Genomic DNA, 72089 nt, shown 5'->3' on the forward strand with positions numbered 1-72089 from the left:
CTTTCCATTTGTTGTTTGTTGTTTGTTCATGCAAAATCAATTTCTTGAATTATCTCTTCTATTTGAAATAGAAAGGAATAGATTTAGTTTGCTGTGTGTTTTCTAGTATCTATTTGTCCAAGATTTGGGGTTTATGTTGGCAAAAATTGGTTATTTGCCTCTTGCAAGATGCAAGGAATTCTTCCTGTGTAATGGAAGTGAAGAAATTTATCATAATCCTTCTCCTATCTCTTAAATTCCTCTATATTACCCAAAATATTTATTTAATTGGGGCTCTTGTATGTTATTAATTGATGGGGCTCATCTAGGTTACTGACACTTCACCTAGTTGGTGTTGCTCAATTTCACCAACTCTGCAGGCCTAGTTGCACTCTCGACATCCAAGTCCTTCTCAATCTCTTCTAGGGCTTGCTTCCTATAGACTTCAAGGTATTTTCTTCAAGTATTTTAGCTAGGAACCCTACCAATTCACAATGCTTCCCATGTGCTCATTATGGCTGTCTTGGCTTCAACTTGTCAAATTGACCTCCTACTATTGTGAGTTGATGAAAAGGTATGGAGGTGGCTTCTAACATGTTTTTAATAGCTTTTGGATCCATTTGAGGTTTGCAACCATTTCCCTTCTTACTGATTTCACCATTTGCCCAGAAAAGGGCTACAAGGAATTAGCACTATTGGGCCTCCAAAATCCAGTTTTCTAGGGCTTGAGAAACAACGGTCCAAAAGACCCCATAGAAAGTTTGGATTTTCTTCAAAGAATCACCTAACCTCAAGTGATTTTTGAGGTTTTGGTTCCTTATCCCATCGTATAATGCCCTAACCCCAAAATGAGGGTTTTGAAGGGTTTCTAGGCCTTCTAACCGGCAGTGACATGTCAAGTTGGTGTTTGGGAATCAAATGGCCTTGTCAAGGCTTCTACTTGCATAGGAAAATTTGTATGGACAACTTATACCCCTCCAAAAAGTTAATTTGTGAACTTGCATCCACCCCTGCACTCCAAATTCACCCTGTCTCCTCTAGTCGGGTTGCTCCTAGACTCGCCTAGAACAAGGTGACAGTCTTATTAAATGTCATCTCTAGCACTTGTCCCTACATATGTACACTATACAAGTTGTTTCCCTCCATTTCCCAATAGGATGTGATAGTAGCACGGATGGAGTTCATGGGGCAACCATTTTACATAAAACTGCTATGTACAAGCCAAAACTAGTTGTTTGCAAACCAAAACAAGAAAACACTAATACAAACTAATTACAAAGCTTGAAATGGAACTAACAACTCTGTAACACACTAAAGAAACTCAATCCATTACTGGATCAATGGATTCAATCCATTTGTATTCACAAAATGAGCAATAAAACCAAAATGATGTCAAACAGTCCAAAAATGAGTAGTTTAATAATGTTGATCTTACAAAAACAATACACCAACCTTGGTAACCATGCAAGAGAGAGTTATTATAGTATTCCCCATGTGTGGATTCCTTCTAGGGAATTGGGTCATCCCTAACTCCATCGCTAACCAATTTAGGACAAAAGCTGTCATGACAACTTTCAAAAGTTGTCATGATAACTTTTTGCAACTTTGCACTTTTGCACTTTTTGGCCTTCTCAACCTATGAGACCTATTCTAAGTCATCACTCATGACTTTTAAAATATGTCTAAGACTAATTAAACCCTCTCTAATTCCTATACCAAGTTTTGACACTTTTGACAATCAAGAAGGTCAACTACCCACTCAAACCACTACTTATGCACAAAATGCAAACCTAGGAAGAAACTAACTCTACTAGGCCTACATTGACTCACCACACTCACTCTTGGACCCTCTTGGAGTCCTTATTCACTACCTGACTTGGCTAGGGTCAGTACAAGCCAAAATTGAGAAAAGACTACTAGCCTAAGTCCTAGGTGCTCCTGCACCATTTTCCTTATGGAAAATAATCCTTTCTTATTATTTGGATTTTTGCACTGTGCTTTTGTTCCAGTGAAAATGGTGAATAGGGGATGAATTGATTTCTTGTTAATTTGTTTTAATATTGAAAGGAAGTAGAAATTTATTTTTATTTGATTGTTTAACCTTACCCATGTGGCGGGCTAGCCCCACCACGTGGAATGATAGTGTCTGGCTACCCTCAGGCAGCAAACTATCGGTTGGTAGGGCTGCTACGTGGTAGCAACACTACCGGTCAGCAGGGCTGCTATGCAGTAGCAGAACTACCAGTTAGTAGGACTGCTACCAGTTGGTAGTAGTACTATCAGTCGGTAGTGGTTGCTACCGACAATAGTGCTTGCTACCGGTGGTAGCAGTACTACCGACAGGTAGTGCCTGCGACTTTGGCAGCAGCACTACCGTGGGTAGGCTTTGGCCCCCGCATGCCTTTTGTACCCTTCGTGGTATAATTTATTACGTGTCGTTTATTTATTTTATAAATGCAATGAATTTTAAAGTTGGTTTTATAGTTAAATTTTAAATGGTAATTTATAAAGTGATTTTTTATCTTGACTTAATAATTTTATTTATTGAAATCAAGGCTTGAATATTAACTCCAAATTGTTAATTTCGGATGTATTTTGGAAATAGATTATATGTTTATATAATTCATATTGTTATTTGGTTGAAAAAAATTAATATGGATTTTATTCTATATTGGTGTATTGAATTTGGAAATTAAATAGATGTGAATATCATATAAGGGTGTTGTATTTAATTTTCAATCAATGAAGTTGCAAGTGCTTATGATGCTGATTTTCTGAGTGTGAACTTAGTGAAATTAGCTTTCATTGCAAAGAGTTATATTTGTGTTATTTCTTGTCTTTGGTTTAGTCATCCTCTAGTGGCATATTTGACTATTTTGAACAAGTGATATATGATGACCTCATTGTCTTAACCATGTAGTGTCTTTGCCTTATGGTTATCCAAGAGTCAGTATGTCCTCATTTTGACCACTTGTATTTGGATAGTGGTGTTATGGTTGTTTGTTTCGCCATAAGGTCCTCATAGAGTGACCATGTTTGTTAAGTGTCCTTTGCGATAGTGGCTTTTGAGTGGGGGCTGCGCCCAAAGTGGATGGCAGGGTAACCCCTCGAAAGTTGGCTAATAAGTGATAATCTAATAATTTGATTAGGAGATAGGTAGTTTATAATATTATATAAGATATTGTACCCCGCGCATGGTGGAGTGCTTGTATAGGTTCAAGGTGTAGTGGGAAGGCATGGAATGGCAAACCAACCACCTTATCTTCACGAAGAGTTGGTAGGGTTTGCATGAGACTTAGTTGGAGCCGGAGGTTCGGGAAAGATTACCAGGATAACCCAGGATGGGGGCCGGGACCTATGGAGGCCGACCATGGTAACCATCATAAGCTATGTGATGACACTCTCTCTTTAGGGTCACTTGTGTTTTGTGATGTCGAGTCACTTGAGTATTATGATGTTGAGTCACCTGGAATATTGTGGAGTCGTATTGTGCTGTCATGGAGTCGTATTGTTATGTTGACCATGTCATGGTTTTGCCTGCTTGAGGGTCCTCTGCTATCTCCTAGCACAGTGAGGTGATTCTATTTTGGGAATTACATGGTCAGGTGGTAGTGCCACTTCTCATCAGATGTTCTTGTTCGTACCTTCATGCGAGGATTGGCTTCGCAGGTGTTCCTGTGGTTTGTGGCTCATACTCCATTTCATGTTTGGAGATTATTATTCTTTGGAGACCTATTTGGTCAATTGTATTATGAACCCTTGTAACCATGTATTTGATTAAGATGTTATCTTTATATGTATATTGAAAGCCATATATTGGAAGATCAATGTAATCCTAAGTTTGGGATGTTGTTTATCAGCTTTCTTTATGATTTGTGTAAATGCTTATTGAAGATAAATTATGTTGTATCCTTTCAATCTCCCAATGGTGTAACTGTTATTGCATATGGCTTATTATGTTCTTTGAGTAATTGATGGTTAATTGGATTAATTATAATTATGGAATTTAAACTGTTAGTTTAATTCTTCATTGGTAACCCTTAAGGAATTCCGGTGTAAGTCTTCTGCTTGTGTTATTATTGTGCAAATGTTGTAACTAATGCACTTAATATGATTTATGCTTTAAAAAAAAAAGCGTTTCACCTTTGTTGTGGGTTTTCCTTTGGGGTTCCTGGCGGGGCATTACACAAGCACCTTGGAATACAAAAAGAGGTTTGCTATGTTCATTCACATTGATCATATTGATTAACCTTTTAGATGCATTATTCATGTTTGAAGGTGTAGTGTCATAAAATTATGACCCTAGCAATTTATGACTGCATTAGGGTCCTCATGCATGCAAACTCGAATCCTCTTGCCTAATCAGAGAGTTCTCAGCTTGCGAAAACACCTTCTTCCTTGGCCTTCGCATCACTTTGTCCACACTCTTGCCTGGAGACAGGGGTAGGACACAGGCGTGGCACCCCTGTCCCTGCCCTATTTTGGGGTAGGACCTTTCTAGAGCATGTCTTGTGGGTTGTGCAGTGCTCCCCGATGTCGGCCCATGACGAAATTCAAATCCACCAAACATGTATTTAAGGGGGCATTCATCCTCTCATTTATATAAGTGGAAGTTGGATAAGTTGGATAAGTGGGAAATTCACAAGAGATCAGGCATTCTTTTCCAGCATTGAGCCTTCTCAGGTTTCCTTTCAAGGCTAGGTGTTGCATTCAAGTCAAGGATTCAACCATTGAAGAGGAAATTGATTCCAACATACAATTCCATATGAATATTTCTATCAATATTGCTACTACAACCTCCCTTGAGCTGATTTACAATTCATTCTTTCATTTACATCTACTTGCAAGTGCTTTCTTTCATTACTTGGTTAATTCCAAAACTGGGGTTTGACCTAAAGGCAAACCCCCAATCCCAACACATTTCTCTCTCTTTTATTTGTGTAGGTTGCAGGCACACAACTATATTTTTGGATTCAGGCTTCATTTGCAGAGGCGGAAAAACCCTTTTCATTTCATGAATTTTCAGGAGGAACGTGTACATTCCCGCCACGGTCTGAATAAATTTTCATCAAATTTGCAGGGCGACTTCGTCTCGAGATTTTATTGCCAAATCCAGGTGCACAACTTCATCCCATATTCAGATCTCAAGTTATAATCTATTCTTTGTCACTTTTGCACTGTATAATTTAATCAATTCCTTTCCAAATCAAACAAAGGAATAAGGGGATCATCATAACATCCTTATTTCATTAAGAATTCAATCTATCATCTTTGTATTGAGATTGGATCTAGTGAATTACCCCTTATCTTCCTAATGTACTGGTGAAAGTGCTTGAAGGATAATCAATAGTGAAACTCTCATCTCTCTTTGAGGGAAAGGGTTAGTTTTCCTTTTGATCTATCACTCATCATTTTTCCCACCATTACGGAAGGTTTAGGTAAAGACATAAAGTCATCAAGGGCATCATCCAATAAAGCATGATCATAGTGATTGAAAGGCTTATCTTTGGACTCAAAAGGAGACATAACCTCATAAAGGGAATTATGAAGGTCAACCATGTCATTAGATTTAGTGGAGGAGTTGATAGGAATGTATCTAATTCATCCTTACTAAACTCATAATAAACAAAATTGCATACATCATAAAAAGCATGAACATCTTGTAAATAAAAATCTGACATGTTGAAATGAGAATGAAATTAAATCTAAACACATAATGCAAGCAAATAAAGGGAAATCACTTTTTTTTTCTTTTCTTGAATTTTTTTCACTTTTTTTTTGGAATTTTATGTTTATAAAGAAAAATGAAAAGATACCAAATCTAGATCTAACAATGCAATGTAATGAAAATTCAATTGGATTCACGTCGGGTTCACCAAAGATGTGTAAGGGAAAAGTGGGACTAAGAATGGAAACCCTAATCCTACTCTCATACACACTCATGAAATACGAAAGAGCCTAGCGAGGTGACACACTTCGGGCTACTTCTTGTGTGGAAGAGAGAGTTGAGGATCACCTCTCAGGTTTTCTATTCCTTTGTTTTAAATGAGAGAGAGGAATGATTCAAAAATGCAATATAACCTAGGATGGAAGTAAGCAAGCAAACCCTCATCTGGAAATACAGATCAAAGGACAACTGATATACTGCTGAAAAGTACAGATTGGGAGGCAAAATCAGAGGTGCACTTGTGTTTGAAATATAAGTAGAAATGTCCAGGACCAGGGTGCCACTCCACTATCCTGATTCTGCAAGTCTGGAGCTGCAACTGACAAGATAGGTTTTGAAGCCTGCAAGACACTGTTTTGTCAAATCTTGCTGACAGAGGGCAGAACCAAGGCACCATGCCCCTGTCCTAGGAAGGACTAGGGCGCCATGCCCCTGTCCTAGGAAGGACTAGGGCGCCATGCCCTTTTCTTAGGGCTTCTAGTGAAATATGCACCCAAAAACTATCTCTGTGTTCTCCTTCGATCCCGCAACTTCCAGTGACGCTCGGATCCAAACCTGTATTTGAAGCTGCAAAATAGGGTTTTGGGTGGCTATATAGGGTTTTTCCTTAGTCAAACCCATGTGTTGGTGATTTATACCTCCATAAATAGCTGATAATGTACTAAAAATGTGTGTGCAAGGCTCTTTATGCTCCAAAAATGTGCTCTTATATTCTTAGAAGAAGACCCATTCGAATGAAGAAAGAGAGCTCTTAAGTATGAAACTCTATATCTTAATTTCATGTTTAGCCCAACCTAGGATATGAATTTCTCGCTAATATTTTGGGGTTAAGTACTATTATATCATATAATTATGCTCTTGAAATTTTTGGAAAAAATTGAGGACCATGTGCATTCTCGCCACGGTCCAACCAACTTTTCATAATTTTTTTGGGGCCATTAGATATGATGATATTAGAGAAAATCCTAAAGTTACAACTGATTTCAAGATGTTTTGATATGCGAAATCGTGCCTTAAAGGTCAAAATAAGACATAATTAAGATTTATGATTAAATGATTTATTTGAGGAATAAAATGGAAAGGGGCACGCTTAGGGTAAAGGGCCCAACTTTATAACATGTAAAGTGATGAAACAAGACTTTATATTTAATTAAATTAATTAATTAAATGCTTAAAGGGGAATTAGAAATGCAAGATGCAAGACACACTAAGGTGGGTGCTAACCTAAGTGTGAAATTGTACCACCCTAGCAAGGGTGTACAATTTATGATACTACAAATCAAGGACAATGACTATGCTAAGTATGTATAGGATTGATAAGCATTAGTGAAATTGTGAATTTGCGGTGATGGCTCAGATGGGTGGATATGATATGTACAAATAGATGGAGGAGCCGCTCTATGACATGCCTGTTGCTAGGATCCACTTGTTTTTATGGCACATTTGATTTTTTTTTGAGAGATGAAACATGTCCTGCAATCAATTGATAAAGATAAGAGTAACTAGAGCAAAATCTAGCAGTCATACTGATCCATGTCATTGTTTTGATTTGTTCGATGATTGATAAGAATGTCTGGTTTCAAAGAGTGAGTACCCCGTATAAGACCGATATGTTTGGTTTCGAGTGTACCTATCCCTGTATAAGACATGTTGATGTTGATAGATGGATTGATTAACAAGACTCGATGATTGATAGGAATGCCTGGTTTCAAAGAGTGAGTACCCCGTATAAGACTGATTTGTCTAGGTTCGAGTGTACCTATCTCTGTATAAGACATGTTGATGTTGATATATTTAGAGTGATGAATTGATTAAAAAGACATGTGATCAGTTTGATTGTAGACTTCAAGAGTTTTCTTATTGTTGATTTGATGGATGGTCCATGCGTTCATGCTTTGATTTTCAATTTTTATTTTAATTTTTTTGATTTTTAATTTTTTTTGGATATTTCTGATTTTTGGAGCTTTTTGGATGAGAAGAAAGATGTATTTGGTTACCCCAATGTATAGAAAGATAAGGAATATTATGAATAGATGAATGAACCGTTGAGGTGGAAACGGATAGGAGAAAGATGAAGGTAGCTTATGAGGAGACATGTCAAGAGCTTTGTGAAATCATATTTTTTTCCTTAGTTTTGATCAAGATCAAAGATGGAAAAGGGGATATGGATGGAGATAGGATATGGATAGGAGAGAGAAGATCATAGATAGTGATAGATGATGGAAGAAATGAATAGTTAGGATAGATGGTATGGATTAGGGTGAAGCAAGATCATAGATAGCACTGGATGAATTTAGATAGGGTAATGGATATTGGAGGAAGGATAATGGGAGATATGGTATGAAGAATAGAGTGGATGAAACTTTGACCCCAAGTATAGAGGTCTCCATTTTCAAAGAGGTGATATGTAAGATTGTCACATTTTTTAGCGCCACTTGAATAAGTTTTCCTAAACTTTTCAAAGATAGAGACCCAACCAACACTTAGAACCTTTGAAAAAATTCAACTGAACATATCTAGCAACTAGGAAGTAGACTCAAAAGGGAAGAAGAATCCCAAACTGGATCAAGGTACTTAGTGTTTGATTACCCATGTGTGTGCAATTGGGTTCATTCCGGCTCATATGATCATTGTAATTTTCAGAATCCAACATGGTAATCTATATGAGTTACCCTAACTTCAAAAGAATCATAGATAAAGCCTCACTGCCAGCAAGTGTCCATAGCTCCGATGAGGTTATCGTTGTAATATCACAAATATTCCTCCATTGCCAGCCAGGCATCCATAGCCTCGATGGAGTTACTCACATGTTCCCATAGCCAAGCATTTTGATATTTTAATTTTTTTTCTTTGTTCTTTTCTTTTCTTGATCATGCTTTTGATCTTTTGATATTATCTTTTTCTTTTCTTATTTTGATTGCATTGACTTGTAAGTAATGAAACTTACATGGGTCTGATAATTACAGTGGTGCTGAAGCAAGATTTTAGATTTTTCACTAGCCACGTCTTTGACTAAGAGATCACAATGATTTAGAGAAATTGATTAAGTGTATGAGCTATAGTAATCAAAAGATGTTGGTATGAAGATACGATAAGTGGTTCTTTTCTGGATTGAGTGTGTATCCCAACCAAAAGAAAATGTTAAATAGGAACAACCTTGGATTCTGAAGCGTTTCATAAATAGATATCTAGGAAAAGGACTGAACATGAGATTCGAGCATGGGAAAGCATGTGACAAAATGACATAAATGCCTATTTCACAGATGATGAATTTATGCAAATGATTGAATGAAAGGGATGGAAGGATAGAAAAGAGGTGTTGGATAATAGATAGAATGTTTCATGATTTGTGCGAGGATAGATGTAAATGTATTCAAGATGAGTGTTGGTACACCACTCAAGAAGCGATGAAGATATAGAGGAAAATTGAATTTGGGACATAAGGACCCAAAATAGATAAAGGAAATGATGAAAGAATAGTTTTGGAAAGATGTTTAGATAGATGGTTGAAAGAAGTTCAAAGATGTGTGCCTTTGTTGATCTTTCTTGTGGATCATTTGAGGTGATGGATTGGTGGATGGAGGGAAGTAAGAACCCAAGATGGATGGAAGGGATGAAGAGTTTGACTTTGGAATGAAAGGACCTAAATTGGATTTGGAGGATGAAAGGATTCCTCGATCTTGATCTTGACTTGGAGTAGAATCATTTGAGTTTGTACCTTTCTCTTGACTTTGAATTAGATTAGTGAAGGAGATGGAAGGGATATCATGCTCTTGCTTAGGATGTGGATGTTGAATGGGACTTTGCTCTTAAGATAAAAGGGGATCATTATGGATGGAATACCAAAATCTTAGGGGATCATCATAATATTCTTAATAGGTGGGATATTGATAAAAAATGGGATTAGATTGGATAGCCATGATATCTTGATCTTGATTTAGGCTAGGACTCATTTCCTTTGAATAAGTTTTTTCTTTTTCAAGCAATAAGGGATGGTCACATGAGTGATCAAAGTTTCAGTTTGGATAGGTTGATGCTATTGACTTGATGGATACTTCATTTCAGATACTCAAGATTACTAAGTCGAATAGAGGGTTTGTTCAATAGGCCCCTATGACAAAGCACATCAAATGATATGGATAAAGTCTTCCAATATGGAAACTTGATTTGATCAAGTTGAATACCTAGCTAGGTATTGTTGTCGTTGAGATAGTTGGATGATACTCTCTTGATCACTTGGTTTGATACTCCCCTAATCTTGTTGGATGAAAGTCTTGCCTAAAGATAGTTGAAAAGTTCATAACCACCTTAAAGGGTGCTTTGTTGGATTTGAAAATTTCTCACCTATGACCTCTCCTTGTTTGAACTTGATTTTTGAGTTTGATTTTTGGATATTTTTGCAAGATATTTTAGCATTTATGATAAGAATACATAGTACACATGAAGACAATGGTCATCCTAATGCTAAAAATAGAGTTTATGTTCTTTACAGGATGTGTTCAAATCCTCGATGTTTTCACTGGTTTGGATACAAATAAGACACATCAAGTAGACACTTCATTCAAGGTTCATTGAAAATATCATAGCCCACACTCGATACTCCTTTAGCTCAAACAACCATGTCACCCCCTAAAGGGTGCCCATTTTTTTGCCTTTGTCCAGAAATTAACCCAAAGAGGATTGATCCTCAATTGAGTAGTTATCTTGGGAGATGTATGGTGAGTAATCTTGGGGGCACATTCTTCCCCACCATTGCACTATGATATTGCCAATGTATGACAACTGACTCAGCTCAAAGTTTCTACTTCTATGGTTTGTAATAAGGATTACGTTCAATGCGACAAATGATAAACTCAATTAAGAGACTTCCTGACCTTTAGAACAAAGGCTTTTCACATCACAAGGATACTAGGGGAAGGTTATCAAATACACACTGCTGTTGGAGGGGATTTTCATCAGCCTCCACATTTGACTATATTGGGTTGGTAAACTTGGCGATAAAGTTGTTGCCCACTTGGGTTGTACCCTTCTCACTATCCCTCTCAAGGCTTCGGGACGACAGACCCTCTAAAGGTTGTAAATGCTTGAAAGTAAATAAAACATGAAAATAATGGGTTTGGCTTTTTGGTCACCCAATTAAGAGGAGAGCATATACGTACCACTCAAGACAAACCATACAAAGTTATTTTTACCTTTGAAAGCAATTATTTTCTAAGTCCTAATTGGAGATGTTGCTCCAATCAAACATGGTGTTCATTTTAGTCCCACATAGAAATTGTTTTCTAACTAGGAAATTGAAATCCTTGTCAACAAAAAGAAAGCACATTTCTAGAAAGTAAATCAATTTGTAAAAAGGGACAAGTTGATTGTCCTTTTTATCTTGAAAATAAAGATGTTGATTGTTCTTTTTATTCTTGCAAGAAATGAAAGATTGCCTTGTTCTTTTTAGAGCCTAAATAAATTGTGAGATCCTAAAGCCCCAAAAGTGTGATGTTCCTTTTAACCACCAAAATAAGATGAAGTTCTTTTTATCTTGCAAAAATAAAAAGATGAGTTCTTTTTAGGATAACTTAAGAAAGTAAGTAAAAAGAACTAATTAACTCCTCCTTTAACCCTACAAACCACTTGTTAGAATCCTGCAAGAAACTTGTTAGTGAAAATGAAAAATCCAAGGTGGGCTAGAAAAGCCTAGAATTCTTAATTGTGTTACAAGTTTTTTGTAATTTTTAAATTTTTTTTGTCACATATGCACTAAAATAGAGTGCATATGTGCTAAAACAGTCTACATATGCGCTAAATTGTATTGCAAATGTGCTAAAAAGTGCAATTTTGTTTTGTCACATATGCGCTAAAACAAAGAATAAATGCACTAAATCGTACTGTGTTGACTTGAATTTCATCTTCAGAACACTACCTGCAACATATTAGTTTCACAAAATACAAAGGAAATACTACACAAAATCCAAACTCAACCAGTGAAACTACATGAAATGAATATTAAAATAAAAATCATTATTACCTTCATGGTTTAAGTCTCATTGTGTCCTAACTCCACTATTCCTGGTTGTAGATGATTTGCTCTCAGACAAGCACTGGTAGCTTCGAAGGTGGAATATGAAGAATGGACTGATAGTTAACTGATACTATGATATGCAAATGATATTAAGCTAAAATGCTATAAAAATGATTTAAGCTAAAAAAACTCAAATGCTATTTGCTTCAAATTCAAACTCACGGATGCAAAATGAAGACTCCTAGAATGACTATATGATTAGCTATTAGTCTATTTTTCTATTAGTTTTAAAATGGCTTAGGAGACCTCTTTTTATAGATTTTTGAGTGCATGAGCTTAGGTGGCAGAGATCAATAGTCACGATCAAATCTTGCAGATTGGATGGCTATGAGAAAGAAGCTGAATATTGAGAGAAAGGGGGAAGGAGAAGACAAGTGTCACTCATCTCACCTTGACTAAGTTGAAGACTTGAGAGGATATAGGATAAGTGGAGAAGATGTAGGGATGAGAGGACAAGTGGACTCAAGTTAGGAAATATGTTAAAAAGGGATGTTGGAGAGAATATAGAAGAAAGTTGGAGATAAGTGGCTAATAAATGTTTTATTTATTTTAATTTTGTTGAATTAATTTAGCTACATGATGGATGAGTTGGTAAAGGAAAGATGAAGTGGAGATGAAAGGTGAGTTAGAAAAGGGATTAAATAATTAATATTTGAGACTATAGGATAGAAGAATAACCATTAAATATTAGATATTTAATTGATTGATTAGAAGAAAAGGATTAATGAATTAATTAATAAAATATTTCAATTAAATTAATTAATAAAAGGACATGAAATGAATTAGATAAATTAATCTTTTCAAATTAACTATTTAATAGAAGAATAATTATTAAATAAATATAAAATATTTATTTAATTGCTCATAGCCAATTTTATGTGTATACATTTTGTCCCTCTTTGAAATGATGTTGAGACAACATTGTTTCAAATTAAATCAAGTCTCGATAATGCACCTGATGAAGATAAAAATCTTGATTGTGTGCTCCCTCTGGAGATTGATCGTGAAATTGTTGAAAAATTTGGATTTAACGATTGATCTCACGATAATTGAAAAGGTCCATCAATTAAATTTATCTGTGAAAAATAAATAAAATTGCCCCACTTAAAAGCATTAATTACCCTTTCAAATAGAAATTATAAAATTAACCTAGGTTAATTTTATCCTCATTTGCATCCTTGTCATCTTGTGGAGTGAATAGAATTGTCTTCTTGAGCTGGCAAAATGGTGATTTCGTTCGAGAACCATCGATTTGAGCGTGTACGTTATCAACGACCTCCTGAGTATGATTATCCGGTATGTACCTTATTGCAAGCTTGTTTGCAACTTTTCGTACCAATTTCCTTGTTTTTCGGTATGTGTTAGGGTTTGTTTTAATTTTTCTGATTTTCGACTTTGCGTTTTAGCGCTTTTGCTCCATAGGTTTGCACATTTCTAAAAAGGTTTTCACTTTTATTAATTTAGCACATTTGAGTATTTTGTTACCGCTTTTGAAGGTTTCTCGCTTTTGATCCATGTTTTCGCACATATGTTAAAAAGGTTAGCGCTTTTGACTATTTTAACACTTTTGACTTGTGTGTTAGCACATATGTTAAAAAGGTTAGCGCTTTTGTTAGATTTAGCGCCTGTGGTCAATAGAAAGTGCTTTTGTCTTGAAGAATAACACATTTTCTTTAGATGAATTTGTTTGATTTTGTCCATGTTAAAATTCAGTGAGATGATTTGATTTAGGCGTTTTGATGCGCAAATGTGATAGATAGGTATTTAATTGATGTCTTGATTGATAGAAAATTTTATAATTTTGATTGATAGGATAAATGATTGATTGATTTGATTGGTAGATTGATCGATTAGCTCTAAGAGACCGATTTAGTTTCTGATGAAGAGCATAAAAAAGTTTGATTGAACTCATTGATTGATAGAAGAACCATGATTGATAGTTTTAGGTTTATTTTGATAGCCTGATTTGCTTGGTTGAAAAGATTTACCAATTATTGATGTGATTGATCATTTGTTTGGTAGATTAATAGATTAGCGATCTCTTTGAATTTGATAGATATATGATTGATAGAGATCAAATTTTCTTGTTAAACAGGAGAAAATCGATGTTCTCCAGTGTCAGGAGAAATTCCCGGCCATGCACCATTTAGTGCCAAAGCTTACACAGGTTGAGATTAGACATATAGATGCATGCGAATTACGCCATTTGTTATACATGCATGATATTACCCATAATAGGGGTTTGTTGACTGCCTTAGCAAAGAGATGGCATAGCGAGCATAACACTTTCCACCTACCCACTAGTGACATTAGCATGACACTCGAGGATGTCTACAGGATTCTTCACATCCCCGTGGCTAGTGAGTTAGTCCAGTATGATTTTTAGGATCTTGGAGGGACAGAGGCTTGCAAAGCCATATTTGGTGATGAGAGAATTTCTAGAGGAGAGATCTGATGGGAGGATATGATCATGTACTACAAGACTCTCCTAGTTATTATTGCAGGATTGATCGGCGGATTCATCTATCTAGACATGGGATCTCAAGGTTTTGCTATTGGTTGGGGTGAGATTCTACAAAGCATGATGTAGCATCAGACTCGATATGCGTGGGGTGTTTGCATGCTTGCCGATTTATATCATGATCTTCATCAGGTTGTCTTTGATGACAATGCTAGTCTATCTACAGGATGTACACTTTTATAGATCTAGTGCTGGGAGCACATTGCTGTTATTCAACCTATCCATCATAGGTTTCATGGTGATAGGCAGTCATATGTCTATTTATATGCAGGTATCCTTACTCAGCATAAGCTGGGTAAGATGGAGTATTGGCGTTGGGTTTTAGATTCACTGGATAACATCATTTAGAGACCCTATATCGATTATGAGCCATGGATGGATGATGCACGGACATTACCATGTATTCTGCAAAGAAGATATCTGATTGGTTGTACTCCATACATTGTTGAGAGATAGTTGATTAGTCATATTTTGAGACAATTTGGTATCATCCAACACATGCCTACTGGTGTCGCTATGTATGCACGATGGTACAAGGATATGTGAGATTGGGGACCTTCTTTGTCATTTGAGATAACACAAACAGAGTTTTTGGCTACTCCTAGGGTAGTTTATGATTTGATATTACACATTCTAGATCTTGGGGTGACTGCAGACTATGCTCAGTACATGCTTGCACACCCTTTTCCTGGGATTAGTGATCTAGCAGACCCTCCTCCCAGCTCAGGAGATGAGGAGGATGATTCAGATGATCCCATCATTAGGAGACATAGACAGAGACAAGATTTGAGAGCTACTCGAGAGGTTGAAGGTGAGGGAGATTTGGGAGGAGATGGAGGCGGAGACGGTAGGAGACCCGAACGAAGAGGAGGTTGAGTGAGAGTCTGTGGAGGACCTTTTGGACCGGTTGGTAGGGTTGGGAGACTACTTCCCATGGGAGAGAGAGATGCAGGATGGATTGGGAGGGATATAGGCAGGACAAATATGAGATCAGTGAGAGGATTACCCCCTATAGGAGGAGGCAGGAGCACTAGACTGGATAGGGATTGCGGGAGAGGCATTGATTTTGGTCAGATTCAGCCAGATCCTAGGGTTATTGCAACTCATGGTGGAGAGGAGGAGGATTTAGAGGATCATGTTCCTCTTAGTAGACGATGGGTCTTGAGGGCTACTTGGGTTGAGATTCTAGTAGGTGGAGAGGGAGGTGGAGATGAGGGGATTCAGGATCATGTTCCTCAACAAGATGTGCCAGAGCAAGAGACCTTGGATAGTCTCAGGGCACAAATAGGTCAACTTAGGACACAACTACAGACACTTATGACAAAGAGAGACATGACTGTTAGGAGACAACATGATACTCAAGGTCTTCTTGATCACATTCAGTAGGTTGGATCTGGCACTCCCTCAGCCGATACCATCAAAGCACTATTTTGGGTTGGGAAGGAGACAACACACTAGCGACGATTATATGAGGATTTAGTTGCAGAGAGTCAGAGAGTAGGTAGCTATCATACTACTGTGAGGATGGATTATAGCAGCGGTTGTATCATGGGATCTCCTTAGAGGAGTGGTGATCGGGAGGACAACCATCTAGAGGATCTTCTCGCCCATAGCCACAAAGACAGACAAAGTTAGGTGGTAGTGGCACATGACAACCTTGACTTGTAGACATGATTTATATTGATGAGGCACTTGTATTTTATTATTGATCTAATATCATTGTATACTTGGACTTTTTATTGTTTTATGATGATCTATATGCAGACATGGACTCTATATGATGATCTTTGGTTTATTATGCATGTTACTCTATATGATGATGATCTATATGCATTGATTACATGGATAATGTTATGATGATCTTTTCTTTCCTTCGTTTTCTGATGACGATGTTCTATATGATGCAATGATGATGAAATGAAAATGCAATTGGTTTTTGATTTTGATGATCATGGATGAAAATAAAAATGATTACTAACTTAAATGATGTAAATGCAATGATCTATATGAGAATACTTCTAATGATTACACATGCAAATGAATGTTGATTTTTAATGTGTATGCATATAATTATTTTAATATGCAAATGATCTACATGGAATGTTTTTGGTTTTAAGTTTGATGATTTTAAAATGCTATGCTTGATCAAACTTATGTGGTGGATGCTTATATGTAATGCTTATGATTATGATGAATGAATCTAAGTGCAAAGATGCAACTAAATGACTTTGATGAAATGTACTTAATGAAATGCAAACTAATGCAATTATTGAAATGCAACTAAATGAAATGAATGATGATATCTTAAATGATTCTAAAGATGAATGAACCTACAATGATCAAATGCAAATTGTCTTTCTTTGTCCAAGTATAATCAATCTTTATTTATAACCATTGATCTCTAAATAGAATGAAATGCTTATAATGCAACTGACAATGAATTCTTATAATGTAGATGAAGAATGAGCTAATCTAAAATGATCTAACTAAAATGATAATTCTATTCTTTATATGTTGTCTTATAATAGTGCTTGATTTCATCATTGAGCTTTAAAAATATTGTAAGAAAATACAAGAAACTTGACATAATGATTCAAGCTGACCTGAGTATTTCTTACATGGATTTTGAAATAGAAAGTTTCTACAAGAAACTTGATATAATGAATCAATTTGACCTGAGTATTTCTTGCAAAACAGACAAGGATTATCCCCTTTCATGCATGACTCAAAATGTCCTCCTTGATCTTTTGCTGATCATATCCTTAGACAAGTACATACCTTAATAAGAGATAAACCACATACAACAAACAAAGAAAATAATCATGCCCCATCATAGCTTCTCTAGTAATGGACATCCTTGAGTTGCATAGAGTACATGATTAGCAATAAAATCAAGATATAAACACTGAATCTTGTATGTCATTCACATGTTCTCATGGTCATTAACTGATATAATTATCTTGATGAATGATCATTGATAATCCTTTATTACTTGCTAGTTGATTCTTTGTTTTCTGAGTTTCACGATTCAATTGTTACAAAATGCCTTGATCTTCGTTGCCTTGCTGCTCGTTATCTGTTTCAAAACCCTAGGTGTTTTGTTTTTCCTAAGTTTTCCGAATGCTTTTGGATTTTCAAAGATTTAAAAGATTACCTTAGCAAAAGGATTTAGGATTTTTCCCCTAGTGGAAACAAAACTTTATTACGGATGTATGAAGAATGATCCAAACCATGGTGGGATAAAATACAGATTGATTGATTCTGATAAAATCCAAGACAATGACTACACTAAGTATGTCAAAGATTGATAATTGTTGGTAAGTTGCATATTTCCTGCTAATGGTTCAAAGCAATGGATGCGAAAGATGAAATGGATGAGCTAGGATAGATGGAAATGATATATGCAAATAGGATGGATTGAATAGGTGTGCAAAGCAATCTCATAGATGTAAGAACTCACTTTTTAGATAACGCTTGTTACTAGGTTTTCACTGTCTAAATTTATTGCATTTTTTCCATATTTTGATTTTTTTCTTCTGTTTTTGCTGTTTTATGCTTTTTAGGGATTTTCTACTTTTCTGATTTTTCACTGATTTGTTTAGGACTTTATACGCTCTTTACTAATTTCTTCAGGATTTTATATGCTTTTTATTGATTTATTCAAGACTTTATATCTCAAGCGTATAATTTCTTGAGATGGATGGAATTGATAGGTTCATCAAACCAATCACCTTTAGGGGTAGACAAATTGTATGCTCCTGAGCCATATGATGCTACTATGACAAAATGAAGTAGCCAATTTGGTTCAAATTTTCCCTTCTTTTCTTGGATTCTCCCTTAGAACTATATCTCCAATCTGAAAAATACGTGGCTTGACTCTGTGATTATAACTTCTCACCATTCTCTATTGATATGCCTTCAAATGATCTATTGTATTTTGGCAACGTTCCTGAATCAACTCAAGTTCTTGAAGTCTAGAGACCCATTCTTCTTCTTCTGGTATAAGACCTTTCAAGGAAACTCGTAGAGAAGGTATCTCTACTTCTACTTGTAATATGGCTTATGATTCATAGACTAAGAAATATGGAGTTGCCAATATGGAGTTGCCCCCATTGGTGTGTGAATGTTGGTTTGGTATGCCCAAAGAGAAGGATTTAGCTAAATGTGCCAGTCTTTACCAGCTTCATTGACTGTTTTCTTCAAGATTTTCAAGATTGTTTTGTTTGATGCCTCAGCTTGACCATTTCCTTGTAGATAATATGGTGTAGAAAACTTGTGTTGGATATGGAATCGCTCACATAGTTCCTTCACATCTTGATTCTTAAATGGTCGTCCATTATCAGTGATAATGGTCATACGGACTCCATAGCGACAAATTATATAATTCAAGATGAATGATGATATTTGTTTTCCTGTCACTTTCGTCAAAGGTACTGCTTCAATCCATTTAGTGAAATACTTAGTAGAAGTCAAAATTAACTTATGTCCATTAGAGGATGAAGGGTTTATCCTACCTACCAAAGCATGTTAGGTCCCGGGGACAACTGAGAGGGGGGGTGAATTAGTTGTCAAATAAATTCAAACCAAAACAACTTAACCAACTTTAATGCTTAATACTGGTGAACCAGACTTGTATGCCGGTAATCAGTTTTATCAGTTAATTATAGTACCGGTAAAGATTAATGCATGAAATAGAAAGACAATAACATCCACAACACATAACACCAATATTTGTACGTGGAAACCTTGAAAGGGGAAAAACCACGGTGGGAACCCTTACCCACAATCAGATGATACTACTACAGATAGTATGTGTATACAAATGGGGTCTGCACATGCAGAAAGGCCAAGCGCCTAGAGCTCACTGCTCAAACACAATAGGAGTCACACTGACTACAATTGGATGGTTAAATCCAATAAGGATGTACTACTCAAAATAGCATCTTACTATGTTGGATTCAGTACTCGTGTAGTTTTGATTGTCTTCACAAAAACCCTTCTTCAACCTTCAAATGATGTCAGCGTGTATATCTCTTCTTATTCTCGCATATACCTTCACATAATTTCTCTTTCACATTCCACACTAATCTTACAAATAAGATCTTACATTTATATCATAACCTAAGACCAATTTTAGTAGGTCGGCTCTAAAGGATATTACAATAAAATCATTTTACAAATAAAACAATATCTGATGCAATAACTGATTCATCATGTCGGCTCAATGCAATTACAACATTAATAAAACATCTCCATAGCATGTCGTGCTGATCTGGAATAGATAAGCCCGCCGGTGAATGATCTGGACCTATTTGCTGGTAACAACAAATATGCAAATACGAATATGCCAATGAACAAATTTCCAAGACAAAGTGTCCAAACAATGTCTTCGACATAACCAGGTGTTTTCCATGCCATTCCAGGTGCCGGTGAACATTATATCCTGCCAGTGTACCAGATATCGGTGACTGTGCATAAGTCACTTGCTTGCTGGTGAACATTTGCCAATTCTTCAAAATGCCAGAGTTGATAAGTGATAGTAGGTGTTGAGATCAATGATAAAACCATACCAAAATACCAACAATCTCCCCCTTTGGCATTGTTGGCAACACAAGATGGAAAAACCATCAAAGTGCCAAAACAAAAATGCCAAATACCAAAAACCAACAATCTCCAAAAAATGATCATAACCAGAAATCAAAATTCAGATATAAACAATCTCTCCTCCTAGGAGTGACATGTGTTTTTCTTGTGTTTTTCCATACCAATCTCTCCCCCTTTGAAATAAAATGCCAAAGTCAATACAAAACCAGATTTAAATACAAAATACCAACCAATTTAGTATACCAACTACTCCCCTTGAGAAGTAGCTTCCTCGTCAAAGCCGGAATGAAATATTTCTTTGTTGATTTTGCTGGTTGATGACAAACATCAACTGTCTAAGTCTCTACCGGTGGGGTTATAACCCCAAGCTAGTCTCTGAGATATTTAAAGGTCTCCTTAGGTAGAGGTTTAGTGAAAATATCTGTAATCTACTCTTTAGTATTCACATAAACCAGTTTTACTTCTTTTGTTTCAACATTCTCCCTTAGAAAATTCAGTTTTAGAATGTAATACCAGATTCTTAGATATATCAATTGCTGCAGTGTTGTCACAATAGATAGTTATGGGTTCCTTGCATTTTACCTTTATGTCCTTCAACATTTTCTTAAGCCATAATACCTGTGTACAGTTAGTTGCTGCTACAACATATCCTGATTCAGCTGTTGATAAAGATGTATAACTTTGTTTCTTACTCAACCAAGAAATTAGTTTGCTACCAAGAAAAAATGCTCCTCCGGTGGTGCTTTTTCTATCATCCACATCTCTTGCCCAATTTGCATCTGTATATGCACATAATTCAAAGTTTTCATCTCTAGGATACCATAATCTAAGATTTGTAGTGCCTTGTAAGTACTAGAAAATTCTTTTGACTGTTGATTCATGATTTTCTATAGGATTACTCTAAAATCTTGAAACAATACATACTACATTCATAATATCAGGTCTTGTTTGTGTCAAATACATTAAACCTACTATCATAGATTTGTACCTAGTCAGATTAATAGGTGTAGATTCATCCCTTAGTGATAATTTGTCATTTGTAGTCATAGGTGTGCTTACCAGTTTAGAGTTCTCCATCCCAAATTTCTTTAGTAACTCCTTCAAGTACTTGGATTGACTCAAGAATATACCTTTATCAGTCCGTGAAATCTGCAATCCTAAAATGAATTTTATCTCTCCAATCATAGACATTTCAATAGAAAAGTTTTTACATAATCCATCTTCTCCTCCAAAGATTATATCATCAACAAAAACTTCTATAACCAAGATGTCATCATTAGTCACTTTGTAGTATAAGTTGCTGTCAGCATTACCTTTAGAAAAACCAATCTTCAAAAGATACTTATCCAATCTTGCATACCAAGCTCTTGGAGCTTGTTTCAACCCATACAAAGCTTTCCTTAACCTGCAAACCATATCTTTGTTATTTGTCAAAGAAAATCCATCAGGTTGTTCAATGTAAACTTCTTCTTCAAGATCTCCATTCAGAAATGCACATTTAATATCTATTTGATATACTTTGTAGTTCTTGTATGCTGCAAAAGCCAAGAATAATCTGTCTGCCTCAATTCTAGCTACCGGTGCACAGGTTTCATTATAATCAATTCCTTCTTTCTGAGAATATCCCTTACACACTAGTCTTTCTTTAATCCTAATTACCTTACCATCTTCATTAAGTTTGTTTCTGAATACCCATTTTGTTCAAATCACATTTTTGTCTTTAGGCTGGGGAACTAATGTCCATGTGTTATTTTTCTCAATTTGTTCTAGTTCCTCTTCCATAGCTTTAATCCAGTGTTTATCTTCACATGCCTCATTAATTGATGATGGTTCAATTTGAGAAATAAAACATACCTCTTCATTTTCTAGTCTTCCTCTTGTCATAACTCCTTTATACTTGTTCCTAATTATCTGATCTTCAGACTGATTCAGTTTTACATACCGGGGTGTCTTCGTTTGCTGCTGTTCCTCAGTTACTATGGAATTTTCAGATGATACCAGTGTAACTGGATCTTCATTCTGTATTGGTGGGTTCAATGTAGGTTCATTTGTTAGAACCTCTATTTCCGGTTCAAAGTCTATATACCTTGAAGTTCCTATGAATTGTTCATCAATCTTCACATTTGTTCTTTCAACAATTTTCTGCAATCTCTTGTTAAAACATCTACATGCCTTGCTCTTAGATGAATAACCAAGAAATATTCCTTCACCACTTGTAGGATCAAATTCACCAATGTACTCATCTCTTCTAATATAGCATTTACTTCCAAATATTCTGAAATATTTAAGAGTAGGAGTAATACCAAACCATAGTTCATGAGGGGTCTTATCGGTTTCTCCTTTGATGTGAACTTTGTTGAATGTGTAGACCGCTGTGCTTACTGCCTCTCTCCAATATACATGTGGTAGATTTGGTTCAGATAACATACTTCTAGCTGCATCCAAGATAGTTCTGTTTTTCCTTTCAACGACTCCATTTTGCTGTGGTGTCCGGGGTACTGATAGCTGTCTTCTGATTCCATTCACTTCATAGAATGTATTAAATTCCTTAGCTATAAATTCTCCTCCTTGATCTGATCTCAGACATTTGATTTTCTTACTGGTTTCATTCTCTACCATTGCTTTGAATAGTTTGAACTTCCCAAGTGCTTCTGATTTTTCTCTAAGAAAAGTAACCCAACACATTCTAGATTAGTCATCAATGATTAGCATGAAATATCTATCACCTTGTAAACTTTTAGTTCTAGCTGGACCACATAAATTAGTATGAATTAGGTCAAGAGCATTATTGGATTTTTTTGGAATACTTTTAAAAGATGCTTTAACTTGTTTTCCAAATTGACATTCCTTACATACCGGGTTGTGAGGTTTGATAATTTTAGGTAAATCTCTAACTACCTTAGTAGTACTGATTTTTACCATGCAATCAAAATTTACATGACAATCTCTTATGCCATAGACAACTTTCATCAATATGTGTAATCAAGCATGTCTTTTCACTGTTATTCAAATGAAAGATGTTAACTCTAGTTTGATTTCCGGTTGTGATTTCTGTAAAGCGGAAAAATCGAACCCTAGTCGTTCTCCCCTCCCCAACTCCGAGGAGAGAGAAGGGAGAGTCACTAGGGTTGATGGTTTTCACTTAGGAGGGACTTTACATTCAAAAGAGGGGTTGAAACCCACAAGATCCAATCCCACGCAATGCAAGATTGGATTCTATATGAGTTTCAAGGGTTGTGATAGCAAGGATACCCTCTTTTGTAAAGAATGTAGATAGAAAGATTGAACTAGGAATGCATGTAGAAGCAAGAAAGATTCACTTATAAATAGAGATAGGGATATGATATGAAGCTGCGGACCTGGAATTAGCAGCAAAATGTCAAGACGACGCCGTCCTGCAAATTTGAGCAAAAGTTGACGGGACGATGGCGCCCGGCGTGCACACGGTCCTCCGAAAAATCCGCGAAATGAAGGGGGATCTGTTCGTCTCTGCACAAGGATTCCAGATCTTCAATTTCAGCCGCGTACCTGCAACCTACACACAGAAAAGCAAAGACGATTGGGGGGTTAGGGATTAGGGGTTTGCCCTTAGGTCAAACCCCGGTTTTGGAATTAACCAAGAAATGAGAAATGCTGTAAATGTAAATGACTGTAATGTAAAACAAGTACTAGTACCTTGTTGTAAGGATGTTTGTATCCTTATATGCGAAGGTATAGATGTTGTTGTTTGTTGTATGTTGTATGTTGTAGTATGTGATCTCCTCTTCAATGGTTGAATCCTTGTCTTGAATGCAACACCTAGCCTTGAATGGAGACTTAGAATGATCAATTGCTTCAAGGAATGCTTGAATGCTTGAATGCTTGAATGTTTGAATATTGTTTTCGCGTCTTGTACACATATCTCCTTCCTTCTCAAAATGGGAGAGGAAATGTAGTTTATATACTTGTTAATTAGGGTTGATAGACTGATTTTCCCGACCTTAGGCCGACCAGGAAATGTTATTTTCCAAATTGCAAACAAAAAGACCCGAAGTCCCATAGGAGACCGGGCCCAAAATAGGGCCAGGGACCAGGGCACTGGGCGCCATGGTCCTGGGGGACCAGGGTGCTGGGTGCCCTAGTCCTGAAGGACCAGGGTGCTGGGCGCTCTGGTCCCACCTCCCGGGATAGTAGGGTGCAAGGAGGATCAGGCCAGGGTGCTGGAAAAATGCAGTTTTTGGTGTCATGAGCAAGTTTTGGGGTCTCCATTCAGGTTCCGTGTTGCATCGCCATCGTGAAGACCCAAATGCAGTCAAAATTGCAAGTGCCACAATTTTAGGACGCTACAATTTCCAAGCCAATTCTGTTCATAATTTTGCATTTACCATTCTTGAATTGTAACTGAAATCCTTTCTCAACTAATTGACCAACACTCAAAAGATTATGCTTTAAACCTTCCACATAGTAAACATTGTCTGTATTATGCTTACCATCAAGAGATAATGTACCTTTACCTTTGATCAAACAAGCTTTATCATCTCCAAATCTTTCTAGACCTCCATTATATTCCTGAAAGTTCAAGAATTTACCTTTATCACCTGTCATGTGATGTGAACATCCTAAATCAATGATCCATTCATCCTTAACTTCAACTTTAGCTGCCAGGGCCTGCTCTACTAGTTGAATAGTAGGTGCTGGTTGATCTTATGTTATAGCAACAAAAACCCATCTATTGTCTGCCGGATCTTCACCAAAATCATCAGTGACTCCTTCATCAACAAGATAACAAGATTTATCTTTATTCTTCTTAAATATGTATCTTTGATATTCAGGGTTAGACTTGTATGTTCTTATAGCTTCTTTTCTTAGTCTAGCATGTCTATTAGGACATCTAGAAGCCATATGGCCAATCTTATTACAGTTAAAGCATTTAAAGGGTGCTTTACCTTCATACTTACTTCCAACTGGACCTTTAGGCATTTTCCTTACAAATAGTGCTTCAAGTTCTTCAAGTTCTCTTCCATAAAAGGCTTTCCAATTAGACTTGTCAAATGATGGTGTAGATGATGTTGATGCCTTAAAAGCTAAATCTATCTTTATAGTAGCAGCAAGACCAAATTCCTCAATTTCAAAAGCTGAAATTTTTCCAATCAATGTATCCCCAGTTACTGATGTATTAGGCATTGTTCTTAACTCATTTATAGCAGTAACCTTCATTGTATATGCTGGTGGCAATCCTCTTAAAACTTTTGAAACAATTTCATCTTCACTTAAGGTTCCTCCACAACATTTAATACCCAAAACAATTTCATTTACTCTTTCCATAAAAGCAGAAATCCTTTCATCTTCCTCCATTTTCAGATTTTCATACCTGACCTGGAAGCTTTCAAGTTTTGCAATTTTGACTGTGGAATCTCCTTCATTCAATGTTTTTAGATGATCCCAAATAGATTTAGCAGTTGATCTATCTGATAATCCCATGATTTACTGATCTGTTAATGCGCTCAAAAGTGCTTCTCTTGCTTTGCAATCATTTTCTTCATCTTTAGCCAAGTTTGGTGGATTAGGCCGACTGGTTGTAGGAGTTGTATAACCATTCTTTGTAACATCCCAGATGTCCTTTCCAATGCAATTTAGATGTGTCTCTATTCTGATCTTCCACATTCCATAGTTGGTTCCATCAAGCTTAGGACTGTCCTTCCTAAAATAGTTAGTAGACATTGGATCTCCTCAAGATGTTAAACTTTTGCAAAAAGAGGACTAGGCTCTGATACCAATTGCTAGGTCCCGGGGACAATTGAGAGGGGGGGGGTGTGAATCAGTTGTCAAATAAGTTCAAACCAAAATAACTTAATTGACTTTAATGCTTAATACTGGTGAACCAGACTTGTATGTCGATAGATAGTTTTATCAGTTAATTATAGTACCGGTAAAGATTAATGCATGAAACAGAAAGACAATAACAACCACAACACATAACACCAATAGTTTTACATGGAAACCCTGTAAGGGGAAAAACCACGATGGGAAACCTTACCCACAATCAGATGATACTACTGCAGATAGTATGTGTATACAAATGGGGTCTGAACATGCAGAAAGGCCAAGCGCCTAGAGCTCACTGCTCAAACACAATAGGAGTCACATTGACTACAATTGGATGGTTAAATCCAATAAGGATGTACTGCTCAAAATAACATCTTACTATGCTAGATTCAGTACTGGTGTAGTTCTGATTGTCTTCACAAAAACCCTTCTTCAACCTTCAAATGATGTCAGCATGTATAACTCTGCTTATTCTCGCATATACCTTCACACAATTTATCTTTTGCATTCCACACTAATCTTACAAATAAGATCTTACATTTATATCATAATCTAAGACCAATTTTAGTAGGTTGGTTCTAAAGGATATTACAATAAAATCATTTTACAAATAAAACAATATCCGATGCAATAACTGATTCATCATGTCAGCTCAATGCAATTACAACATTAATAAAACATCTCCATAGTGTTTTGTGCTGATCTAGAATAGATAAGCCTGCTGGTGAATGATCTGGACCTATTTGCCGGTAACAACAAATATGCAAATACAAATATGGCAATGAATAGATCTCCAAGACAAAGTGTCCAAACAATGTCTTTGACATAACCAGGTGTTTTCCATGCCATTCCAGGTGCCGGTGAATATTATATCCTGTCGGTGTACCAGATATCGGCGACTGTGCATAAGTCACTTGCTTGCTAGTGAACATTTGGCAATTCTTCAAAGTGCCAGAGTTGATAAGTGATAGTAGGTGTTGACATCAATGACAAAACCACACCAAAATACCAACAAATCAAGGCCCCATTGGGAGAATGACCATGATCCTACCATAAGATGCAATTCTTGTGCTGGTGCATGGATGATATTCCCATAGATTTGACATTGTTTGTATTTCTTGGCATATGTGAATGAATCTCTCTCCATAGTAGGCCAACAATAACCCATACAAATAAGTTTCTTAGCCAAAGTTAATCCACTTGAGTGTGTGCCATAAATACTTGTGTGAAATTCATTAAGAACTTTCTCAGATTCTTCTTTTCGAGACATCTCAATAAAGTGCTATCTAGACCTCGCCTATATAAGGTATAATCAATAATAGTATAGCGGGATTACTGTCGGATAAAATTTCTTCTCTGATTGCAGATATTTCAAGAGGAAGGATATTCTCTTTTAAGTATTGATAAGTTTGGTCATATAAGGATTGATTATTTCCAGATATATGTCAAATCATGTGGGTATGCTGGGATTCAATGGTAAGTTTCAAGATATCTTCCACTAGGAACTCATAATGTTGTTGATTCTCTCGATTCTGCAAAAGAGATGCTATCGTAGCCATTGCATTTACTACTTTATTCTCATTTCTTGGGATCTATGTGAATGATATTTCTTCAAAATGTTCTTTAAACTCTTCTACCAACTATTTGTAGGGCATGAGCTTGTCATCCTTAGTTTGATAATCATCATTTATTTGGTTGATTATAAGCTGTGAATCACCATAAGCATGTAATTCCTTAATGTTCCATTCAATAGCCATTTTGAGCCCAATAGTCAATGCTTCATATCCTACAATATTGTTTGTGCATGGAAACCGCATTCTATATGATTTTGGAATTGTGTGTCCCTGAGGTGTGATGAACAAAATTCTAGTGCTTGATCCATATTGTGTATAGGAACCATCAAAGTAAAACTCCCAAAACTTTGTGCTTATTTTCAAAATGTCTGCATCAAGAAATTCAATGTGCAAAAGTATGTCATCTTGTAAGGGTGCTTCAACTAATTGATCAGCAATGACCCATCCTTTGATAGCTTTTTGATCAACATATTCTATATCAAACTCACTTAGTACCATAACCCATTTTGCCAGCCTTCCTGTCAAAGTTGACTTGTTTAGCAAATACTTTAGTGGATCTATTTTTTCTATTAGTTTCACAGAATGAGTCAGCATATAATGTCGCAATTTCTGAGTTGCGAATACAATTGCTAGGCATATCTTCTCTACTAATGTATAGTTCAATTCATAGCCTACAAGTGTTATACTGATGTAATACACTGCTCTTTCTTTACCTTCTTCATCATGGTGTGCTAAAAGAGCTCCTAGCGATACATTTGTCGTTGAAATGTAAAGCGACAATGGTTTCCCTTTGATTGGTGATACAAGTACTGGAGGATTCATCAAATATTCTTTAATTTGCATAAAAGATTCTTCGCACTTCTGATCCCATTTGAATGGAACATTCTTATGTAAAAGACGAGTGAATGGATGACATCTATCTTCTAATTGAGAGACAAATCTTCTGATTGATTGCAATCTTCCTTGTAGAGAACACAATTGGCTTATGTTTCTAGGAGACTCCATTTCCATGATAGCTTTGACCTTTTCTGGATCTACTTCAATTCCACGAGCTGATATAATGTATCCAAGAAGTTTTCCAGAGGTTACTCCAAATTCACATTTCTTTGGATTCAATCTTAATTGACATTGTTCGAGCCTATCAAAGATCTTACCTAAGATGTTAAAATGTTCTTTCCTTGTATGATATTTTGCAAGTATATCATCTACATAATCTTTCATAAATATATGCATCATATCATGGAAAATTGTTGTCATGGCTCTTTGATAAGTCGCTCCTACATTCTTAAGCCCAAATGGCATAACATTCCAGCAGTAAGTACCCCATGCACAGGTGAATGCTATCTTTTCTTGATCTTCAGGGGCAATTCTTATTTTATTGTACCTCGAGAATCCATCCATTAATGAAAACATCTCATGTCCTATTGATAAGTCCACAATTATATCAATGCTGGGTAGAGAGAAATTATTTTTGGGACATGCCTTGTTCAAATGTCTGAAATCGGTGCAGACTCTTGTGCTTTTATTTGGCTTTGACACTTGCACAATGCTTGAAACCCATTCTGGATAGGCAACAGGTCTTATGAAACCCACATCCAATAGTTTCTTTAGCTCAACTTTTACAAGGAGAGCGATGTGTGGATGCATCTTTCTTAGCTTTTGTTTAATTGTTTTTTCTTTTAGATCCGCATTGAGATGATGCATGATAAGATCTGGATCAAAACTTGGCATGTCTGCATAGGACCAAACAAAATTTATTTGTCTTTATTTGAAGAGGTCTATGTATTCTTTCCTTTCTTCATTTGACAATGATACAACAGGATGAAGTATCTTGGGATCCTTTGTTGTTTCAATGCTTATTGCTTCTATTGGCGCTATTAGAATAATAGATCTCTCCTGAAAAATGTGCATGGAGGATGTCAAATTTTCCATCTTTTGTTGCCTCAAAGAGGTTTTCACTGTCAGATATGTCCTTTATTTTTCCTCTTGATTGATCTAGTGTTGCCATGAAATGGTTTTCAACACTAGGTCTTTTTCCTTGTTTTATTTCAATTTTGTGACTGGAAAGTTTGGCATTCTCCTGACTGCAAGAAATGTTACTTGATTCTATGATGGAAGATATCTTAGGTGTTATGGGCTCGACAACATTAAGATATACAACTAAGTTATGGTCATTGGAAAAGACATCCAATTCAAATTTTTCTAGGTTATCCCAATCAATTAGTTTTGAATGAAGAAGGGGTAAGTCATAGTCATCGTCATTGTTAGGTGCTTCAAGGTTCATGACATAATAATCATAATTTAGCATAGAGTAGGTAATGTCATAGATAGAACTCTCTTGAGGATAGTCTCTCCCAAGTGCTATCCAATTAGTTCTAACAAAATCAGTATTGGTATTTTGTGATTCACAATCAAGTGACTCTTCATCTGACGTTTGTCCCTTAAACGAATGAATTATATAAACACATACATCTTTAATACTGCAAGTTCCTTCTTGATTAATTTCAATATATTCATTTGTATTTTGGAGTTGACATACTTGTGTACATGACATAAAGGATTCTTTTGCTATATTTTGTCTTCTCTTGAACTTAGCTTCTTCTGGACTAATAGTCAATCCTGCTTGACTATCTATTAGTTCTTCCATTGTTCTTTCATACCTTGGTACGTCTTGTTCATTATTTGATATAAATTTTATATTTCCTGATATTTGATCAATAACTGTTTGTGTTTCTTTTGGTGTTACTTCTTGTTCTTTTTCATCTTCTTTCTTTTGTTATTTTGTATATGACTCTTGCCTCTGAATTCTGAGTTCTTCTTGTCTTCTTTCTAACTCTATTCTTTGTTTTGTGAAAGATGAGTCTTCATTTGTAATAGCTTCTTTTTCTTTTATTGGCTTGATGATGATTGTAATGTATTCATCACTTGTTGTCATTGATGAAACACTCTCACACACATATGATTACATTGACTATCGGTGTAACTTCATTGGTTTACACTGTTAACCGGTATGTTTAAGGTTCATCTCTAATCGGTACCTTATGTCAACCGGTATGTGCATAAGAGATAACCTGTGATTACATTAAGTCGGCATCAAAATGAAAAATGAAAAATGAAGATGAAGATGGAGATCAAGAGAAATATTCCAGGACAACGATTCACATGTTTTTTTCCAACTGGTATTGACTATTCTAACCAGTATCTGATTTTTGTGATGAGTTACCAGCATCATATTCTTGGTGGTCATTTTTGTGATGAGTTATGTTTACTTGTCTAGATACACTGCACCTAGGAAATTGTGTTTTGATTTCCTATGGCCGACATAAGATTTGAATGTCTATTTAAAGACATCTTAGTGAATCATTTCAAACTGATAACTGATATAAAAGAGGAGATTATGCGAATATTGATATGCATAAAGAGTGAAATCTTTTGTTGAAGAGTGATTTGTGTTAAGATGAAGAGTAGTGTTGAATGCACTTAGAATGATCTGATCAAGCAAGTATTGTGCTACTCAGAATAGATCAAACCATTCTTGTTGTTTTCTAATCATTACAATAGAATCAAATCCCCTAATCGGGTAATCTCTAACAAGCTTCATTGTACAAATCCTCTAACAAGGTGATCCATTAGTTTGGATTCTCAAATCCTCCAGTGAGGTTACTCCTAATAGGGTAGTACTCTTAACAGGGTATAAGCTTCTAATCAAGCTTGGGATCTCTAACAAGATTCTCTCCTAGCAGAGCACTTTGTAAGACCTTAACCAGTCAGTTATCTATTACTGTAGATAGTTAACTTGTGAGTTCCATCTCACCGTGGTTTTTACCTATTTGGGTTTTCCACGTATAAACACTTGTGTTATGGTGGATGTGTTACTTTTTGTGGATGCTGTTATTTCATTTTGGATAGCATGTATTTTGTTTAAATGCTTGGTTAAGTTCATCTACCGGTTAGTGTTTGAAGTAGTGTTTGTTTTGGTGTCACCGATTCACCCCCCCTCTCAGTGCTTTTCAAGTCAATCATCCTCATCCTTTTATTCACTTGATACACTAGATGATAGATCTGGACCCCATTCATATTCATTTGAATCTATCTCTGAACCATTGTCTAGGATTACACCATCATACCATACAGGAATATTGTATGGTGTGAATAGTTCTCTGATTTTGGCCATCTCTTCTTTCACTGCTTCTGGAATATCTTGCTCAGTTTCAACACTTGTTTGTATTCCTTGAACTTGTTTGCAAGATTCTTCTTCTCATTTGATTGCAAGTTCTTCCTGTTGTTTCTCATATTCTTCTTGTTTTTGTTTGTTGGCTACTATTTTTGCTGCTTGGTGTAGCTTTTCTTGCCATGGTTCTTCTTTAGGGACTTCTTTCTTTCTCCACCTTGGCTGTTGATAATTGTGTTATTTTTGCTTTGATTTTGGATATCCAAGTCCTGATTTATTTCTTTAGATTGTGAGTGAGGATAAATAGGTTCTGAAATACCTTCTTGTCACTTACCAATTGGTCCTTTTCCTTCATATACCATTTTTTGCATGATCTTATAACCATTGCCACATTGCTCTATGGGAATATTGACTTTTGCAACTGTTGCTATAGTTTCATTTTCATCTTTGTACAACCAACTCAGAATGTCCTTGTCTTTAGTTTCTTCTGCAAGTGTTCCAACTTTAACAAATGCTCCATCAAACATTTCTACTAATTTTTCTGGATTCGTGGTTGAACATTTGTATGTTTTCCATATGATTTAGGTGAAAGCGGCAAGCTATGTAAAGAATATTTTCCCATTCCTTCATCATTTAATTTGAGCTTTTTTCTCAAAGGTTTCCCATAATTTTTCTTGAATTTCTTTGGTGGGATAGACTTATTCTTTGTTATGTGGAAATCTTGTATCTTGTGTTGGTTTCAGATTATTGCAATATTGGTTGGAGTCTGTGATTATAGTGACTTTTCGTCCCTCATGAGGAAATTTTACACATTGGTGATATGTAGAAGGAACTGCTTGCATGTTATGAATCCATGATCTTCCTAGAAGAATGCTACAAGATAGATTCAAATCTAAAACCTGGCATAATATATTCCTTTCCACAGGTCCTACTTTGATTGGTAACACCACAATTCCTTTAGAAGAATGCTCTTCTTCATCATAAGCCTTAATGGTTATTTTCTTCTTTGGATCTACTGCATTTTCTAAATATCCCAAAGCCTTTATTAAACTTAATGCACAAATGTTTAAGCCAGCTCCACCATCTATGTGTGTGCGTTTGACATGAGTTTTATGAATGGCGACTTCAACATGTAAGGTTGTGAGGATGTTGCAAGGACGCGTCATCATTTTCAGAAAATGATAAGTAATGGGGGCTATAAGGTGTCCCACCATGTTTTGGAACTGATCCACATCCAAGTCTTTTGAAACTATTGTTTCTATTAGATATTTTTCCAAAATTTCCTTATGCATAGGTGAAACTTTGAGGAGCTCTAAAATTGATATTTGAGTGGGTATTTTTGCAATTATTCCACTAAGTTGTATTGTCATGAAGTGGATGTTGATTCATTTGTTATACCCAGAAATGTAACCTTTCCTTTGCTTCTCGTAATGACGTTGATTGGTTCTAAAGGTATGTTATCTTTAATGATGATGACATCATCACATGTATAAGTGTAGTTCACTTTAGCTTTTCCTTTGTCATATTTTGATTTAGATTGTTCACCTTTTTCATAGTTTGGAAGTGGAGTTTTGAATGCTAGATGTGATTTGTTCGTCTTATGACTATCCACTGTGATAGTTTCATTATCTATTAAATCTTGAATAAGGTGCTTCAATATTTGACAATCATTAGTTTGGCATCCTTTGTTTTGATAGTAATTGCAAAACTGATTGTCATTCCACCAATTAGGTTTGACTTGTGGTTCATAGCTTCTTGCTTCTGGTAAAGTAATCAATTTATTTGCAAGAAGAGTTTTCAAAGCTGATTCCAAGGGTTCTCCAATGTTTGTGAATTTCCTGCGAGGATTGGAGAAGAAAGACTTGGATTTACTATTCTCTTGATTGTTATTACTTGGGATTTGACTTGATAAATTAAAGATTGGTTGTTGTTTTGTAGCATTATTGTCATCATTTCCTCTATTGATAACATTCCTATTCTTTGACGAGAATTTACGTTTTTCATTGTTATTGTTGTTGTTGTTGTGATTTTTACTATAGGAATTATTGTAAATCTTTAGCTCTCCTTTCTTTACCATTGTGTCTTCTATCTTTAAACCATTTTCAATCATCTTAGCAAAAGAAGGAGGACATTACATTTTTAGACAGTAACTCATTTCACTGATAAGGTTGTTAATGAACATGTCCATTTTCTCTTGATCAAGTACATCTCTTGGATACCTATTAAATATTTGTTTCCATCGCTGTAAAAAGACCATGAAAGATTCACCATTCTTTTGCTTAACATTGCATAAATCCAAAATTGTTATCTCATTTCTTATATTGTAGGAGTATTGTGAGATAAATTCGTTCACAAGTTCTTCAAAATATTTAATTCCAAATGGTAGTCTTGAGAACCATTCTATTGATTGTCCATTTAAACGCCTAGGGAATAGACGCATCAGGTAAGTTTCATCATGTGTAAATTCCATACTCATAGTGAAAAATTCCCTAATGTGATCTCGAGGATTAGATTTGCCATCGTATTTATCATATTTGGGGATTTCACAATGTTGTGGAAATGGTATCATATTCAAACTTTTTTCAAAAGGATATGGATAGATGTCCTCCAATGAATACTTCTTGGAACTTGTTCCGTTCTACATATCCTGTATTTGTTGTTGTAAGGTTTGCATTTGTTGAGCGAGAGTTAACAAAGGATTATCTACATGGATTCTCTTTTTATCCTCATAAGTTCTTCTATCACCACTCTCTCTTCTTGTATCATCATGGTCATTTCTTTTTTATCTCCTTTTGGTTCCTCATGGTTTACTTTATTTACATCCTTGTTATTTGGATCATCTATGTTTTGATTATTAGCCGTCTCTACATCTTGTTTCAAACTTTCTATGTTAAAGTCTTGTGGCAATTTAGCCCCTCATTTTTCCAACATTAGAAGTTATTTTTCCTTTTGTTTCTCCAATAAATTTTCCTTTAGTTTGTCAAATTTAAAATCTTTCTCAAGGTCTCTAATGGTGTTATTGACTGCTTTTTCATCAACATCCGTATACCCAAAAGTTTGAAATATTGAATTATCTTCTTCCATTTGTTTTTTGTTGTTTTATGAATCGCTTGTATTGAGCTCTAGTCCAAACTGGCATATGATTGCTTCGAAAATCTTCTCATGTTTTGACCTTCTAAATACAACTCAATAGGTGATTATTGGTTTAGGAAGATAAGTTTTGTTGATTTTACCACTATTATTGGTTTGTTGTTATAAAGCATCTTTTTGTTGAAAAGAACGTCCTTGCAAAAGTTCTCTTTCAAATTCTATCCCACAACCATGTAAATAGTGACGAAAACAATGTAGGAATGTCCTATGTTTTAACAAGATCTTGTGATTTATATACAAGAATCTTATCCTCTTCTGAGTAGCTTTATAACTGAGTTTTCTTTTCTTAAGGCCATATTTAAATATCATATAAACATATGATAGTTTACAAGTTTGTTTGATTCCAGTGTGAGTGCAATTCTGATTTTGATATAACCTAGGTTCAAAATAGTAACGATAAATCCAAGATAATGAATAAAAGGTGGATATGATCAAGTTTTGTGATAAAGGATTTGATTTATCTTGATGAGAAACTGATAATGATGTTGATTTTTGCACTTAAGATGGTTGAATCACTAGCTTGTTGAATGTTTTATGCTTATGAAAACTTTTGGAAATAGCCTGTTGGATTGGTAATTCTATTATCGAACTAGTTTGAAGGTCTGCGATAGTTTAAAGACAACTCTACTCAAGAAGGATTTTTTTGACACTAAATTTAATATGCAAAAGTGCCCTTTGTCTTAGATGCAAGAAAGCATTTGCGCTAACCTTTTGGTAAAAAATGATAACTTATGAGACAAATATGCTATTCTGTTGCTTGAAAGTGTTGCTCCGTGGCACTAAGAGCAGAAAATGGTGTTACAAAAGCGTGGTTTTATGTTTAAAAGCGCTAATCCATTGATCAAATGCATGGACCTATGATATAAAAGCGTTGTATTATTGTTTAAATGCAGTGTTTTGCATAATAAATGCATGGTTCTGTGCCTCAAAAGCACTGTTCTGACTGTGTTACAAGAATTTTTTAATTTTTTCAGCAAGTTGTTAGATTTTTGCTCATTTTTAGATGACGATTTTTTTTCAAATAGAAATAAAAGACACAATGTATGAAAAAAAATGCACAAGCAAGCACAAATCCTATGGTGGGTTGAGACAATAATTGTTGAATCTCACATGGGGTTTCCCCCAAGGCTATGCTATTCAGAGCGGATATTTAGATGCTTGACCCCACTGGCTCCACCCTTGACACCCACTTCTCTGGGGCAACCAAGCACCAGTTTCCATGAAAAATCCCCATGGAAAACTTCATATCTCTACTAAGAATCGTATGTGTGTGAGCCACTTCAGAGGTCCGACCTCCTGTGCCAACAATTAGAAGGATTTTGACAACTAGTACAAGTGGTTTTTAGTAAAGGCTTCTGGTCATGTGGCCATACATGCGACACTTTCAGCTCTGTAAATATAGAAGGTTCCCAACCTATAGAGGTTATGCTCCATAGGGTTTATGGGGAAACATAGTGTTGGTATGAACTTATCAACACATGTTGTTTATGACTTTCGTCACAAACACGGTTTATTTAGAGTAGATCGGGAGGACTTGGTATTAGCCCATTTCCACTTGGATTGTTCCCCTCTCACTGGCCCCCTCAAGGTAGCTCAGTAAGGTAGACCCTCTAAAGATTACACATAAAAGAGAGTAGGTTTGGTTTTCTGATCACCGTATGAGGGTGAGAGCATACTTATCTACTACTTCATCAAACACAGAATACAAAAGTTTATTTTTAGCCTTCTACAATCTATGTGCAACTACTTTAAAGAAGTCACTCAAAATGCAAGTTGCGTGTTGTCGATTGTCCCCTAGTTAAGCTAAATGAGGAAGATATGATGTATTACTCTCCAAAATAAAACTCATAATTAACTATGTGAGGAAATGCATGAAATTTGCTTTGAAATAACCCTACACACAGATATGTTAGTAGTTTAAAATTTTTAGTTCTTGGACATTTGGACCTGTAGAAAAGTTTATTAGTTGAGAATAAAAGCACTATATAAGCAAATAAGTTGTCTTCCACCTCAAAAGCATTGACCTAGGTGACAAATGCATGAACCTACGATATGAAAGCGTTGCTCCGTGGACTAAATGAGTGAATTCACAGACAAAAGCGCTAACCTAAATGCCACATGCGTTAACCTACAAGACGTAAGCACTGATCTGAAGATTAAATGCATTGATTTGCAGACGAAAGCACTAACCTAAATGTCAAATGCATTATCCAGCGAGAAAAAAATGCTAATCTATTAAATGAACGCACTGTCATAATTCACACAGGCATGAATCTAGATTACAAATGCATTAAAATTATGTGTACAATAACTAGACAAGATATTAGAAAGATATATGCAAGGCTCCAGCTTCCCAGTGGGAGCCAAAATGTGTTGACTTGAATTTCATATTCAGAATACTACCTGCAACATATTAGTTTCACAAAATACAAAGGAAATACTACAGGAAATCCAAACTCAATCAATGAAATTACATGAAATGAATATTAAAATAAAAACCATTATTACCTTCATGATTTAAGTCTCATTGTGTTCTAACTCCACTGTTCCTGGTTGTAGATGATTTGCTCTCAGACAAGCACTGGTAGCTTCCAAGATGGAATATGAAGAACAAACTAATAGTTAACTGATACTATGATATGCAAATGATATTAAGCTAAAACTATGAAAATGATTTATGCTCAAAAACTCTAAAATGCTCTTTGCTTCAAACTCATACTCACGGATGCAAAATGAAAACTCCTAGAATGATTATATGATTAACTATTTGTCTATTTTTCTATTAGTTTTAAAATGTCTCCGGAGACCTGTTTTTATAGATTTTTGAGTGCACGAGCTTAGGTGGTAGAGATCAATGGTCATGATCAAATCTTGCAGATTGGACGGCTATGAGTAAGAAGCTGAAGATTGAGAGAAAGGGGGAAAGAGAAGACAAGTGTCACTCATCTCACGTTGACTGAGTTCAAGAATTGAGAGGATATAGGATAGTTGGAGAAGATGTAGGGATGAGAGGACAAGTGGACTCAAGTCCTAAAATATAGGGATGTTGGAGAGAATATAGAAGAAAGTTAGGAAATATGTGTACGTACACAATATTTCATTTATTTTGGAAGTTGGAGATAAGTGGCTAATAAATGTTTTATTTATTTTAATTTTGTTGAATTAATTTAGCCACATGATGGATGAGCTGGCAAAGGAAAGATGAAGTGGAGATGAAAGGTGAGTTGGAAAAAGGATTAAACAATTAAGAAATTATTTAATATTTGAGACTATAGGATAGAAGAATAACCATTAAATATTTTATATTTAATTGATTGATTAGAAGAAAAGGATTAATGAATTTATTAATAAAATGTTTCAATTAAATTAATTAATAGAAGGATATGAAATGAATTAAATAAATTAATCTTTTGAAATTAACTATTTAATAGAAGAATATTATTAAATAAATATTAAATTGCTCATAGCCAATTTTATTTGTATACACATACTTAGCGCGCTAAACTGTCAGAAGCTAGAAAAAGACAAAAGATGTGTGAGCGCGCTAAAACAGAGGATAAACATGCTACGTCGTACTGGAAATGCGCTAGAACAATGAACAAACATGCTAAAATAGAGGACGAATGCGCTGATTGTACTGCAAATGCTCTAAAAGACTATGAAAATTTTCTGGGCTGAACTTATGCAAAAACGTTAAAAATTTGATAAATTCAGAGGTCTAGCCCCATGGTGGGTGCCAAAAATGTATGTTCAGAATGTTGCACCTATAAAAGAGATACAAACAACACAAACACACAAATGGGAAATTGCATTAGAGATCAAAATCAACAAAGCATGTTAGTTAATCTAAACCTCTCAAAATCATCTCATTGTCCTCTATCTCCAAGGATCTTCAAGATTCAAGGTGGCCCTCACTTGGAAGAGCACTTGATCTTTAAGATGACAACCTAAAGAACGAGATTTAAATGATAAACTAGAATAAAAATGGATTCAACTAAGATCCTGATGGACTTGAAAAGCACTGAGAGTGGGGGGGGTGAATCAGTGACACCAAAACAAACACAACTTTAAACACTAACTGGTAGATGAACTTAACCAAGTATTTAAACAAAATACATGCTATCCAAAATGAAATAACAACATCCACATAAAGTAGAACATCCAACATAACTTAAGCGTTTATACGTGGAAAACCCAAATAGGTAAAAACCACGGTGAGATGGAACTCACAAGTTAACTATCTGCAGTAATAGATAACTGACCGATTAAGGTCTTACAAAGTGCTCTGCTAGGAGTAAATCTTGTTAGAGATCCCAAGCTTGATTAGAAGCTTATACCCTGTTAGGAGTAACCTCACTGGAGGATGTGAGAATCCAAACTAATGGATCACCTTGTTAGAGGATTTGTACAATGAAGCTTGTTAGAGCTTACCTGGTTAGGGGATTTAATTCTATTGTAATGATTATAAAACAACAAGAAAGGTTTGATCTATTCTGAGTAGTACAAGACCTGCTTGATCGGATCATTATAAGTACATTCAACACTGCTCTTCATCTTAACACTTATCACTCTTCAACAAAAGCTTTCACTCTTTATGCATATTAGTATTCGCATAAAATCCTCTTCTATATCAGTTCAATCTCTTAAATGATTCACTAAGATATCTTTAAATAGACATACAAATCTTATGTCAGCCATAGGAACACAATTTCCTAGGTGCAGTTTATCTAGACAAGTAAACATAACTCATCACAAAAATGAGTGTCAAGAAAATGGTGCCATTAACTCATCACAAAAATTAGATACCGGTTAGAACAGTCAATATCGATTGGAACAAAACATGTGAACCGTTGTCTTGGAATCTTTCGTTTGATCTCAATCTTCATCTTCATCTTCATCTTCGTGCCAACTTAATGTAACCACAGGTTATCTCTTAAGCACATACTGGTTAACATAAAGTATCGGTTAGAGATAGACCTTAAAAATACCAGTTAACAGTGTAAACCAATTAATTTACACCGATAGTCAATGCAATCATATGTGTGTGTGAGAGTGTTTCATCAATAACAATAAGTGATGAATACATTGCAATCATCATCAAGCCAACAATCTCCCCCTTTGGCATTGATGACAACACTTAGAAAATTTTAGAGTAACACAATACCGCTAAGTGTGCATACACAACATATTTACATATGTACTCATATTCCCCTTTTAATGCAATACTCCCCCTTAATGCATGCATAAATACAAAATTTTCAAAAACACAGATACATATTATTACTCTCCCTTTGACAACAATGCCAAAATGATAAAGTAAAATATATACATATATATAGAAAATCTTTATCAAAGTGTTCAACATATATTACAATTTTCAAAAAAAGGTTCATGTATTGGCTAGTCTCATAAAAATATCATTGAAATTCTGCTTCAACTGGGATAAAGCATTTTCCCATGATTCCAGTATGTTAGTAGTATACTCAAAGGTAGACATCAACTAGGAATAGAACTCTTTCATTGAGTCTAGTGTGTAGGTTTCATGAGTAGCAAGAATAGCTTCTGCATTGGAGTAGGCTCTTTGAAGAATGTCGACCTGTGAGGTGAGCTGATTCTTGATCTCTCTTAGAGATCAAAATCTCTTAGCCTTCTCATTATCATTCCTGTTTAGTCTGTCATGCAAATCATCTATAGACCGGTTAAAGGCATGAATGGAGTCCTGGAGTGGGACATATGCCTTGCATAACCATTCTATTTCCTGCTCGGTTTCAACTTGACTCTTAGAAATATCAGAATAAAAGAAAGTAACATTGGAGGTAGAGGCAAGATACTTCCCTCCAGATTCAATAGCTTTCTTCAACAGACTTCCATTATGAGATAAAGCCATTTTGCCACTTTCAATGTTCTTAGCCAGTTTATCTCCATATTCCTTCTTGTGGCTCTTCTTAGCAGACATTTGAGCAACATCTTCAAGAGATTTGATTTGATCAGATGCATCTAAAACTAACTGACCAAGTTTGCTGATGGGTGTAGGAAGATGTGCAACAGCTATTTCCGGTAGTAAACCAGACAATATTTCTACTGCATTCTGGATTGTCTCTGCTTCAATCCTTTGCTCTTTCAGTCTCTTCTTGTGTGCTCGAGATTGCATAACATTAGCAATCTTCATCATTTCTGATGCACTCAAAGTGTTCATGTCAATGGGTCCTGAGATACTTAAAGAATCACCATCATCATCATCATCAGCATCAAGTAGTTTCTGCTTTGCCGGTTCAGGGGGTACACTCTTAATGATAGCTCTTTTTGTGTTCTTCTCTATTGTATCTTGAGTTAGCCGAGTGACAACTTCCTCAGTAGACTCCTTTTGAGTAGTTTCAATGACCGGTGGAGATTGAGATTTTTCCAGTTGTTCTGTTGTCGGTTCATTGTCCACTGTTAGTTGAATACCCCATTGTTCAACTAATATAACATGTATTTTAGTGATTGTAGGAGGATCTGTATCTGGTGCTGTAATGTCTTCAGATAGGGCTACTATGTCCTGAACATTTTCATTAACAAGAATAATGGAATCATCCTTCTTCTTGATTGGATAGACTATGTTAGCTTGAACAATTTCCTCTTCATCCATTTCTGGTCGAGGAACATCATCTATAGTATCATCCTTATTGCTAGAGTGGATGACTTTCTTCCCTCTTTTTGATTACACAAGCTAGCTGATGCATCCCAGACTCAACAACTAACCTTTTTGCATTAAGAAGCTTCAATCTTCTCACTTTAAAATCAAAATATACTTTGTATTGCTCAATTAAAGCACTAATTCCATCTAATGATAGATTGGGAAAATATTGTACAAATATTTCATCAATAATCTTCTTTTCCAATTGAATTGCTTCCTCCCATTTATCTAACAGAGTATTATACAAAGAGATTGCAATATCTTTCTCCAAGTCATGCAAAAATCTATTGTAATAACCCAAATAAGTAATTACCTGTTGGATTACTTGCTTCTACTCATCTTCAATGAAAGTATCAAAATATTCTTTGACATTATCAAACCCTTCTTCCTAATGTCTTCATTGTCCTCTCAAAGACTGTGCCAGGTTTGCAGGTAGCAATATCTATAGGTGTAGTTGTCTTCTACACTACCTTTACCTTCTTGGGTGTTCTGCCGGTTGCTTTTTCCTTCTTTGGTTCTTCTTCAGAATCTATACACTTAGACTCTGGTCATGAAATCAACTTCCAATTTCTCTTCTTTGGTGCATTCTCCTTCTTTACATATACTTTAGGTGTTGGTTCCTTCTTGGTTGGGACACTTCGAGTCACCCTTGTGGTCTTTTTCACAGGAGATTTTTCATCAGGATTCTTTTGCTTTCCTTTCACTTTAGCTATAGGTGCAGTACTGGTTTCAGTTGGTGCAACTTGGACTGCCACAATGTCCAATTTTGCGTTCTTTTTATCTTTAGGTGATGCTAAAAGGGTATTAGCATAGTCAACCAGTAAATCATGATTAGCCTCGTAGCTCATATCTTCCATCTCTTCCTCTCTAGGTTCAATTGCTTGCATCAAGCAAAAGTCAGTGGTAACCATGAAGATTATGTCTTTTGCACAGTGATTTACCACATCTTTAGGTAACCTCATTCTCATTCTCATATTTTTTTGAAATTCATTAAAATACTTGTTCATGGCAGCTGAAAAAGTATTCTTCACAGCCTTAATGCTGTTCTTGATCTATGCATTGACCGGTTGTTCCTTGGACCATTCAATATCCCCAATAGACTGTAGGAAGTTCTGAAAATAGAAAATAAACCCGACTAATAGCTGACCATATTTGAACTTTTGTGTACTGTCCTTCTTAATGGATTTCAAATTTTGAAATAATTGGTCTCTAATGGTTTCACAAATATCATAGTTTGCATTATCAACAATCGTTCTATGTGCTATGCGAATTGTTGTAGATGGAACACTGTTAAGTCTACTGGAGTAGAATACCTGGTAGCCTATCACCATTGCTGCAAGTTTTACCATAGTGTCTCTAATATTGTTGATAGAGAAAGCACGCTTATCAGATATAAAACCAGTTAACTTGAAGCCAATATCCTTTGAAATTCTTCTTAACACAAGAATTTTACCGGTTGAGCAATAACTCGTTACAGCCCTAATAGCTTCCTTGGTTATTTTATGGTCCTTTCCAAATACATATTTTGTCTGTGGACTTGACTCAAGATGATTCTTATGTGTTCTTCCTCAAAATATTCAAGAAAATATGCAGCATTATGAAACCCTTTTTCAAAAACCCTAGCATATTTGGTTTCAATCTTTCCACTCTTATCACAGAGTGATTTCAGCTGAGTATAGATGTGTAGAGTTCCTAAATCTTCTATATTGCAATCTATATAGCTGGACAAGTCACCTTTAACCACAACACCGCTCGGGACTCAGGATAATGCATTATAAGACATAATTTCATCTGCCTTTAGATCTTCCTCAGTCTCAGCAATGAGCATCAACCTTTCTACAGACTTAGAAGAAGATGCCATTCTAGTTAAACAAGTTTCGAAGTGGTATACAAAGAAATACCTTGTATCTTGCACATCGCTGCATTTCTCGGTTGAAATGTCCAAATTTACACCCGTTCGCCTCTTTGAAACTTTCGATTCAGCTTGATTTCTCTAAACACGAAACAATTTTCCAATTTGACAAAAGAACAATATTGTTCTGCTATGCAATTGCTTCAAATTTCTTTTTCGAAAGAGTTAGGGTAAAAATGATAAAGTAAAACTTGTTTTTATCCTCTTTACCAATTGTAATAAATGCTCGCAATTTAGGTTACAAAACCTAAATTTTATTTACCGCTTAAGTGAAATACCGGTTGATAACACGTTAACAAAAAGTCATAAAAAATTTTTAATTTAAAAATTCTTTCTCGCTCATTTTATAAGGGGTTCGGAGATATTTTACTGTTAAGCTCCCCTTAGCCACGTTAGACAGGCTTAAGTCACCGATGCTAGATTCTCTTCACTGGGTGAAGGAACATTTTCTTCTCCAGGTGAGCCATCACCTTTATTTTTTCAAATCTGATTCATATCTTCTCTGATTTCCTCAACATCAACTTTCTGCTTGCCTTTATGATCCTTAAAGGAGTTGACCGGTCTGTTATTTCTTGATCTACAAAACTTTGCTAAGTTCCTCGGTTTGTTGTAGTGGTAACAAACCATACTAGATGATCTCCAGGGTCCTGCATTTCCTCTTCTCGTTCTTCTTCTGCAGTTCATAGCCACATGACCAAAGCTATTACAAAAGGTGCAGACAACATTTGTTGCCTTTTCCATTTCGAATGGACTAAACCGGTTGCCATAGGATCTTTGCCAGTTTTGGTTTACCTAGTTATCAAAATTCCTTATCCAGTCACCATTTGGTTTAGGATGCATGTTTGGTACATGATTGTTTGTGTTGGCAAATGCACACTCCAATGAGAAATTGTAGGTGATTGAAGGTTTTGTCATTGATGGCAACCTTGCAATCATAGGACACTAGCAAGACAAGGATACCGACACCGATAGACTCTACACCAGCACACAAAACACTGGCAGTGAAAGGAAGGATACCGACACCTTGGCTGACTTCAATTTTGTTTGAAATGCATTTTGTAATTAATTGTAAAATCATTGTAAGCTGACATGGTGAGTTGTAATATGAATCATATATGTATGAGATCATTTTGTAATAGGAAAGATGTGAAATAGGATGCGAGATAAGCAGACCTAATATGCGAAATATTGGTTAAGGATTTATGTTGTAGCAGAGCTTAAATCAGTACTGAATTTGGCATAGCAGATGCTGATCTGAAGCATTACAAAACATTGGATTAGTATAATCCATTTTTGTAAGTTAGTGTGACTTCTTTTGTAATTGAGTAGTGAGCTCTAGGCACTTGGCCTTCCTGCATGTGCAGGCCCCTATTGTAAGCGTAATATTCCCTTATTGGCTAGTAAGTGAGTATTGTGGGTCACAAATCCCACTAAGGTTTTTCCCACACTGGGTTTCCTTGTTAAAATACTGTGTTATGGTGTGCTTCTCATGTGGTTGTTGTTATTCTTGTTTATTGCATTATTTTTGGTTTATCGGTACACAGTTTTAAAATGTTTTTCATGTTTTAAGTCAAGTAAATTTATATACTAGTTATATACTGATTCACCCCCCCCCCTCAGTATATTTGGGAATCCTAACAATTGGTATTAGAGCCTGGTCCTCTATTTTCAAAATCCTAACAACTTGAGGAAGATGTTATCACCGGTAGAGATGGAAAACTTGAGAAAACAATTGGAAACAACTCTTGCAGACTATGATGCAGAAAAGGTGAAGAATAACAAACTTGAAGATGATCTAAAGGCTGCTCAGGATATTATTCAAGCACTTCAAGAAAATTTTACTATTGCAAGGAATAAGAGAAGAGAACTTTGTGAAAAAATGCAAAATGAGGAAAATGAAAAGGAAACTCTTAATGATCTGGTAAACAAGCTAAGACAAGAGATCAATACAACAAAGAATGAGATGCAGGATATGACTATGAGATTTTGTAAAGAAATTGAAGATAGAAAGAAGAATGAAGAAGACTTAGTTAGAAGACTAAATGATGTTGGAAATGAAAACACAAGACTCAATCATGAAAATGATATGTTGAAGACAGATCTTATGCACACACAAAATGACAAAACTGAACTCATGAGACAAAAAGACTTCTTGGAGAACGAACTAACTGTTGTAAATCATCACAAGGAGAAATTCAAGAAAAGTTCAGAAGAACTTGGTGACATGCTGAAGAATCATAAACCTAATGGTGATACAAATGGCCTTGGCTTTGAAATTGGTGAAGCTCCGGTACTGCAAACAACCATGATCAGAACAAACCGGTAAGACAACCTACTACTTACAAATTTAATGGCAAATACTTTAACTGTAACAAGTATGGTCATAGAGAAAATCAGTGCAGATCTAGAAATTATTAGAACACTAATACATCCACCAATCAATGTTCCAAATGTGACAAAATTGGTCATAATTCAGAAAATTGCAGAGTGAATGTGAGATGCTATGTTTGTGGAAGATTTGGGCACTTATCTAATCAATGCAGAACACATACCGACATAGGATATAGGAAAGCTATTCAAAAGAACAATGTGACTTGTTATGCCTATAACAAGATTGGACACATTGCTAAATTCTGTAGAAGCAAGTCCTCATCGACAAATAACAAAGGTCTGAGCTTGAAAGGTAAAGAAAAAGTTGAAGAGGTAAAGCAAGAATTCTCAAAACAATGGATCAGAAAGTCAGATCAGAATATTAATGGGAATACTCCTCCACCGGTAGAACAAAGTAACACTCCACCGGTAGGAGAATCTTCATCTAACTGAAGAAAATTCTTTTGGGGGTTTAGCAACAAAATGAAAAACATGCTATTATTCCCTCGATTGATGGTAAGAAGTTGAAATTACTTCTATACTGGCAGATGAGTTAAGTTGTGACTTAATCGGGAAGCATTAAATGTGGTAGTTGGTGAAAATAACATTATAAAGAAAGTGTTTTTGGCTCCTTTTTCATTCACCGAGCATTCAAATCATCGAGAGCACAAAAATTTCCAAGCAAAGGCATTATAAGCGAAGAAGTGAAGCAATCCATCAAATCATCCATCCTTAAGGTAGATTGAGGTATTTATAGCTATGGCATCTTCATCCACTCCGTAATTTATTGCAAACCCTACTGTTGTTGAAGTTGTTAAGCGACCTAGACCCATATTTCAGCTAGTTCCTGAAATCGCAAAGAAAGATGATAGCATAGGTGCATTCTCTCAAATCCCTAAAGGAGTAGTATATGCTGAAGACCCTAGAATGTATATACACTATCATATTGATGAATTAGGTGATAATTAGATTAAGAACATGTTTAAAACTATGATTTGTAATGAATCTAGAAATGTTAAACCTGAACATAAGCTAGTAGAAACCCTAGGTTTCACTGAAATTTTGAGTATCCCAGATTTTCCCAAGGATATCATAAGGATTGTGTTAAGCAGAGTACATGGTGAATTTTTCTGGTTAGACTCTATTCATAAAATCACAAAAGAAGCAGTAAAAGCTGTAACAGGGTTACCCTCCACCGGTAGCAGACCAGACAAAACAAAGAAGGTCTCAAATGACATAGTGACAAACTTTACTAGTGCAACATTTGATAAGAGATCTCTAAGGGTAAACGATGTGAAGGATATAAATGTTAGATTTATCAATATGATCTTAGGTTATAAAACTAAACATGCAAATAGGTTAAACTCAGTTTCTAGCCTATGTATCAAGAGTGCTTATGATATGATAAATGATAATGCAAGGATATACATATGTGAATGGATTAAAGATGAGTTGATAGACAATTTAGGAAAGATCAAAATAGATAAGAAAGGAACATTCAGATTCAGAAACTTACTTGTTTGTTTGATGCTGTACATAACCAAACAAGTACCCGGTATTGGTGCTAGAGATTTTGGCTTTGACATACCAGTAGGAAAACAACTATCATATCTGTTGAACAATATGGGAGAGAACAGGGAGAAAAACATAAATGAGTATTTTCAAGCATTGAAGACTCAAATGAAGACTAGAGTAAGATTGTCACGAGTCATTGTGGATAAGTATCAAAAGGAAATCTGTTTTGTGATCAAGAAAGATGAAATTTGGATGGAAGCAGTTGTCCCTCAAACTATTTGGGTAACTGAAATGGGCTATGAAACAAACGACAACATCATATAAACATATGCAAAAGCCCTCCTTGAAGCTCCAAAGGAACCAAAAGAGGAAGTTTTTGGAAATGCTAAAACAATAGAAAGTGGAATTCAATCTAGAAAAAGAGTTAAGAAGGTTGAAGCAACCGTAAGAAAGGGAACCCGACAGGCAAAGGCAATCAAGGAAGATGTTCTGAGACAAACTGGTATAAGTGAAAGTGAGCTGGAAGCACGTTAACTGGAAACTAATCTTTCACTGGTTGGAACTTCTTCTGAAAGTGATATACCTATTGTATTTAAAAGGGTTGAAAGAAAAATAAAACCCTCACTGGCACTCTCTCCTATACCTAAAAGAACAAGACAAAAGCAACAGGCAGTAAGGCCTCCGGTGAAGAAGATGACTCCTAAGAAGAAAGTGAAACAAACTATTGCTCCTATAGACAAAATTCTTAGTGAAATAATAGAGGATGGTAAGCTGAAGAACATCAATAAAATATACAACACACTATCAGCTAATGAAAAGGAATGTATAGAGAATAGTGTAATTTTTCACTTAGATATATACAAGAAATTCTTAATGGAAATTATTGATGAAATTCCAAATGACTTGTATAGGAGATTAGAAGCTAGGAGATTAGCTATTGTTGAATTGGATAAAAAGATTAAGATTGAAAAATTACTGGTAGTGCATCCAGTTAAATCACCTGATGAAATAGACAAATTAATCAGTGAGGCTAACCGGACAATGTTTTCTACTGCTCACCGACATGTAGCATTACTAGCAGGAAGAGTAAAGGAAGTTTTTGAGGAAACTGCTGATGCATGGGATATTTTCTTTGTGGAAAAAGAAAAACAGGAAGAATCACTTAGACCTAAGCCTATCAAAGTATATCAAAAGGACATAGATAAAGGGAAAGGTAAGGTAGGTGGACCACCAAGCCTGAAAATAACTGACAATGTGCCCCCACCTCTTTCAGATACTCCACTAGTAGACACTATTGAAAATCAACTGGCCACTGAGAGTATGGAGACTCCGGTAGAAGATACAAACCCTGAATCATAAATTTTGCATACAGTAAATGTAGATACTCAGGAAGTTAACATTGTGGTTGACAGAGAAACCACTGAGGATAAAGAGAAAAATGTGGCTACCGAGTCACCGACTGCAGAGGTTGAGATGAACACAGAAAAACCAACACAGGCAGAGCAACCGTTAGAGGATACCATTGAGAAATCGGTAGAAACAACAGATAAACCATCTGAAGAACCAGCTAAAGAGAGTTCAGAGGTACAAACTAAGATTACATCTGAGAAACCTACAGTTAAAAGCTCAGAGAAACCCTCTGAGACATGGTTAGAGAAACCAAAACCAGTACAGGTTGAAGCACAGGTACAGACAGAGACAGTGCCACCAACCCAAATTGAAAAGCATAAACCTTTGTTTGTAGAAATGCAAACACAGACAGACCTACCAGAGGTTGAATCAAGCAAGGAAATTACCATAACCGGTAGCATGGCTATTATAAAGTCTGTTGGACAAATATCTGGTATAACTATGACAGAATTTAGACCTACTAATGTAATCGAGGTTCTATTAGATTCAATAAAGAAGATCACAGAATGCAATGCACAAGCCTATAAGGCTATTGATGATACAATACCAATTCTTAAATTGATAGCACCAAAGTGTAGTGTTGAGAATAAAGATTCTTTAGGTCAACTACACACATTGTCTAAATTCATCACCGACAACCTATTAACTATTGATAAAATAAATGAGGATACATTTAAGGAAAGACTAATAAAAGAAAAAGATAAATTCTTTGAGGATATTGTAAAGAAAAACAAGGAAGAAATGGACACCCTTTTACCAGAACTTGGAGAAATAATCTATGACTTCAAGAAACTGTACAGGGACACCTGCAAAATGAATGTATTAATAGAAGATCTTGACAAGGTGATCAACAAAGCTCAAGAGAAGATAAATAATATTGCTGACAATTTGATTGGAAGATCAGATTCATTTTTGGAGTTAGAGAAGAAGATTGCAAAACAGGAAGAGAAAATGAAGAAATTAGAGAATGACAAATAGGGAATAAAGGATAAGGCAAAGGACTTGAAATGCAGACTTAGTCCAAGACTTGAATACCTTACTTCTTTGAGAAAAGAAATATCTGAAGCTTTGGTTCCTGGACTGAAGACACCGGAAGAGCAAATGCACATACTCACCGATACAGTGCAGAGAACACAAGAGGCAATAAAAGATAGCAAAAATTTTAGCAATGGTATAAGCTTACTTTTGATAGATATCTTTCAGATTTTAACCCACCGATTACAAGAATCCAGGCAGGACTCCACTGATAGTGAATGACAACCTTTGTCATTGATGTCAAAGGGGAAGTAGTGGGATGAGAAAAATGATCAGAAGAAAGGACATCATCTGCTCAGGGGGAGCATACATTTTTTAGCATATAGTTTTGGTAAGACAATTTTGGCAAACTATTTTTGGATATCATTTTGGACACTTTTTGATTTTTCTCATGAGTGTTGCCATCAATGCCAAACGGGGAGATTTTTGGCAAATGCACACTCCAATGAGAAATTGTAGGTGATTGAAGGTGTTGTCATTGATGGCAACCTTGCAATCATAGGACACCAACAAGACAAAGATACCGGCACTGATAGACTCTACACCGACACACAGAACACCGGCATGAAAGGAAGGATACCAGCACCTTGGCCAACTTCAATTTTGTTTGAAATGTATTTTGTAATTAATTGTAAAATCATTGTAAGCTGACATGGCGAGTTGTAATATGACTCATATATGTATGAGATCATTTTTTTATAGGAAAGATGTGAAATAGGATGTGATATAAGCAGACCTAATATGTGAAATATTGGTTAAGGATTTATGTTGCAACAGAGCTTAAACTGGTACTGAATCCGACATAGCAGATGCTGATCTGAAGCAGTACAAAACATTGGATTAGTATAATCCATTTTTGTAAGTTAGTGTGACCACCCCCCCCCTCTCAGTATATTTGGGAATCCTAACAGTTTGATCCATATCTGCAATCAATATGTCTATGCCCATGCATTCCACATGTGTAGCAATGACCTTCAAACTTTCTAGACACATACCTAGCATTAGTATTGTAATTTACATTTCTGTTAGGTTTGTTTCTACAAACATTTGCAGTATGACTAGACTTATGACAAACAAAGCAGACATGTTTAAAATCCTTCTTACCAGTAGTATTATTGACTTTAGGAGCATTTTTGTTCTTTGTACCGAAGGATTCACCTTTTTCAGTTGTATGAAAACCAAGTCCAGAGATATCACCCTTCATTCTCTGTGATTGAATTTGTTCTTCTAGCATGGTACAACTTTTGACGAACTTCTCCAATTTCTCATTGGCTTCAGTAAGATTTTGACAAGATCTTCATTATGCTTAGACAGGTTCTCTTTCAGAGATGATGCCAACTCAAGGTCTAGCTTTAGGTTCTCCTTTTCTTCTGTTTCAACAATCAAGTCCTCATGTATAGTGTCTTTTTCCCGTTTGATCTTTATGATCTCTTGATCTCTTACCTTGATAAGATCTTCAGTTTCTGGCTTCCAGTTCCTGACTCATGCGGATAGTGAGACCTTCTAGCTCTCTTCTTAGATTCAATTTTTCACCGTTCACCTTTTCAACTTCATTAGCTAAAGCTTCAATATTGGCTTCATCTGAAGAACTATTATCAGATATTTCTAGCAGTTTTTCTGATAGCTCTCTCCTTTTGACTTGAGAAACTTTCAGTTTGCCCCTAAGGGATTCAATTTCATTTCTGCTAGCTTCTAGCTCTCTAACCATCTTGAAGTAGCTCCTGTCTCCCATGGTAGTTTCAAGATTCCCTTCTAAGCGGTTAGGATTCAAAGAAGTTAGGCTCTAATACCAATTGATGGACTTGAAAAGCACGAGGAGGGGGGGGGGGGTGAATCAATGACACCAAAACAAACACAACTTCAAACACTAACCGATAGATGAACTTAACCAAGCATTTAAACAAAATACATGCTATCTAAAATGAAATAACAACATCCACATAAAGTAGAACATCCACCATAACACAAGTGTTTATACGTGGAAAATCCAATTAGGTAAAAACCCGGTGAGATGAAACTCACAAGTTAACTATCTGCAGTAATAGATAACTGACCGGTTAAGGTCTTACAAAGTGCTTTGCTAGGAGCGAATCTTGTTAGAGATCCCAAGCTTGATTAGAAGCTTATACCCTGTTAAGAGTACTACCCTGTTAGGAGTAACCTCGCTGGAGGATTTGAGAATCAAAACTAGTGGATCACCTTGTTAGAGTATTTGTACAATGAAGCTTGTTAGAGGTTACCTGGTTAGGGGATTTGATTTTGTTGTAATGATTAGAAAACAACAAGAAAGGTTTGATCTGTTCTCAGTAGCAAATGACTTGCTTGATCAGATCATTCTAAGTACATTCAACACTGCTCTTCATCTTAACACTTATCACTCTTCAAGAAAAGCTTTCACTCTTTATGCATATCAGTATTCGCATAAAATCCTCTTCTATATCAGTTCACTCTCTTAAATGATTCACTAAGATGTCTTTAAATAGACATATAAATCTTATGTCATCCATAGGAACACAATTTCCTAGGTGCAGCGTATTTAGACAAGTAAACATAACTCATCACAAAAATGAGCGTTAAGAAAATGGTGTTGGTAACTCATCATAAAAATCAGATGCCGGTTAGAATAGTCAATACCGGTTGGAACAAAACATGTGAACCATTGTCCTGGAATCTTCTGTTTGATCTCCATCTTCATCTTCATCTTCATGCTGACTTAATGTAACCACAGGTTATCTCTTAAACACATACTAGTTGACACATAGTACCGGTTAGAGATAGACCTTAACCATACCGGTACAGTGTAAACCAATGAAGTTACACCTGTAGTCAATGTAATCATATATGTGTGTGTGAGAGTGTTTCATCAATGACAACAAGTGATGAATACATTACAATCATCATCAAGCCAACAGATCCTAGTTGATTAAATGATTGAAATTGATGATACGGTGATGATATGCAAAATAGTGTTGTGTTTCCAAATTGAAGAAGTAAGTGATCTAATTAAGCTAAGATGAAGATGATAATGATATGAAATTGATATGCAATTAAGATAAAATGACTAATCTAACAAATGATAAAGTCTAAACATGATGCAATTAAGATAGCCTAATGCTTGAGAGAGGCACAATGAGAGCTCCTTGATAACCTGCAAAAAAACTATAATAAGGATGCATAAAGTGGATATTGGATCAATAATAATGGACAATGGACTTGGAGCCTTTTGATATGAGACAAGAGCTCATCTTACAGAGTTGAAGGCTTAGAAATGGATGGCCAAGATTGATTACCAATCAAGGGTGAAGATTGAAGGAGGAATGTGGTCCCAAGTTGAAAGGCTTAGCCTTGTGACAAGTGTCACAAGGGGGAGATGATGAGGATAAATGTGGTCCCACATGTGTGGTCCTAGATTTTCAAGCTTAGCCTTGTGACAAGTGTCACAAGGGGGAGAGGGGTGAAAAGTCAATAAGTTCCCACATGTGTGGTCCCACCTTGGGAGAAGGGGGATATATGCTCACACATGTGTGAGCAACTTCGGGAAGCCCAAGTGGATTAATTAAGATAATGAGAGGATTAGATAGGTTCCAGAATGATATTAAGATACTAATGAGATGTATGAGAATGCAAGTGGGGGGATAATAGATATTTTTAGATAAAATAAAAGGTTTATTCTAGCAAAAAATGTGCAACTTGCATTTGTAGGATTTTTGCAACTGGGGGGATCATTTACAAATAAATATTGATTTATTTAAATACAAAGGGGATTTTTAATGAAATGTGAATTTAATTAAAAAGGAAAAGGCTATTAATTAAATAAATAATATTTATTCAATTAAGTGGGAAAAGGGTACTTAATCAAACCTTAGTTTAATTAATGGGTTAGATTAGGAGAAAGGGTAATTAATCAAATCTATAATTTGATTAATAAGTCAATTAGAAGAATAGGGATATTAATTAAACCTTAGTCTAATCAATAGGTGAATAAATGAATAAAATTCATTTAATTAGTTGTGCTAGTTTTAGGTGTCTATAAGAAGTATTTTAGAGGTCGACTTGATGTATATTTCCAAATTGACACACACACACACACACACACATATGTAGGATCTCTTTATGTGATGTATGAATAAAAAATGTGAGAAGAAAAAGGTAGTGTGTATGTAAGGAGTATGAGAAGATATAATATGAAGGAGTATGTACATATTGCAAAGGAATGTGTAAGTATGAGAAAAGGATAAAGTGATAAGTGACATAGTAAGATAGTTGATTCAGAGTAATCAGTTTGGTGTATTCAATTGGTGAAGTGTTTTGCAGAGGATCTTAACCAAATTTGTTGCAAGTTGTTGGTGTTTTGTCAAAGTTTAAATTGAAACTAATCCGATGCATGTGTAGATGCAATTTTATTAGTTCACTCTCTTTGGTAGTAAGCTGATTATATCTGAGTAGTAAGCTCTCTGGGCAGTGAGCCCTCCGGTAGTGAGCATGTAATTGTAACCTCATATAACTAATTATATTATGTTGAGAGTTAACCCTCTATGTGGTCTTTCCCTCATTGGGTTTTCCACGTATAAAAATCTTTGGTGTCTCTTATGTGGCTGTGTTATGCAACCCATTTTTGTTTTTCATTTCAAGGATAATTAAGATTAAGTTAAGATCAACATATTATCTGTTTCAGTTTTAGAATTTAAGATGAATACTGATTCACCCCCTCTCAGCATTTCGGTTTGTTCAACACCATCACCCTTCTACCAACACTCTTTTATACCCCTATTTAGCTACTTTTATCTCTCTTATCTCCAATCCTTTCCTTACCTACCAAATGCCAACTACTAATATTGAATGCATGAAAATTAAACAAACATGGGAGTCAATCCGCTACGTGGATGTTGTGTTCGTGTGTATTGATGCTATAGATGTTTAAAATGGATTTTGTATATGTGTTGGTTGGAATTTTGGATGTTACATTTATTTCATTGATTTTGTATTCTTTTGGGTGTTTCCTATTTGTTTGAACGTTTTTCTCAAAAGAACTATTAATTAAGGATAAAAATACTTTAAAATTGCAGAAGTAAAAATCTATATTTTAATTACAACAATAACATAACTAAAATAATCTAATTTAGCTTAGTGTAGTAGAAATGCCAAACAAATCCTAATTATGTGTTTTAAAAATAATAATTGGATGCATCTTGTTAGTTAATCAATACAAATATCTTAAATACATCTATATAAAAAACACCAAGAAATATAATTTAGAACTATGTTAATTACTTAAGAAATATTTTATTGCATTTATGTTGTTTAATTTATTTTATTTGAAGAGTTATTTTTATTTACTGAAGAGTTATTTTATTTTATTTACTTAATAATTATTTTATTATTTTTTATTTACTTAAAGAGTTGTTTTATAGTTTTAAATTCTATTATGTTTGTGTTTCAACTTTAATGTACATGTCAATTTAAATCTATTTTATTTATTTAATTTAGTTATTGTATTTATTTTCAAATGAAAATATAAATAGTGAATTGAAGACAACGAGAGATCAAATTCTTCACATAGTAGAACCTTTAGAAAATAAAATTTAATTTGATATACACGATTTTATAAGTTGTACTTGGTGAGATAATTTTTCAAATATCTTTCTATCTGTAGTGTCATAAAATTGCCCCTCCTGCAATTTTAACCACATTTGAGGTCCTCACATTGGTGATGACATCCTCCTTCCTACCCAATACCTCTTTCTATATTTTCACCCTTTGAACCCTTCATGTTTGAGCCCTGAGGTAGCCTCAGGACCCTGTCCAAGCCCCAAGGTAGGGTAGGACAGAGTCATGGTGCCCCTATCCCCCTTGGACAAGGGCATGGTGCCCCTGTCCCACCCTCTTAGGGTGGCCCCAAGATAGGCCCCCCTGACCCTATCTGCACTTCGGGATCCCAAATCTCCTCGATGTCGACCTTTGGTGAGATGAATTAATCTTCTGAGGCATGTATAAAAAGGGAGTTGGTTTTCTCATTTGCAGGAGGAGGAATGAGATAAGCAAGCACAAGCAAAGATATACATCATCAAGCATTCAAGTCTTTCTTCAATCATCCATTGGAGCAACATTACAACATTCATTTGCAAGAATGTGTATGTGTTAGGGTTTTTTCATGTTACATACCATTTTCATGCAACACTTGTGATTACATTCAAGAAGAAAAGCAATCATCATCAACAAATTGCAGATCTACAAGGTATACATTTCCATTGTTTACATTCAAGCATTTGCAATTACTTTCTTTCAAGGTTGATTCCTCAACTGGGGTTTGACTAAGGAAAACCCCTATCCACAACCCTTCTTCCCCTCTTTTCTGTATGTAGGTTGCAGGTACACAACTGTAATTGTAGGTTTGGGCTTCATTTGCAGAGATGGAGGAATCCTTTTCGTTTAGTGGATTTTGTGGAGGACCATGTACACTCCTGCCACGGTTCTGATGAATTTTCTCCAAATTTGCAGGGTAGATCTGTATCAATCTAATTAGCTTAGATCCGAAGTTACAACGCGATCTCAAACTGGTAGCTCTTCATTTCACTCATTTTCTCTCTCTTTTGCACATAGTCAACAAGTCAATATATGTATTACAAAAGAGGGCACATTACATTCCAACACTTGCAATCCACTTAGAATTCACATCCTTTTTTCCCTTGGATTTGGATCTAGTGGATTCAACCCCTCTTTTGAATGTAAAGTATCTCCAAGTGAAAACCATCCTAGTGACTTCCTTTCTCTCTCCTAGGTGGGGAGTCACTAGGGTTCAATTTTCCACTTTACATTTTGGTGAACATGATGTCCTACATCTTAATTCTGATTTCTTATTTGTTAGATCTGAATAATTGCAATTTGAATTTTAAATTTTCATTTCTAAGTTTAATATTTTTACAAATTTTAGAGGTTAATTGCATAAAAACCCCAATTTTTCATTTTGAGGAAATTAAGCTTGTGAAGGGTAAAATTTACTTGTTTCATATCTGATTTCTATTTCAAAATTGCAATTCAAATCTATCTCTTTATTCTAAGAAAATTTAGTGGTTAAATCATAAAACCCTAATTTTTAAGATCTTTCTATTTTCGTTCTTTGACTGCAAATTTGGCCAATCTAGACATCTCCAAATCAACCGTTTTTTGGATTCCACAGTAATGTCATAATACCTATCATCCCTGAAAACTTTGAAAAAAGTTGGTCGGACCATGTGCACTTTCGCCACGGTCCTTGACTTTTTTTGTGAAACTTTAAGAGACGAAATTGACTGTATTTTTCTGCTCAAATCTAGAAAACAATTTTAACACCCTCTAAGGTTAAACACAAATTCAAATTTCATATTTTTAAATTTAAATTTCAAATTTGCAGTTCAAATTCCATTTTCCCTCTATTAAATTTTCTATGCATGTATGGGGTGAACATTATTATGGTTAAATGACATATGAGTTTCTTGTTTGATCATGTGTGTATGGAGTTCTTATCTTATTTTGCTAATTCAATTTCAGATTACATTAAAGATTCATATGATGATAATTTTGTTCTCCCTTTCATTCATAGCTATGATTTACCCTCTCCCAAAATTGATCTCATTAATGAGGGAACATTGGTGCAAAAAGGGAATATGGACACTTCTTTAAAAGATCTCCCTCTTAAAGATAAATCTTTGGAGAATTGTGTTCATTCTCCTCCTAAAAAGTATCTCCCTCATAAGGATTATTTGGTGCAAGAGGATGATATTATGGCTACTTATCCTAGTGATACCATACCTTCTTTTCATGATCTTCCCTCTAAAGATGAAGCATTAATTACATATGATAGTCCTTTTTCTAATGTGTGTCTTGAACATAAAGATACCTTAGAGAAAGAGGGATTTATTATTTCCCATCATAATGGTCTCTCTCCCAAAAATCAAGAGCCCAACAAAAATCAAACCAGTTCCATTCCTGTTCCTAGGAAACCAAAAATTCTTTTTGATTATCATGTTGTGCCTTGCACATATACTAATGAGGTAGTTGATGAGAACATAAGTGAAGCATCATATGATTTCTTAGTTCCTACAATTTCAGGTGCAATCATACTTAGTGAGCAACATAATAGCCTATTTATTCTTGCCTCTATGCTTGGGGGCAAGAATATTCCTTTTCCTCTTTCTAAGGTTTCACTACTTTCTTTATGGAGTACATTATTCATAAACTTGATGTCCTTTCTTGCATATAGTTTTCCTTCATGCGAGCACATGTCCATTCCATGAGTGGGATCTTCTCCTTGCTTGAAATGGTATGTCTATTATGAACAATCTCTCCTCAGAGAAATTTTCTAAACCTTCTTCTTTCTCTCTCTTTGTAAATTACCTCTTCTATTGTGTTATTCATAACTTGATGTCCTTTCTTGAATGGAGTTATCCTTCATGTGAGTGCATGTCTGTTCCTTGGTTAGGACGTATTCCTTGCTTGAAACAGTTCGTCTCTTATGAGTAATATCTCTCTAGAAGTTGTGTAATTCTTCTCGTTGTCCTACACTTGGGGGGAAATGATCTCTCTCATTCTCTCATTCTCTAAGGATCCACTTTTCCCTATTTTGTGGATGGTGTGAGATTTATTACTTGATGTCATTCCTTGTGTGAAATTGTTGGCTGTTTTCTCAAGGGTTATCTCTTATACAAGAGGTGTCAGTCCTTGACTACAACCTCTTTTAACACTTGGTAATGTACATCTATGATAAATTCACCTATCTCTCTAGGGGCTAAAAGTGAGTCATTCTCATCGATAATCCCTTTCACCTAGGAATAGGAGGAAGGATTGTATTCTTGTTCTCTTTTGCACTTCATTCTAGAAGATGTTATATTTGTCTAAGATAAATCCTCTTGGGGGTAGATGTCTTTTGAACAAAGATCTCTTCTCCTCCAAGGATCACCTTTACACTTACAACAAGATATCTCTTTTCAACTATCTTATCCTTTCTTGAAGAATATTCCCTCTCTTACTTGGATTTATGACATTGTTGCATAATGAATATCTTCTTTGTGATGAAGGTAGGTATCCTTGTTCTTATTTCCTTAAGATATCAACATTAGTCTATGTTGACATCTTAAGGGGGGGGCACCCACACTACTCCTTTATACTTTACCTCTCTCATGCATTATACAGTGGGACATTCTTGGAACCAGAGGGCAACCTCTTAGAGCAAGATGTTATCACTTTTCTTGTACAGTGGGACATTCTTGGAACCAGAGGGAGGCCTCTTAGAGTGAGATGATGCCACTTTTCTCTTGTATATTGGGTCATTCTCGGAACCATAGCATAAAATATTAGAGCGAGATGATGCCACTTTTCTCTTATGCAAGGTGATTATTATCAGAACCAGAGAACAAACTCTTAGAGCGAGATGTCTTCACTTCTTTCTTTCTTGTATAGTGGGTCATTCTAGGAACCAGAGCACAGACTCTTAGAGAGAGATGATGCCACTTTTCTCCTATACAGGGTGATTATTCTCAGAACTAGAGCACAGACTCTTAGAGCAAGATATCACACCTTTCTTGACACTTGTACTATACATTCTATACATGTTATAACATACTTAGGCAAAGAATCCTATGAGGCACTTTAAGCCTTACTTGCACACACACTCGCTTGAGGTTGGGTGGAACTAACGGTGTTCCCACTCTCCTCCCTTACATGGATCACCCAGACAGGATCTGGGGGCTAGATTACCATGTCCTTCTCTCTATGGATCACCTAGTTTTAGGGGCGAGATGTCCATGGTTTCTCTCTTGTTGACCTTTCTTCTCATGGATCACAAAAGTGTGTACTCATGTTCTCTTTCTTTTTCCTCTCATGAACCCATAGTTTTTCTATTGATAGTTCATGGATGATGTCATATTTTCTCTTTTATGTGATTGCTTGTGTTTATGTGATGGCATTGGTCTTTGTGTCCTAATTAGTTGTTGAGATATCTGAGTATCGAGGTCTCTTTGGCTAGTTGGTTTGTCATCTTGTGTCTTGTCTTGTCATGTGTCTTTTGTGCTTTATTTTTGTTTTTTACGTCTTGTTCCTTTTGTTTTGTGTGCTCTTGCATATGTTTGAGTGAGTTAAGATCCTAGGATTGGGGGATTTTATTCCTCAAGATTAGTGACATCTTATGCTCCTTGTGGTATTGCTCCGCATCTCTCATCTTCATCTCTCTCTTTCTTCTACTTTATCAGTAGTCATGGCGTAAGCCATACTCCTGCTAAAGTGGGGGCTAAATGTAGTGTCATAAAATTGTGCCTCCTACAATTTTAACCATATTTGAGGTCCTCACCTCGGTGATGACATCCTCCTTCCTAGCCAAGACCTCTTTTTGCATTTTCACCCCTTGACCCCTTCCTGTTTGAGCCCTTAGGTAGCCTCAGGACCTTGTTCGGGCCCCGAGATAGGGCAGGATAGGGGCATGGCGCCCCTGTCCCCCCTCTTAGGGTGGCCCCAAGATAGGCCCCCCTTGCCCTATCTGCAATTCGGGATCCCAAATCTCCCCGATGTCGACCTTTGGTGAGATGAATTAATCTTCCGAGGCATGTATAAAAAGGGAGTTATTTTTCTCATTTGCAGGAGGAGGAATGAGATAAGCAAGCATATGCGAATATATACATCATCAAGCATTCAAGTCTTTCTTCATTCATCCATTGGAGAAACATTACAACATTCATTTGCACGCATGTGTATGTGTTAGGGTTTTGTCATGTTACATGCCATTTTCATGCAACACTTGTGATTACATTCAAGAAGCAAAGCAATCATCATCAACAAATTGCAAATCTACAAGGTATACATTTCCATTGTTTACATTCAAGCATTTTCAATTACTTTATTTCAAGGTTGATTCCTCAACCAGGGTTTGACTAAGGAAAATCCCTATCCACAACCCTTCTTCCCCTCTTTTATCTATGTAGGTTGTAGGTGCGTAGTTGTAATTGTAGGTTTGTGCTTCATTTGCAGAGATAGAGTAACCCTTTTCGTTTTGCAGATTTTGTGGAGGACCATGTACACTCCCGCCACGGTCCTGACGAAATTTCTCCTAATTTGCAGGGCAGATCCGTATTAGTCTAATTAGCTCAGATCCGAAGTTACAACATGATCCCGAACAGCTAGCTCTTCATTTCACTCATTTTCTCTCTCTTTTCCACATAGTCAACAAGTCAACATATCTATTACAAAAGAGGGCAAATTACATTCCAACACTTGCAATCCTCTTAGAATTCACATCCTTGTTTCCCTTGGATTTGGATCTAGTGGATTCAACCCCTCCTTTGACTGTAAAGTATCTCCAAGTGAAAATCATCCTAGTGACTTCCTTTCTCTCTCCTAGGTGGGGAGTCACTAGGGTTCAATTTTCCACTTTACACTCTCTATTACTAGGTATTTCCTAGTACCCTTATTAAAGACATCCCTTTGAGAAACATGCAAATCTTTTTCAAAAAAATCCTATGCGAAATTTCTTTAAGGGAAAATAGATGTTGTGATATTAATATGAGATTTTTTTGGGAAATATAATTGTGAAAGAGAAATACCTTGCATGCATGAATGTAAGGAGCATAGATATAGGGAGCTTTGATTTAAGGAACATGATTATAGGTTTAGATGTTTAATGGATACAACCAAAGCCTCAAAATACCTAAGGCTTCATCAAATAAATTATTTAACCTTTGAATATAGTTTAGCCTTTAGTAAGGATATTTTTAATTATTTTTTCAAATTATAAAATGGTAGATAGGAGACATAAAAATAGGTCAACGTGATTAAATTGTAGTTCTAAATATTTCTTTAAGAAATATTTATCAAGAGTTGGGTTCTTTTTATAGTTTGTTGGTTAATCAATGGTATTGTTGTTGTCACCACCAAGGTTCAAACCCTTGCTAGGCCATTGTGATTGCAGGCTTGTGCCTTTGCTGGTCCTGTTGTTCTCAAATTCTGATTGCTTTGTTTTCCCTACTCGAATCTTAGATCTCTGTCACTTATGGAGAGAAACAACAGGAGACAGAACAAAAGCCAACATATAACAAGGTTTGAACTAAAAACTTCTACACTTCAAGCTTTCACCTAGCTTAGGCGGGTTTACCTTCTGTGATCAGTTTTCATAACTGTGATTGGAGATCTAAAGAGAAGAAAAATACCAACCCCTGCAAACCCTATCACTTTGAACATAAAAGAAAGGCTTGTAATCATTTTTTATTAATCTCCAAGAAGCTTATAGAACCCAGGAAAGTATACCAGTGCCTTATCCAGGGCTTCAGAGTCACCTAAGACTAAATAAGAATTCTAAATTGGAAATCCACATACATTTCATCATTCTGATTTCACTAAACTTACATATGCCTGACATACATAAATTTTTATCTTTATGCTAAACCCAGTTATTAGATTCAAGCAGAATTACTGATTACTATTAGAGAAATTCTAAGTATATTTAATCTCCCTCCTTGAGAGAGAAACCTAAAACATCTCCATGAATTTGCCTTGTAAATCATTCAATTAAATAACCCTGGATTATCTAACCAAACTAGTAAATCAATCATACATACAAGAAGACAACAAGAATCTAGGATAAAAATGCTTTGATCTATGTATTGATGTCCATCATTGAATCTACATTAAATCAGAATGATCCTTCAGAACCAGAAAGAAGAAAACCCCCAAATATATTTTGCCAAAGCTTTTTTACAAAATTCTTGTGATCCTTACAAATGAGAAGAAATTGGAAATATGAAGAGGAGGAAAAAATTAGGTTTGCAACCGAAATTGCCAGATGTCTCCTTTTTCAATTGAATTTCAATTCCTTCCTTTTTCCTGTGGAAACTGCTCTCAAAAGATCTAATCTTTGTTGAAACAAACCTCATAATTGCATTCCTCATCTCGAGAGCTTTCCGGTGATAGATGATACTTGCCATTTTGACCAAAAATGGAGCTCTAGGCGAATTAATCATTCACATGAGCACATCATTTAAATTTTTTGAATTTTCAATATAGTTTCAACTATATATTAAACTGATTTTAAATTTGATTTTTTGCTCCTTTTGTGCCCTAACACCTTGCCACGTGGCGAGACCTGATTGGTCGATGGGGTCCACTGGGCACCACCTCAGATGATACCTCATGACCGCCACACGTATGCCACATCACCGCCACTTGTCTGTCCACCTGTGGCCATCTGTGCACCACATCATCGTAGCCTAGGTGCTATCGGGACGGGACCCACCTGCTGGACCTCTGACTGGACTTGCCACGTCATCGCCACCTGGATTTTGCCATTTCGTAGACGGTATGTTTTGTGCATCTTCGCCTCATGAAACCACGCTCACCGTCGATTTGCTCAGGACTTACTCGACCTTTAACCTTGCTCATTTTCGGAGATGCTTTTCGTTGTTTCACGAACCTTAATCGGCGAGCAACTTTCCTTCGCGAAGTTGCGTGAGCCATCTGATCATCTCAAACTTGCAGGGTCTTTACCTGTTTTTGCTGTTGCGTAGGGTTTAACTGGCGAGCACCTTCGGCCTGGGAATCAACGCGCTTTGTCAGATCATCTCAGACCTGCTCACTGGTTAAGCTGACCCTTCACTGCAAGATTTTCCTGTTTGCCTCGGGAAGCATGTTTGCATGGGGTCCACCTGGTCGCCACTTAGTCGCCACCTTGGTCGCATTGGGATCCGCACCCATGCATGGGCCCACCTTGGGCACCCAACGACACCGTCCGTCAAAAGCCCAGAGGCTTTGACATTATGCATTGGTGGAGATTTACATATAAATATCAAAAAACATGCTCGCCCAGCCAATGTGGGATTAACGACTTGCCTAGAAATTGCACTTTCTGAAGGTTTTCCCTGTGAATTTAATGGTGCCATTCTTTTGCCAAGATATCATTGCTTAAGATGCTTTTAAAAGACCTTTCATATACTCCACGCAAGAAGGAACATTGGGCCTGCAACTGTTAATTCATTGTTTGGAAGATTTCACTGCACACAACAGATAATTGCTTTCACATCCACGGTGAGAACACTTGCATCTTTCCCTGTGCACCATAACTTAACCCTACAATCATCACTGCCTGAGACAAGCATCGTAGGATGGAGAAGTTATATGTTGTTTGGTTCTGTTGAATGATCCAGGGAGCCCGCAACAACCTCACACCTATCTCCCCCACCATATGAAGATCGATGTACAAAAGCCAATCAGAGGAGTGATGGCTGGGTTTCTCCCTTAGGCAGCGGATGGTCGTGGAAGGAGTCCATCTTAGTGTAGATATGACACATTTGAGTGAATGAAGCCTTGAGGAAAGCACTCACTGGAATGACTTCTCTATGTGGGTCCTTTGGCACGTTTAATCTGCACTACGTGAAAACTCTACACTCTATGCCCATTTTTCATGCTCCTCATACTCCATTCAATGCAGGGGCTGCATTTGAAAACTTCTACTCCCTTTCCAAGCACCACGCAGAAGAAGGAGGAGATTGTTGTTCACGTTTGGTTTTTCACGTGGGGGGAGGAGTATGCATCGTCTGTTTGCATTTGAAAATCAATGCTACTGCTGCAACCACGTTGCATTTGCTGAGTGCTCTTACTGCTGCCAAAGGCTTCACGTGGGGAGGAGGGAGCTACTGCAGTATCGTGGTGTTTGGGCATACACCTGCCAAAAGCCATTTGCTGAAGTTTAAAATGATTGTTGTCACTTCCATGCAGTAGAGGAGGGAGATTGGATTTTGACACCACTAATATCAGTTTATGAAGGCTTCAAAACAACCCTCCAAACTCCACGCAGAGTACTTTGACCACGCACAACAGGGAAGGAGAACATAGAATTAAATTGCATTTGACTGTTGGTTACAAAACAAAATTCTCACTCCATACAGTACATGGAGGATGCCATGCCACTTGCATTTGCTAGATGGTTTCAATAGCCTTTTCACCAGCCATCACGCCACACCAGAAAGGGGGAAAAAATGCCTTTGAACACTTCAATGCCACATCATTGGCTCATCGCAGAGGATGGACTGCCAGTTCGCTCATACAGAATTTTAAACTTTATTCAAATGCTCTCAAAATATCTAGCACACTCAATTTGATTCATTATATAAGAGAGCATTTCATGCTTGGTGCAAAACTAGTAATTTCATTCGCCCAATTTGAGAGAGAGATGGCTTTTCACTAAACACTTGCACTGCTCCATGGTTAAAAAAAACTTTGGTTCCAAAACATTTCTCCATTTCCTTCAAACCTCTCCAAAAGAGATTTTGCATACTTATACATATCTGTCCTTGAGAGATTTCATGCCATTGCAATAAGAACAGTTGGCCACAAGAATTAATGCATAAGCATGAGCCAGGTCGGGCCCCAAAGTGGGTCCGACTAAATTTTTTTTTGTTTTCAAGTGACTGGCCTTCGAAATGCTTCAAACACCTTAAAATCACCTCTAGAAAGGATCGGCATCATTTTCGGATCATTAGACTGAATTTTGCAACCTTCAAGCAATTACCCCGCATTTAATCGCGAAGACATAATTTTCAAAGTGGTCATAACACCTCTCTGGACCCCGCCATCTGACAGGTGTGTACTCTGATATGCAAGCATGAAATCTACCAAACGGTTTCTCAAGATGAGTCCCGAGCGTAGAGATATTAATCGGCAAAAATGACAAACTGGCTTTGTTGACACTGTGGACCTGATGAAGTCAATGTTCTGGCAATACATGACGCCTTTCTTAAAAACATCAAACGACCTTCGTAGGCCCTCAAATTTGAAACATAGGTACCTTGAAGTACATATTAAAACTTAGAAATCTTAGTTCGATCACAAGACTAACATGATGCAAATGGTGCGCTCATGAAAATGGCTACATTAACTGATATAACACTGAAAGTGCAGAAGACTGAAAATGATGGCTAAATGAACCCTTTTGAAAACCGACTAAACGGATTGGTAGGAGCCTAAAACTAGAAACATAGCTCATCATTTATACCAGCATTAACCTGGATCAAACATTCTAACATGACACCCACTGAGGCAACTTTTACACTCGTGCAAAACAAGGCTCCGACTAGTTGTCGAAACAGGGACTAGTCAAACCACACAAACTGCAAATGGATTTGACTTGGTAAACTGAGAAAATGGATTCGTTAAGACTTGAAATTTTGTAGGCTAACTCACATTTATGCATAGAATCCAATCCACTTTAAATTTCTTCATGACGATCAACAGGGCAAAAGATATAATCGCTCAAAGTAGGCTACTCAATAAAATCTGCATTTGTGCCTAAAATGCACTTTCGGCTCACCCCTCGAAATGGGTACCTGGTAAACTTATCCAAACTAAATTCTGAAAGTTGCACATCATTGCATAGGCCAAATGAAATGTGTGGGACATGAATCCCGAGCCTTACCCTCTGAAAATCAACTGGCTCCACTTCACCCTCTCTAACTAGGCCATTCAAATTGACTCATTTTTATCATTTGATAATGTAGGGCAAAATTTTGAAATGGGCCTCTAAACTTGACTCAATTTTAATGAGTCCCAACAGTGGCTCTGACTGGAGATGGTTGATTGCAAGATCAACACAAGAATCCAGAATCAATGGTTAAGCAGACCACCCCAAAAAATGGATCACATCTCTTCTCATCTCATCTCTTTTCAAAAATAGGGCCTCCTTATTCTACCCAAATAGCAGGGCACTTTATTGAAAAACACACAATTGAAAGCAAAGCGACTATACAATAGATACAAACATGCTTAAAACTAAATATAAGCTGCTCAATCAATCTTAGCATTTACCTCTGTCAAAAATCTGATTCTCATCACTTGATACCATGATCCAAACAAAGGCACTTTTCAATAACAACTGAACATAATCCTTAGTATGAACCTCTGTTGTCTCATTACTGTAATAGTTGGTGTGCATACCTCTTGTTTGATTCTGAACTTCGTAGTCACACATTACTTCAACACAAGTAAAACCATGAGACAACTCACTATAGAGCCCTTCCCACAAACTGCAATACACTTCACTATCCCAATCAATTCTACCATTTGCAAGAGCATCATCATGCTGAATCTCAAAAATAAAACATTCATTTTCAACATTGTAATTCTCATCAGCACATACCTTATTATCAATTTAATCAGTAGAATGAGGGACACTACTAACCAACTGATGCAAACAAGGAACATGAATGTTACAATCCGGATGTGATACTTCAGTATGCTGATCACATTCTATACTCTCCTTGTTTATCAAACTCAAAACTTCCGCATTCCCAAGATCCCATTCATAGAAAAGAATGCATACCTTTGGCTGAAGCAAATCCTTAGCTAAGTCTTCCCCTTTCAGGCTTACATCTACCTGAAGCACTTCCATTTGTGGTCTAAAAAGGTCATCACATAACCCATGCCTCTTGCCTTCATCATGAAGTAAAATTGTACAACACATGCTACTGCTGTTCGGAACTTCATCAACATTACAAACTTGTTCAAAACAAGGGAAAACTTCAGCATTTTCATCAATGAAATCAGCACCATGGATATTTGTATCAAAAGCAAGAACTCCAAATCTGGTTCAAGCATACTATCATCATTTTAATTCTCTTCATGGTACTTGAAATTCTGAAAGCATTCAAATATGGGTTCATTTAAATCTGAAAATAGAACATTACCAACACTGTCACATACATTCTTATCTTCAAAAACACTTTTGTTTTCAGATTCATAACTAAGGTACATAACTTGGTCTCCTATTATATCATCTTCACAAGATGAATAATAAGAATTCTCATAACCATTATCAGCTGCATAACTGGCATTCATTTGCTGATCAAAAGAAAGTGAAACACTTGTGCCAAGATCGTTCTCATTCTGAAATTGATCTTCATTGTTCATTTGCATACCTTCAAGGTGCTGGGAATAAAACTCATTGTCCTCATAATCAACAACACCACTCCATTCTAAAACACATTCATCACTGGGTACACTTGCACTGAACACATCATCAACATCATTCATCATTTCATTTTCAAATTTATTAGACTTAAACAAAATCCGATTTATATTGTATTGCACATTTTCACTTGCATAATCAGCCACATTTGGTGATCCTTCAGTACTTGGTATTTGAACATCAAATACATCAGCAACATTTAAAGATCAATGGTCATCATTAACATAATTTTCTTTATTGTTAACCTTAGGAGATGCATGATTAACTTGATAATTGGCAGCCACATAATCAGCCACATTTGGTGATCCTTCAGTACTTGGTATTTGAACATCAAATACATCAGCAACATTTAAAGATCAATGGTCATCATTAACATAATTTTCTTTATTGTTAACCTTAGGAGATGCATGATTAACTTGATAATTGGCAGCCACATAATCAGCATAACTGGCATACAAATCAAATGGTAGATATCCCTTGTATATATCAATCTTCATATCAACATTATCACAACATTGCACACTAATCATTCCATCATTATTGTGAGAGGCAACCGACATTAACAACAGAGGATCTTGACTCTCATTCAAATTTGAAACACATGCATCAACAAAACCATTCGGAACCGCAGAGCTTGATGCACCTAGACACAGAATGATTTGCTCAACTTCACATGGTATTCCACCATTGAAGGTGCTTTGACAAGAAACTACATTAGACACAAATTTCTTGGCTATCCCAAATTTCAAATTATTTTCAATGTCTCTAGCTGTGTTAAAAGCTTCATACAAAGTCTTAGGTTCTTTGTTTCTCAATAGGAAACCCATGTTCTTACCAAAAGCACTCATATAAATATCCAGACATACCGTATCATCAAACTTATACTTTCTAGAAATTTTAGACAAAGCTTGTGAAAATCTGATATTAAATGTTGGTACCAATCCATCTTCCCTGATTTGTATATAAGTGAACTCTTTCAATAAATCATAATCACTCACTTTCTCATCAAATTGGTCTATGAAATCTGAAACTAGTTCTTCCCATGAGGAAATACAATCTACTGGCAAAAAGGAAAACCAATCCCTTGCATCCTCTTTCAATGACTGAACAAACAATTTCATGCATATATCTTCCTGACAAATTTTGAATTCTCCTATCAAATCTAAAAATCTTTTCAAATGTTGACATGCTGATTCCGATTTCTTCCCACTGAAAATTGGCAAATACTTTCTAATTTCCGTGGGTATGGGATTTGGGTAACTTGAAATACCTTCAAAGTTTAGAGCAGCATAATACTTCATACTGAAACTCTTTCTATTACATGGTTGTGACATTTCACTAGGCATGGCTCTATGTGGAAATAATTGGGGCTGAAAAAATTCACTACACATTTCTTCCTTACTTCCACAAATGATTATATAACTTTGGATAAAAACTTCAAGCAAGTATCCTTATACTGAAATGATTTCATAAAATTGCTTGACACAAAGCTCCTCCTAAATTTGCATACTACGGAAGATCATAAACACTGGATATTTCAGCAGCATAGATATGCAAATTATTTTTTTGTGATTCTTCTTTCCCTCTAGACTAGTGTTGTTCACTAAATGGGAAAACAACATTACACATTCAAATTTTCAAAAGAGATGTCTTGCATTTAAAACCTCTGAAAATACCTGGAGATTTGCAGCTGTACAAAACTTGTAGATCTGAAGATTAACTTCCACTTTCAACACGGTCCTTTATCACAGAGTCACCACCTCTTGCACAGAGGATATTTTGAACAGCAGGATACCATTCAACACAAGTTTAAATCTTTGTTTCCTTCAATCTCGCTGCAATAAACACTCTTCCAGATGACAAACACATAGATTTGGGAATAACCAACACCACATCTATGTATATCTTTCTATTGCACTTTATACCAAACTTTTATGATGAAGAATTCATGTGTAGATCTGCATTAGCAGTGATAACCCATATCTCTGCACTTATATAAAAACCATAAAAACCTTATGCAATACTAATTGCACAAACATTCAACATTGATATGAACCATAGAGTCGCCACCCAAATAAGGAATTGGGGAAAAGTTTGCATATAGCTGCAAGGACTTGCTCACAACTCAGCAACATGAATTTACTGTTACTCCTTCATAATATATGACATGAGAAAACATATCATTCTGTAGATCCAGAATACTAAACACTCTCTTCACCATAAAATCAATTTACACTCTATGCATACACAATGGATTGACTAGCTGGATGAAATTAGGCAATTTCTATTCAGCTTCCCCCGCAGAGTCGCCATTTTTGTTGTTCTCAAATTCTGATTGCTTTGTTTTCCCTACTCAAATCTTAGATCTCTGTCACTTATGGAGAGAAACAACAGGAAACAGAACAAAAGCCAACATATAACAAGGTTTGAATTAAAACCTTCTACACTTCAAGTTTTCACCTAGCTTAGGCGGGTTTACTTTTTGTGATTACTTTTCATAACTATGATTGGAGATCTATAGAGAAGACAAATACCAGCCCCTGCAAACCCTATCACTTTGAACATAAAAAAAAGGCTTGTAATCATTTTTTATTGATCTCCAAGAAGCTTATAGAACCCAACAAAGTATACCAGTGCCTTATCCCGGGCTTCAGAGTCACCTAAGACTAAATAAGAATTCTAAATTGGAAATCCATATACATTTCATCATTCTGATTTCACTAAACTTACATATGCCTGACATACATAAATTTTTATCTTTATGCTAAACCCAGTTATCAGATTCAAGCAGAATTACTAATTACCATCAAATAAATTCTAAGTATATTTAATCTCCCTCCTTGAGAGAGAAACCTAAAACATCTCCATGAATTTGCCTTGCAAATCATTCCATTAAATAACCCTGGATTATCTAACCAAACTAGTAAATCAATCATACATACAAGAAGACAAAATGAATCTAGGATCAAAATGCTTTGATCTATGTATTGATGTCCATCATTGAAATGCTTTGATCTATGTATTGACAACATGAATCTAGGATCAAATATATTTTGCCAGAGCTTTTTTACAAAATTCTTGTGATCCTTACAAATGAGAAGAAATTGGAAATATGAAGAGGAGGAAAAAATTAGGTCTGCAACCGAAATTGCCAGATGTCTCCTTTTTCAACTGAATTTCAATTCCTTCCTTTTTCCCATGGAAACTGCTCTCAAAAGATCTAATCTTTCTTGAAACAAACCTCATAACTGCATTCCTCATCTCGAGAGCTTTCCGGTGATATATGATACTTGCCATTTTGACCAAAAATGGAGCCCTGGGCGAATTAATCATTCACATGAGCACAATCATTTAAACTTTTTGAATTTTCAATATAGTTTCAACTATATATTAAACTGATTTTAAATTTGATTTTTTGCTCCTTTTGTGCCCTGATGCCTTGCCACATGGTGGGACCTGATTGGTCGATGGGGTCCATTGGGCGCCACCTTAGATGATACCTCATCACCGCCACGTGTATGCCACATCACTGCCACTTGTCTGTCCACCTGTCGCCATCTGTGCACCACATCATCGCCACCTAGGTGCCATCGGGACGGGACCCGCCTGCTGGACCTTTGACTGGACCTACCACGTCATCGCCACTTGGCTTTCGCCATTTCATAGATGGTATGTTTCAAGCATCTTCGCCTCACAAAACCATGCGCACCGTCGATCTGCTCGGGACTTACTCGACCTTTAACCTTACTCATTTTTCGAGATGCTTTTTGTTGTTTTGCGGACCTTAACCGGCGAGTAGCTTTCCTTCGCGAAGTTGCGTGAGCCATCCGATCATCTCGAACTTGTAGGGTCTTTACCTCTTTTCACTGTTGCGTAGGGTTTAACTGGCGAGCACCTTCGGCCTGCGAATCAACACGCTTCGTCAGATCATCTCGGACCTGCTCACTGGTTAAGCCGACCCTTCTCTGCAATATTTGCCTGTTTGCCTCGAGAAGCGTGCCTGCATGGGGTCCACTTGGTCGCTGCTCAGTCGCCACCTTGGTCGCATTGGGATCTGCACTCATGCGTGGGCCCACCTTGGGCGCCCAATGACACCGTCCATCAAAAGCCTAGAGGCTTTTGGTGGAGATTTACATATAAATATCAAAAAACATGCTCACCCAGCCAATGTGGGATTAACAACTTGCCCAGAAACTACACTTTCTGAAGGTTTTCCCTGCGACTTTAATGGCGCCATTCTTTTGCCAAGATATCATTGCTTAAGATGCTTTTAAAAGACCTTTCATATACTCCACGCAAGAAGGAACATTGGGCCTGCAACTGTTAATTCATTGTTTGGAAGATTTCACTGCACACAACAGATAATTGCTTTC

Source organism: Cryptomeria japonica, chromosome 10, assembly GCF_030272615.1.
Source record: "Cryptomeria japonica chromosome 10, Sugi_1.0, whole genome shotgun sequence".
Lineage (NCBI taxonomy): Eukaryota > Viridiplantae > Streptophyta > Pinopsida > Cupressales > Cupressaceae > Cryptomeria > Cryptomeria japonica.